This window comes from Vipera berus (assembly GCF_964194415.1).
Source record: "Vipera berus genome assembly, chromosome: 1".
In the NCBI taxonomy this organism is placed as follows: Eukaryota; Metazoa; Chordata; class Lepidosauria; order Squamata; family Viperidae; genus Vipera; species Vipera berus.
Genome location: NC_138202.1, coordinates 196,879,940 through 196,940,887, shown reverse-complemented (window position 1 = coordinate 196,940,887; position 60,948 = coordinate 196,879,940). Strand labels below are relative to the sequence as shown.

Genomic DNA, 60,948 nt, shown 5'->3' with positions numbered 1-60,948 from the left:
AAACAGATTACAGGCTCATATGCTATTTACCTACATACAGCTGGCTTGGCTAAGGCAGCTGTATTCCTTACAAGTCACCCTCTATAGAAAAGATAAATCTGACCGCAGCATCCCCAGTCATATGATCAAAATTAGGAAGTTTGGAAACCAGGATGTATTTATGATGGTTGCAGGGTTCTGGGATTATGTGATCACCTTTTGTGACCTTCTAACAAGCAGAGTTAATAAAGAAGCCAGATTCACTTAGCAACCTTGTTACTAACTTAACAACTGCAGTGATTCACTTAATAACTGTGGCAAAAAAGATCATAAAATGGTGCAAAACTCACTTAAAAACCGTGGAGACTACCAATGAAAATTTTGAGTTCAATTGTGATTCTAAATCAAGGACTACCTGTAATGTTACACAATGAAACGCATATTCTTTTTCCAATAATGACAAATGTTCATTCAGTCTAAAGGGTTTTTATTTCAGATTCAGAAAACTGAATAATAAACACAAGATTCATTGAATGCACTGCTTTCCACCAAAACAGCTAGGAACAATTGGTGTCTTTTAGAAGTGGAAAAACAGTATCAACTCTATAGTCACGTATCTATTTTCACTTTTTTATACATATACACATTTGATCCTTGATGGTGATGAGGACCTTACAGAGATGCATGAACAAAGTTAAGAGCATGCAAAATATTTCAAATTTGAACACTACTTCCAGTCGAAATTCCCATCTCAAGAATGAAATGAGCTGTTTTTATTATCTTCAATACAAATTTTGCAATATTTGGAAATTGGAAATGCAATATTTCTGAAATAACTGAACAATCTCATTTTGCATTTGAAACATTCTGAACCTTTCGCATTCAAAATGGGAGGGCTCCAAAGTCCAAAATGATTTGAATTTGAGATATTCTGCATGCTCACAAACAAAATACATATTGAGAACATTACATTCATAGCGGCAGAAAACAATATTTAGAAAATGGAGTGGTTATCTGTTGCTGACATACATTATTCTAGAATTCTGACAAAGCGCTGTTCTACAATGCTTTATACCTGATTTCAGGTTTGAAATCTAACATTTATATTCCTGTGAAATATATCAGAACAATGTTTTTTTCTCAGGAATTCAGACCCAGAGTTAAACTAAGCAGGATCTTGAGAAGAAATACAAGAGTTTAACAGCACTGTGCATAAAACACAGGTAAAGCAGCACTTTAGGTACAACACAATAAGGCAGGTGGTGTCATCGCTCATGTCTAAAATCATAGAGTGTAGATTTCCTTATCCTACACAGATTCCAGATTGTTCACAGTCTCCACCTTTGCATTATGCAGCCATTCATTTTCATTACAGCAAAGCACGTCCACGTTCTACTTGACTTTGATTAGAAACTTCAGTACAGAAAGACACAAGTGGCACTGTAGGGCAGTATAATATATTGCTACCTTTTGAACTGAAAGAGGATCATAAAAGACAGTTTAAAGATACATATTAATGGAAGCTAATCAGAAAACCTCATTGTAACTGTAAATACAGAACCATATTTCTCCTCATAAACAGACCGCTTAGTTGCTCTAAATTTCATTAATCGGGGAGGGACTGATGTTGAATATTAAGGTAAGCTAGAAGTATATTAGCCTATTTAACATGATAACCGTTCGATCTGGTCATAAGAATTTTATTCAGATCTCAGTAAAAGCTGATATTCAGCTGTCTCAGTGAGAAAAATAAGAAAGTAGCTTCTCAACATTGTAAAAAAAAAATTCCGTTTGATGATTCCTCGGGTGAGGTAATCCGCCCTAGTGTTATATTGAGTAATCAGAGCACTTCTGCACCTAGTTTTGGCACCATTGCCACAGTAATACTCTCCTCTTTGTTTTCACCGTGACATTTTTCTTCGACAATTCAGACAGTATTCTTTTAGCTAAGCTCTCCAGAATCTCAAATCACCAACTTATTTTCCATGGAACCCAGGGGGTAGGGAGCTTAGGCCCACCAAAGTTCTCCTCTCTCCTTGTTCTCAAGCAACTACAGGACAAGGCAAAGATGGCAGTGGGAATCTGATATTGGAGTAGCAGCTGGATTTTTTAAACAGGGTTTTTTTTGGGGGGGGGGGGAGACATACTCAGTAGTCAGCAAGGGAACGTGCACTGATGGTTCAGTGTAAGTTCTGGGAATGGCTGCATGAGAATAAACACAATGAAGATTGAATACAAAGTCCAATTAGAGCAATATCTTTTTTTCAGCCAACCAAAACAAAAAAAGGAATAGCATAAGGAAAAAAACATAAGCTGATAGCCTGTTTTTAATGATAGCGTTAAAGATGGAATTTGGGAGGAGGATGCAAACTTTCAAATTAGGGCCTCAACACTACCACAACAGCATCTATTGTGTAGAATCTATGCCTAGAATGTCACAGCATCTATTGTGTAGAATCTATGCCTAGAATGTCAGGATTTTAAAAAAGCTGATCACCCAGTTCAAAAATATGTAATTATTTTCCAGCTTTGTTTCACCTGTTCATAGTGACTTGAAACACATATTAGCACACAGAATATAAATCCATAAACCATCTCAGTCCTGCTCATAGTCAGCACGATTCTCCTGTAATTTTCAGCAGCCTAATTTCAAAGTTCCTAAAATGCTGCACAACAGATTTTTTAAAATTTTAATCAGTCCTTTGCTTTATTTTTAAATTTTAATTTCCTTTCACATTCCCCATATTTTTTAATATCAGAGGTGTTCAGATAAAAAAAAAATTAGAATATAAACCTGTACCAAATATTTAGTTATTTAGAGTTTGTCCCAATTTAGGTGTTTCATGATATAAAAACTTTTTGTTATGATTACTAACAATAGTTTCGTATATCAAAATAGAAAAGTGTGGGTGATGAAATAATCCATTTTGCAATCTATGGAAACATATCCAAGGATTTAATTTTTTTCTAAAATTTCTAAAATTCTTCTAAACCACCACTGGGAAACACTTTTATGTCTTTTATTTACTTTTCTGTTAATCAGTATGGATTTTCTAAGTTGAACAGATCAAAAGATTAGCAAAATAGCAAAATGCTTCTACTGCAGTTCATACTTACAACCTCATACCAAAATCAAAGTAGCAGTGGTTTTTCAGCTGACACACCATGTATAGATTGCTTTTACAGAATGTTCAATGATATGCAAATTATAGTCAAAATCCAAATAAAAGACTAACTAGTTCTAATGCACTCCAAGGAGGTTTAATATTTCTAAAACAACTTTCCATTGTTACTTTCATGGCTCAATGGTTTTGAAGGAAAAAGTATTTTCAAGAAATTCTATGACTGTATGTGTTATGGCGTTGCAACTCCTGTTTAGAATACCAAGAGGAATAAGAAAGAAAAATTTAAAAAGTGGTTTGAATTCTGATCTACATGAATTAAGGGATATTTTCTTTTGTAATTGAACTTCAGGAATTTAAATTATAACATCCCAATTCACTAAGCAATGCTGTGTATCTTTTATAATTTTATGGTTTATGTGATTTTGAATTCTAATAGGGGGAAATTATTTTACCAATCTATTGTTTAATGTAAGTTTCTTTCTGCCACATTTATCAGATCCATGAACCCAGTAGGATGTCTTTCTTATCAGGATTTGTTATTTTCCAGATGATAGTCTACCACTTTTTTAAAAACAAAAAATTGATCAGCACAGCATCTACTGAATAAAGAAAAAAATTACATCCTTTCACTGTGGTATGGCCATCCATAAATTAACCCACAAGTCCCTTGATAGATACATCATTATTTAATGGTTAATCTAGACATGAAATTAATGAAATTAGATATGAAATTGAATTCATTTCATTCTAATGGCTTAAACTCATCTAACTGGAATGAGAAAAAATGCATCACACACTGTAATGGACACCTGAAAAACTGGAATTTGTATACTGAAAGTGTATGGTGCTGATATGATACATTAGGAAGGAGCAGCTTAAATAGTCAAGATTGCTGGCATCTTTTGCCACTGAAATCAATAAGGGGGCATTAAAACTCAATAGTATAGCATGTTTTACACACACAAAGCCCTAGGGGTAAATTCCTGATGTCTCTAATTTAAAGTAATAATAATGTATAGTACAAAACTATTCCACTGTGGAACAAGGGAACAGGGAGAAATTTCACTTGTCTCACACAAACCAAAAACCGGGGATCATCCAATAAAAGTAAAAGCTGGGAGGTTCAAGATCCACAGTTGACTTTACTGATTTTGAAATCCTGCAAAAACACTGTTGCTTCTGCTCAAAGTGTTCTAGGAAGCAAATCACTATTCTACGTGCTGATTGTTTCCTGCACACCTATGCAAGTGGGCAAGATGGAATATAATTCACAAATTTCAAAACAAGACACAAAACGATGCCAGAATAAAGAGGGATATTTTCTTTCTCTATGAGCAAATCCTCTAAAGCAGTGTTTTTCACATTTGGGAACTTTAAGGTGTGTGGACCTCAAGTTCCTGAATGTCCTAGCCAGCTGGCTGAGGAATTCTGGGAGTTGGAGTCCACACATCTTAGGTAAAGGTAAAGGTTCCCCCGCACATGCGTGCTAGTTGTTTCCGACTCTAGGGGCCGGTGCTCATCTCCGTTTCAAAGCTGAAGAGCCAGCGCTTGTCCAAGGACATCTCCGTCCGTGGTCATGTGGCCGGCATGACTAGACGCCAAAGGCGCACAGAACGCTGTTACCTTCCCACCGTAGTGGTCCCTATTTTTCTACTTGCATTTTTACGTGCTTTTGAACTGCTAGGTTGGCAGAAGCTGGGACGAGTAACAGGCGCTCACTCTGTTACACGGCACTCGGGATTCGACCCACCAAACTGCCGACCATCTGATCGACAAGCTCAGCGTCCTAACCCACTGAGCCACCGCGTCCCTCTATCATAAAAGTTCCCAAATGGGAAAAACACTGCTGTAAAGAAACCTAAGTGCTTTTCTATCACTAAAAGTCAATCTAGTCAGCCAGCTCCAAGCTTCTCTTTTGTGAGAACGCTTCTTTTCTGAAAATGTTCACTCAGCAACTGGAACAAAGATAGGTGCAAACTTATGACTTAATGATTATCTAACTGAAAAGTAATAGGATTATCTAGATTATGAGTCTGTTGCAAGAGGGTCTGACATTCTGACTGGCAGCAACACAAACAGGTCAAAAGGATAGTGATTCCTGTGACAGCGTGTGATCCCTTTGCTACATCAATTGGTAAGAATATTTCACAATGTGTTCGTCTTGTTAACACAGGAAAAGATGCCACACAATAATGTTTATTATGTGCCCACACTGAAGTAAGAATGGGCAGAGTGGGCTAAACATGTAGCCCAATCTAAAGGCTTCCTTTACAGTTACATAAGGTTCTTTTATAATTTATAAGGATAAAAGTTGTTTCTGGTAAGGTAAATATTTATCAAAACAATACCTTGCCTTTCAACCAAATGTGCTCATGATTAAAATCTGACTCCTTCGTTTCTTTTGGATTCAGATTAATCCCACTTACTTTATCGTATATTCTCAATTTGGGGTTCACTAGGTTGGAAATGGCTAACTAGGGCAAATGGCATAACATGCTAAGAATTCTGGAAACTAAATTTGTGGCCCACCTGGGAGGCAACAGGTAAGTTGTCATTTCCTGCCCCAGGATTTTAAGGTTAATTTTGCAGGGGTGGTGGTGGAATTATAACTTATTATATCCTTTTGAAAAAGATCTCCATATTGTGGCAAGGACAGGTAAGATTCCAAGCAAATTTAAATAATGGAATTGAATTTCTGAAAGCCAAAAAAAATATGTCTGAATAGTATTTCTTATGCAAGGAGAGTTAAAGGCCAGAATTGTGTGATTGCTTGTCAACACATATCCTCTTGAAAACAATAGTGGAGTGAGGGAAAAAGCAACAAATGAAGCTTTGTGATTATTAACCAGGACACATTTAAGCACCAATTTAAATGTACTTTTATGTAGATTTTTTTTGAAGCTTAAAACTGAATGTTCTACATTTGTTTTCTACCCATATTTGCAGTATGATTTTATTTGTTATGAATTGAGAATAAATTATGTCATCAGTTACTAAATAAACATGGAATTAATCCGTTCAGAAATTGATAGAGGCACACTTCACGTACTTATTGGTCTTGGGGAAATAGGCAGCATACTACCATATCAGATGCAGCCTGTCCTTTTTATATACAACTTGCTTTTAGGTCTGGTAATGGATGCTCTAAAGCATCATTCTAGATATAATGTTCACTAGGTGTGTTGGGCCTACTAATCTGAAAATTCTAGTCAGCCTTCCATTGCCAATGGAGGGTCCTAAGCAAAAAACATTAAAAGCCATAAGCCATACAATATGTTGACCCAGAAGATACTTTCTCGCAGCACCAGCAGCAGACATGACATCAAACTAGGATTACTGAAATCAATGCCTGCTTTGTAGCAGTAGTAGTACATATTCATCCTAGCCATGCATTCATATTTCTTCCCAGGAACAATTAAGCGTTAATATAAATTGCTGAGAGTGTCTCAAAAACAATTTCAGCTTCCTATATAAGAAACAATTATGGAGGTTACAACCCAACCTTTGCAGAGAAAGGCAATGGTTCAACTTCTTGCTGTTTCTTTTTTTGGTCCAGCAAGGTTCAACATACAGGTGGTTTGCTTAATTCAGGAAGAAAGCAATAAAAATGGTCCTTTTTAGGCTAATCTGGACAGGTGGCCATTAGCTCTCTCTATATAACATATTAGATAACATATTAGTTCAATTCCATTCTCCTTCAAAAGGGTTTGCTTCTCTGATTTATCAGACTAGAACAAAGAGCAATAATTTGGTTAGGGCTGACAAACTATGGCTACAAATCAAAATAAACTGATCTCTTAATACCTTTCAAACACAATCATGCAGGCTTGATGTAGTAAAATTACAAGAAACTCGTGTTTCTTTTCCTGTATAACTTCAGTTAACAAGACACTCCCCAAATCTCTCAAATTTAACAGTGTATCTTTTAAAGTGGGCTATTAATTTCATAGCAAGAAGAGATTTTCTAGGATGGCTATCGTTCAGTCACTACATTTGTGTCGCTTATGTTCCTCACATACACATAAGGATGAAGTAGCACTTTTTATACCAACAAAAGTTTTCGTTTTTGTCTCTCCCTCTCAAATACACACACACACACACACACACACACACACACACACACACACACACACAGAAGCTTGCACATATTTTGTACTGTGGTTAGCTACCACTGTGTTCTGTGCCATTGGAATGGAAGAGGACGTACCTGCTTAAACTCAGGGGACCATACAGACTCTATTCAACAAGTACTTTCTAATTTACAGTGCCCATAAGGTGCCCTCTTTTATATTCATAGGGCTGATTCATTAGATGTTGTATCTTGAGAACTAGATGGTGGAGGGGTGACAGCGTGAACTTTGTGTGTTACCAGAGGTGATGTTTCCCCATCAGCCTTGGTGTTGGGAATGGCATCCACACGGACATCACTAAGTTCTGTGTCTTTCTCCTTCGTTTCTTTTGGATTCAGAAAATCAAGAATCCCTGCTCCAAAGGCATCACCTTCTACGTTCACAACTGTTGTGGTCCGGTCCCTGATCAATAGGGAAAACATGGCAAAGTTTTCATTGGTGTTGATGAAATGCATCTTTAAACATTTTCAGAGACTCAGCCTATCTTTAAAAGCAACAAGTTTGAGAAGCGTCATTTGCTACCCTCTGTATTAAGTGATCTGTGTTCAAGCCTAAAAACATCAAAAAGCACAGCAAGCAAAGATGCTTTTCAAAAAGCAGACACCTCTGCCCTATCCTCCATAAGCAAAATTACGATCAGAAGCTCAACCTGAACAGTTTGCTAAAGGAGAATGTAGTACCATCCTGTATCCATCAGTCAGTCATTTTTGCTGGCCAGCAAGATGGGTGTTTCCTGCTGCAGAACTTGATTGTAAAATTGGGGACTAGACCAAAGGCAACTCTTTTTTAGCCCCTAACTCCAATTTTAAACACACCCCACCAAGATTTTTTACCATTCTTCTGAGGAAAAAGAACCTAAACAAATACCACATCCTCCTTGAAAAGTTTTGATGTTTCAAAAGTCTGCTTGGAGCAAAGCTCTGCTTCTTGTTCACCATAATTATGTTTGTCCTTTTCGTGACATGCAGCCTCTCTTTCACCTCATGCTACTTTAAAAAAAAACACCAAACCACTGCAAAACCTTTTCTCTCCCAGAAGAAAGAAGTAATTCTTTTTTCATGGGATTCGTGGTTTTTAATAGCTGATTTCCTCTGGTTAGCCCCTTCTCAACGTCAGAGAGCTTTTGTGATAATCAGAATGGGAAAAAAATACAAATTAACAATGTAGAGCAGTGACTTTCTTACTCCCTTCAGCATCAATAAACAAATTACGCTGTGCATGTTGCAACTGCTCTCTTATTGGTGAAAGCATTTTTTAAAGGTTGCTGCCACAAAAGGTTATTAAGATCCTTGATACTTTGAGAACCACCATATCCAAGAGCCAATGTGCACACATTTGTATACTTACACAATCCAGTCCACAGCCAATATGAGAGAGATGTCATTTGTGGGAAGTCCAATAGCCTCCAAGATAATAGCTATGGTTAGAACTCCTCCAGCTGGGATTCCAGCAGCTCCCACGCTGGAAGCAGTGGCAGTAACCCTGTCAATAAAATTATTTTTGGCTATGCTGAAATGTCATATTTGCTTTAAAATAACACAGAATCACATGCAGAGTTTATTCTTCTGTACTCGGGGAACTTTCATTCATTCTATATTACTGATGCCACACATTGGAGATAGGCTGTTTTCCAAAGCAACTCCAACTTGCCATTGTACATCGTGCAAATCAGTTCAATTGTGGTTGCATCAGGTTTCCCATTTGGGCATGCAACTAATCTAAATTATTAAAATGCGTCACGTTCAGAAGTGACTTAATGACATATCTAGTCTCCTTTTGCATTGCAATCCACAGCACTGTCAAGCCAAATATCCCTTTAGCCTCTTATTCTCTACATCACAATAAACTATAATCTCCTTCAAAGGAGAAAAGTACAACTCCTTTCAGTATTTCCCTGAAAGACATAATTTGTAAACAATGCTTCAACCAAAATGCAATGTGGCGGGCTAGAGTCAAATTGTTTCTCTGATTTTTCTGATGCACCAGAGCAGCTGATACTATCACTTACAGAATAGTAAAGATCTGTCCGATATTGAGGTCAACGTTGTTCAGTTGAGCAATAAAGACAGCAGCTACACACTGGAAAATAGCAGCTCCATCCATATTCACAGTAGCCCCAATAGGCAGAATAAATCTACTAATTCTTTTGTCTACTTTGTTGTTGTCTTCGATGCATTTGATCATTGATGGGAGAGTTGCAGAGCTAGATGTGATCAAGGAAGAAGCACAAGAACATCAAGTCCAGCAATGTTCCTGCAGCCCAAAATGTAAGTATTTGTCTGTCAGACTAAATAGATAATGTAACATTCCAGATACGTGCTGTTCCTGAAAATTAGGACAAAAGATTCTACTTTATTCATTTCCAAAACAAATGCCTGAATCTTATGAGAAAAAATAAAAAGGGAGTTTTATTCTACATTTTTTATTATTTCTATTATGTCTGGTTTAAAGAAACATTTTTACAGTCAAGCACCTTAGTATTCTCAAATTCTCTCTCTCCCCACCCTGTAAGACACAATAATATAGCCATTAAAATCTTTGCCATCGAGCCATATTTTACCATATAGAGACATAGACTATCTACACCCCATTCTGAAAGTCTGCTTTGCGTTTTAGTAAATGTAGAGTCCCTTGGTTTACAAGAAAAGCCATTGAGTTACAATATTACTCTAAATTCAATGTCGTCCTCATTTCAGAAATAGAAGCAAAAATCTACCAACCTGGAACAAGTAGCAAACGCTGTGGTGAAAGGAGTTATAAGACCTAACAGAAAAGTGAAAGGGTTTTTGCGTGTAACTGCAAAATAAATAAGGGGTAAAATAATCCCTCCATGAATAATGTGGCCAAGAATTGATGCAAAGATGTATTTTCCAAGGCTTGTCACCAGCAGGATAATATTATCCATTTCCACAATCTTGCTTCCAACTAGAAACGTAATGCCGAGTGGTACATACCTGAAAAGGAAGCACTGAATGTTACACTGAATGCTAAATAACATTCTAATTTTTGACAAAAATGAAAAAGTCAGCGATTTCTGAAACCCGCACTATGGGCCTCAATAAAGAATAAGCATCACATTGCCGTATAAAATTTCCTTCAGTAAATTGAATCCTTATCTCTTTTTCTTTTGTGGGACATTCACGTGCACATTTGCTACTATCCTTAAGAGAACCAATTAGATTGATTAAATTAAAGAATCTGCGGTGAACACAACATGTATTTCATATTCAAGGGATGATGGTGTAAATGAGGGCTATTTTCATAAATAATGGTTGAAGTAATATGTGAATGGGTTCAAAATGATCAAATCAGAAGATTCGGTTTTTACCGCTTTGGGGCTGAACATATGTAAGCTGAAGAAACAGTAGATTAATTTGGTCCAAAGTAGATTTTGTTGAGTGGACAGAAGTTGCTTTTGAGTATGGAAGGACAGAAGCATGTGAGAGATGGAAATTTAACACCTATAACAGTGGTGGCGAACCTATGGCACGTGTGCCAGAGGCAGCACTCAGAGCCCTCTCTGTTGGCATGCACGCTGCCGCCAGCAGCAGGTCCATCAGGCCACCACCGCTGCCCGGAGCAGGAGCCCTGCCCAGCAAAAAGGAGGCGAAGCAGCCGACTAGCAAGGTCAAGTAGAGGTGGTAGAGCAGAGGTCACCAACCACTGTCGATTGGCGGACTGGAAGAAAAGGGAGGGGGAAGCATTTTACATGCATGCGTGCGCGCACGGGGCCGCGAGCATGCATGCACTGCAAATGGGGCAAGGCTAGTGCCTGCGTGATACTAGCCCTGCCACGTTCTTGTGTGGTGCAGCGCCTTGTATCTGCACCCCACAGCGCAACGGCGGCCATTTTTACGCCTTGCAGCACAGTGGGCCATTTTTGCACCCCTGGCTTTTGCGTGCCAGAGGCAGCACTCAGAGGTGCCTCCCTGCCCGCCCCCCCGAGGGCACCACAATGCTGATGTGCCCCTGGCACTTTGCGATAAATAAGTGGGTTTTTGGATTGCTGTTTGGGCACTCGGTCTCTAAAAGGTTCACCATCACTGACCTATATTGTGTAGGTTTCCTGGGGCAAAAAAGCACCACAATTGCCTGACTTCTGGTTCTTGGTCTGAGGAATTTGTGCAGTGAAGTGATGGTAGCTTGAATGACAAACCAATTGAGTGGCAATGAAAAGCATGGTTGCTGTTCTAAAAGAAGCCATGAATGTAGGACACCCAAATAATGAATCTGGCCATTCAGACAAAACAGTGGTACTTGACAGATAGCCCTAATGTCCAAACAGCAACTCATTTGAGTTCAGCTGTTTAGCTGCTTAGTCTGTTCTCTCCCATCCAGATTCTTACAGTCTCAAGACATTTGGATGTCAACATACGATGTCAACAGCATCTTCCTATGCCCAGAAGTGACAATGCAAAGTTGGTATATCATCACCATATTGATTATATCACACACCAAATGCCAAAAAATCACTTCTGTGGCACTCCACATATGAGATGCCAATCTGGCACACCCCACAATTGACTGAAGGAGAAGAATCGCTGCAAAAAAGAGCCTACAGTCTCAAATTCTTGTAGGCCAACCAGTAAGATACTATGGCTGATTGCATTAAAAGCCATTGCTTGCACAGTTTTCCAAAGTCTTCCATTAATCAGCTTTCAGCAATTTCAAGACCTGACCAAAGGCTGTCAATGTCAAGCCAATGCCACCAATCTTAAGTGGTTAGAATAAAAAATAAAAGTGGCTAATTAAAAATCTTCCAAAGTGCCCAACCAATTTTAAAGAAAAAAATGGGTATCTATATGGGCAATAGCCATAGAAGATCTGACTAAAAACATTTCAGTTAAGTCTGGCTACCACTTTCGTTTCCTGCTCAGGAAAACAGAAAACTTCTTTTTACAAAGCAACACCCGAAGGTCTCTGAAAATGGTATGATATGAAGTGGAATGAATTTGCCGGAGTCCTTCTTGTACAATTTCAGCTTCCATGACCCTTTCATTCTGTAGAGATTTTGCATGACGAACTGCAAGTCCTACCTATGAGCTGGCCTTTTCAGAGCTGAATCAGAGAAGAAAAAGCAGCAGTCTGCTAAATATTCAGGTCAGTTGCACAAGGGACATGAGAGAAATCCAGGCCTTGACCGGTCAATAGCCTATCTACAACCCTCTTGAGTCAATATATATATATATATCAAGGGAGGGGGCAGTTGATTTGATTTACGCAACTCATTTTTTTATATCAACTTTCCATGTCACACTGGCAGAAGGAAGTTACAATTAGCTGATTCAGCAGAACAGGGTATATGTCCTTCCTAGAAACAACAGTTTGATGCACAACTGGTAATTCTGAAAAATTCCATGACAATAATGTTGTACATATTACATAAGCCATAAATGGGTAATTCTAAATGCCTTTGTTAAGAAGCAAATGCTACTGAATACAGTAAGTGTGTTGAATAAGCATGTTTAGGCTTGTACAATTAAAACCCAAAAGATATGGAAGCAGGTTATTTATTAATAGAGCCACATAACCAATAGGGTAGCAAAAGAAATCCAAATATTGAATATATGAACTGGGCTTTTAATAACTGAATATTTATGCTCCCTGTAATGCAACCAGCAGGGATTTTTATTGCGTTTCTGAGCATCTTTTTCAATAAAGAAATTTAGTTTCAGATGAGCTAGAAAAGCTATAGACTTTACCCACAAAAAAGGCCTACCTGATATTTGATTACATAGTTTTTACTACACTGCTCCTCCCAAGTACCAAATTAGTGGTTCACACTCCATGCCTGATAAAGGGAGGTACATAATAAACACGCTGAACATTTCTCCTTAACTTATTGTATATGCCACCTTTTATTCGACCTTAAGATTCTGCTAGGCAGGCAGGCAGCTGGCAATTGTCCCTCTCAAATTAGATACTATAGATCATGAAGACCCTTTAATACAGACTTTAGAGTTGAAGAGAAGGTAGTGTATATAGTAAATTGTATTTTAAATGGGCCCAATGCTGGGAAGTTTTTCAGATTGCAGTATTATTATGAATACTCACCACATAATCCAAGATACTAAGACCATGGTTGCCTCATTGAAAGAATTAAAGAAACGAATGAGTTCTTCTCCTTCAGGTCCAAGTTTTTTCAAAGCTACTCCCAAAACCAGAGCAAAGAGTACAAGCCCCAGAATATTCATTCCTTCGATTTCAGTGCCAACAGGGAACTGCGAATGAGATACACGTAGTCATACTGTTAAGTGTTTTAATGTGGTGTACCAATTATATGAAGCCAGATCTCCCTTTTGATATTAATTGCAGTTAACAAATGAATGGAAGCATCACCCAGAATATGATAAAAGAAAAACCCACTAGACATAAACTCTTCTCTGAATGCAGATGTAATCTTTTGACAGAAGAGATAATTTTCGTAAGAGTCTTCAGAATGAAGATGTTGGATCCTCATTATTTACCACGTTGACATAGAGCTAAAAGCATTGTGTATTTAATTTGTACTTATAGTGTAAGATTTTTAAGATACAAGGAGCATTTCAATTTGATCGTCCAGTTTGAAAGGAGGAAGTATCATTTACCTAAATTACTTGTTTATTCAAAGTGGTCCTTGATACCATCTAGTTATCTTCAAATATTTTGCACAGACTACAAAGGCAAATAATTATTTTCACATTATTTATGGGCAGGAGCAAGGTATTGCAGTATGTTTGTTGACTGAGGATAGGTTTGGGAAATTTGAACTAAAAGAACTGGCACACATACACCTCTTGCACACATTCAAAATCATGGCTAAACAGAACCTAAATCCATACAGTTTGGGACGAGTAGGGAGAATTATCTTTGTTCCACATTCCTCTCCACATTTATACTGTCTACCAAGTCAAAAGAGATAATTAACTGCAAGAATAAAATATATAGTTTTATTATTTTGTTAATGGGAATTGAAGGGATAACATTCAATATACCTATCCAAATAGTTAAAAGACTATTTTAAAAAAGAGAAGAAAGCAAGTAGCTAAGGCAAAGTATTACTGTATATATATAACATGGGTGTCAAACTCGCCGCATCATGTGATGTGTTGCGACATATCGTGACTTGGTTTGCATTGCTGGAGCTGGGGTGGGCGAGGTCTCTGTATGATGCAACCGGCTCATGGGCCGGCAGTTTAACATCCCTGGTATATAATATTTATGTTATTGTCACATCACTGAATGAAATATATCTTTGAGCTTCCCTTCCAATGTTTGTACAAGTGACTATTGTCCATGTGCTATAAGACAAATCAAACGCGTGAGATAGTCAGGGTAGACTTCAGTTCTTCCAAGCTGATTGTAGTATTGCTCAACCATGATACAGTATTTCTCCTACTGAGGTCCTGTTCAGACTTATGAACTTAATTTAGAAATATAGTAAACTGTCTTTCAGCTATAATTAACAAATGACGTTAGTAATAAGGTCAAAAGGCCTTTAGAATAATAAACTTGTGAAGAAGATACAGCGTTAATTTAAGAGCTTTAATTGAAATATTTTGACATTATAATAAAATATGAAGAAACATTACTTTGGGACACCTGCAAGCATGACCTCAGCTCCACTCCCCAAATCCTATACATCATGCAGAGGATTGATGTTCTGTTCACACAAGAAGGTATTCCTTTTGATCATTTTCTCCCAAAGCTCAGAAAAATTTAGGAATTGTTGTTTGGATTAGCAGCACTCTGACTTTGAATGCAAATGTTTACTGTTCACTGTGGCCGGCTGTCTTTAGCAATGACTAATGTGAAAAGGAGTAAAGCTCTTCAGTTAAGAGCTCCTCATCTCCGAGGACTTGAGGGAATGACCCATTTCTCCCATCTTTCAGAAAATAGTTGACAAACAAACCTGCAGTAATTTAGAAGACTGTCTACAAAGTCAGAAAGTCACCATTTGCTCATATCTAATTTATAATGCTATCCTGTATAGTTTATTAAGAATATAAATCAAGGGATCCTATAAATCCTGAAGTTAGTTCAAAAGTTAATGGGCATTAATTCCTGTTACGATTGTAGGATTGCTTAGAACTGTGCCAGAACAAACAAAGTGCTATTCTGGCAACAACCAGGAATTTTCCCACCATGTTAGTAAAATAAAAATTAGCTTTGGTAGGGTACAATGTTATACAAACATAAGATAATATTCCCAACAAAGGTATAAAAATATCTGGTTCCTAACATTATTAACCACAAGAATTTGCAAAAACAGAGATTCCCCGAGTAGAAATGGGAGCGGTCCTGTTACTTCAACAATGACACCAGGAGACAAGGCTCGGATTATGCCACTCAGTCAGGTGGAGAGAATTAGAATTAATCCCCCTCTTCATACTTCAATATCACTGAAAGTGATATTGTTCTGAAGTTCAGAGTATCCACAACTTCAAATGAGATGATTTTACAAACCAAACACATACTGTGTACACTATAAAAAAAACTGTTCACAAGAAGGCAAAAGCAATTCAGGACTCAAGGGCAGCCTAGCAATATCATGCTATGTTTGTAAGCTACCCAGATAATTTCATATAACCAGCATAATGCTAGGTGCCAAAATTCCACGTTGTTAAAACATCATTGTTAAACATTGTTAAATTCCACATTGTTAAAACATCCAAAGGGTACAATGCACTCTTATGAGAGAAAATAAAAAGAGAACAATTGTTTCATAGTAGTGTTACAGGTTGGGGGTCTAGTTAATATATTCCCTCACAGCTCCGTAGTTAATAACGCCAAGATTTTGTAAGAAAAGCTGTTGGTGGGGGTTCTTGGAGGCATGATTTGAAAAAATAATGTGAATAAGTGGGAACCATGCTGCTTACGTTAGAGCTACAAAGGCCACTGAAAGCATAGGTAACAAAATCATGACCTGGAGGGTAGATCTAATTTCACAGATGTCCTCGTAGGTCAGGTATTGGGGCAATGGATGAGTGAGAAAGACTGAACACTCCAAACGTGCTTCCTGGTGCTCTGTGCAAGATGAAACAAGAAGTTGTTGCTTCCTGCCTCAGCTGTTGCATACTTCCCATTCTGGGGGAAGTAGAGAATACACGTAACTCTTTCAAAGCTTCCATGAGTTGGGAAAGTGTAGGATAACACTGATGGAATTGGCAGGAGGATCACTTCCTACTGCCTCTCCCAAGGAAAGCAAGAGGCAGCTGGCGATTGTAAGTTAATGAGGGACTCTGGGGTGAAAGAGAGACCTCATTTCTGCCTTCAAACCTATCTGATTCTGCCCCAAACATTCAGTGATCTGGACTGTTTGATTTCTGTGTCTTCCCTCCATTACAATTCTTGTTTCCTAGAGTAACACAAGCAAAGGTGACCACGATTATTTGGCCAGTAAGCAGCACTGTGTGTTCTAGGCTGGTAAGGTTTTTTTCTGTGTGTTTTCAGACACAGAAAGGGCAAATGCTTTACTATGGGTGCCTCCTGTCAGTGGAGACAACAGGGAGATTTTGTGCAACTACAAGCCTCTGAAGACTTGTACGATTTTACCGGCTATACCATGTATAGTGGGCTATATAGTGTTTTCCTGAAATTAAGACCCAGTCTTATTTTTTATTTTTTGCCTCCAAAAGAGTCACTGAGTCATATTTTCAGGGTGTGTGTGTCTTTTCCACTTACCTCACGGCGACAGTGCCGACAGTCCCACCCAGCCGGCCCAACTTCTTCTGTAGCCAAAGGAGCAGCTTCATTCTGCAGCTGAGAATGGAGCTCCTTTCCGGAAGGCCTGTGAAGCCGAGAACCAAGCTACAGATTGAATCCATAGTTCGGTTCTCGGCTGCACAGGCCTTCCAGAAAGGCCTCTGGCTGTGAAATACAGGCCCAAGCTCCATTCTCAGCAGCAGAATGAAGCTGCTCCTTCAGCCACAGAAGAAGTGGGCCAGTGAGACAAGTGTCGATCCATGGGAGGCCTGGCTGCTGTGGTAAGCTCCACCCCTGCCCTAGCTTGATTTTTAGGTGTGCGCCTTGCTCCAAAACTAGGGCTTATTTTTGGGGTAGGGCTTATATTAAGCTCACCCCCCAAAAATCAAGCTATGTCTTATTTTTTGGGTAGGTCTTACTTTCGGGAAAACTCGGGTAATAGTAATATAATGAACAAGAAGGCATCCAAGTACTCAAGATTGCGTGAATGAGCACAATTCAGAAGTTGCCTCATTAATTATTTCCTACTGTTTTTAGCCTTCGTTACTTAATATTCCATGAGGGAACTAAAATAATGTGAATTACATAATCCTAAAGCAATACTATAGAAATACTGCTTCTGTTGTGGATTTTGGTTTTTACTCTGGGGCAATATAGCTATTTTACTTCATTCATAGTTAGAAGATGGAACAAAAGTCTAATCCTAAAGCAAGCATATATCAACAAAAACATTTCACAAAATAATCCTTTCCTTACCTTTTCAATAGTGGCATTCCCAAAGGAGGCATTTATTATTTCTTTATAATCAACAACGTACTGTTGATGAAAAATAACATTTTGATTACATACATATCACTAGAAAGCTGCTCTTGCTATACTCAAAAATAAACATTGTTTTAAAAGTCTAGGTCTAGGACATGCTTGGCAAACTGCTGTCTTCTCAATGTAGGGCTACAACTCCCATAATCTCTTAACTACCGACTTTATTAGTCGGTGCTGATAGGAACTGAAGTACACTAATATTTGGAAGGTCATGTGTTGCCCATTCCTATTGCCTGGACAATTTTCTTCTGTGTTTTTCTCCCCCCCCCCCCCCAGGGATGCTTTTCAATATTCCCTGAGGTACAATCTTGGGCATAGTCATTGAAAGGAGTGAGATTTAATTTTTTTTTATTGAAAAGTTTTTCAATACATTTTATCTTTAACAAAACAACCCCTCCCCACCCCCCCTTCCCAACCCAACCCAACCCTCCCCCCCTCCCCTTCCCGACTTCCCAGAGCTAAATACAAGGTATAAAAGTAGAAACAATCATAAACTACCATATGCTAACAACAATAAACTATTAGGTCTATCGCACTTTAGCTCTTATAAAATGACTACAAGCAATATAAATATCACATCAATACTTATTCAAATGCTAAATGAAATTTTTTAGTCCCATATTTATTCTGGATGTAATCAATCCATTTTTTCCACTCCACAATATATCGTTGTTGCGAATGGTCTTTCAAATACGCCGAGATCTTTGCCATTTCCGCCAGGTTAGAAACTTTTAAAGTCCATTCTTTTATAGTCGGAAGTTCTTCCTTCTTCCAGTATTGCCGTACTAAAAGTCTTGCTGCCGTAATTAAGTTCAACATCAACTTAGTGTCCGCAACAGTAGTATCAGTAATAATGCCCAGTAAAAACAATTGCAGACAAAACTTTATCCTTTTCTTAAATATCTTCTGCATATTCCACCAGATTTTAATCCAAAATGCTTTAACCTTTTTACAGGTCCACCATATATGAAAATACGTTGCATCTTCACCACCACACCTCCAACATTTAGGCTGGTAGTTCAGATACATACTTGCTAACTTTTTGGGATCTAAATGCCACCTATAAAACATTTTATAAAAATTCTCTCTTAAATTTTGGGCTTGTGAGTGAGATTTAATTTTGAACAAAAAAGAAGTGAATCCGGTTAAACAATAATTGTAATGATTCAAAGGATTAACTCAAAAGCGTGCATACTGAACAATAACATAAACTTTTCAAAAATCATTACTTACCTTTTCAACGGTAACATTGGCAATGGTTGAATTTCTAACTATAGCTTTATAATCGGTAGCATACTGTAAATGGAAAACATTGGTTTTATTAATAGGTGTGGTACACTGTTAAACAAATATATAGATTAAAACTATGTGGCTTGTGAAATCTATTTCTGGATTTCTTTTGTGTGAAACATTGAGAACTACAACATCATTGATAAAGTTATAGATGCAATTTGGTCATTTTTTTAAAATATAGAATGATGTTGCTTATGCATGAAAAACCTGAGCCTACGAACTGTTAAAGGCTTCCTGCATATCTGAAGCATTTGGTAGGAGGAAGGAATAAAAGCATTGTCATCAGGAGCTGTCACTTTGCATCGCCAGACTAAGCTAGGAACAAAAGAACGGGCAGTACAAGAATATTGCATCCAAATGGGGCAACATTAGCAAAAGTTTCTCCACACCGTATATCTGATTTCGTTTTAAAAAACACTTCTTGGCATTTTGGATTGCCGCTCATAGAGCTAATCACAGAACAGAAGGATTTCCTATTACCAAAAATGGAATTGGATCAGCTGAGAGTCAAGTGCTAGTTAACCTGCAGATTAAATGTGAAATTCCGTAAGAGTGCAGCACTTCTCACAGAGTTTGTAGCTGCCAGTGAACATAGTAATATATATTTAGGCCTGTTAGATTCTAACTTGGTAAAAATATATTTTATACAAAGGACTGTAGCTTATTTTAGGATTAGATTTTATTTTCTAAAATAAATTTCAGCAAATTTTATAAAGCAGATACTTCGAAGAGCTAATATTTAGCTTGTGAGACTAGGATCCAGAAATCTTTCTGGTCAGAGAAGCGAGTGCCTAAGAACTCCTTGTCATTTGGGAACTCCACCACCTGCATGGCCCAACGAAATGTGAACAATTTACAGAGGGAGAAAGAGAAACTCAAATCTTAAACAGTGGAGGAATAGGGTAAATAGATGGCACTTTTATTAGTGGGATTAAGGTCTAATCGTTAAGATTCTGTTTCAAAAATGTCATGGAATTTAAATCACACAAAAGGATGTGAATTGGCAGCAAGAGGTCCACAGAGGTCAATTCTTTCTGAGCTTGTTTAAAATTTACAATTCCAGATTAAGGGTTCTTATTTTGGCATACACCTTCTAAGCTTTATTGCCTCCCAGTTTTAGAGAATGCAGAGGGAAGACTTTGAAAGGCATGAAATTGCTTCACTATTATCAAGGATTCAAGCAACAAACTGCGAACAGTGAGAAATTCTTCCATTACCCTTGTTCAGTATTTTGAATTTCCTAATTATCCAAACTGGTAAGATCTCCATAATAGCAAGTATTGGTTTAGATACTCATATAATTCTGTATAGATTGACTCTCGTAAAATACATTTTTGTACTACCTATATTTTGCTATATCCTGCACAGGATCACATTATAGAAAATCTGATTGAAATCTCAAGAATCCAGAATAGATTTTTGAATAGATGCACAGATAATTACCGATCGAAAGGCTGCAACAATGAGATTTGATGGAAACAAATTTCTGGAAAAAAAAATACAAAAATTAGGAGTTGACAATAGTTTATAATCTTAATTGTTTGCACATTGGTGTAAAATAATCCATTTTAGGATTTAGCATTAGTTCATCATTAACAGGGCAAAGAGCTTTATTGCATCAGCATTTTTTAGGCCTTAATAGACATACTTGCCTTAACAGCACATTTCAAAGATCTTATGAATAATTAACAATTTTATTAATAACTGTTTTCTTCAGTGATCACATGACACTTCCTACAAAATTTACTAAACTACAGAAACTACAATCCATGGGCAGTAATGGCAAAAAAAAGAGTAAATCAGGGAATTATTCCAATTAAAAATGCAAAATAATCTTAATATCAAAATTTAGTCAGAGATATTTGTTTTCCCTATTTTATTTTTAACATGCCAAATACATTTATGCATAAATGGAAAAACATATATTCGTTGGTACCACCTTTACGGCCCTAAAGATATTTCTACACAGCTGCCAGTCCCACCCTTCTTACTCTTTATAGTAGCTTTACGCCTGTGCTAAGATATTCCTTCTACATTGCCAACTAGGGCTCCATCCAGCTGACCAATGAGAATGTGCAAAAAAGCAAGGGCTCTACAACCTTTTAATAAGAATTCCTGCTTCTCTGTTTAAGAAGGGAATTGATTTTTTAAAAATGTAGTGAGTACTTAAATATTGTTAAGTACATTAAATACATTTCTAATAGATATTCTATAAAGGTAAAGGTAAAGGTTCCCCTGCACATGCATGCTACTTGTTTCCAACTCTAGGGGCCGGTGCTCATCTCCGTTTCAAAGCCGAAGAGCCAGCGCTTGTCCGAGGATGTCTCCGTGGTCATGTGGCCGGCATGACTAGACGCCAAAGGCGCACAGAACACTGTTACTTTCCCACCGCAGTGGTCCCTATTTTTCTACTTGCATTTTTACGTGCTTTCAAACTGCTAGGTTGGCAGAAGCTGGGACGAGTAACAAGCGCTCACTCTGTTATGTGGCACTCGGGATTCGACCCGCCAAACTGCCGACCTTCTGATCAACAAGCTAAGCGTCCTAACCCACTGAGCCACCGCGTCCCTTCGATATTCTATAGTTCTATACAATTCTAAGGTATAATGTGTACAGTAAGTACATTATAGTACCAGTATAGAAATCAAATATCAAATGTATAAAGTATTCATAGTATGATATCCAATAGGCAAAGTTCAATTCATAAAGAAAGCCATGTATCATTGCAAATAGATAATTTTATTTCAGTCAACAACCAGCTTGAAACAAGGCAGAAAAGGATACAACCATAAAGAAATGGCATAGTATAAATAAAATAATGCAGAATGGCGCTCTATTAAGGCTAAGATACAATTAAAACTATTTAAGAACCAGATGAGAGCCAATTTGATATAGTGGTTAAGGTGCCAGACTAGAAACCGGGGTCTGTGAGTTTTAGTCCTGCCTTAGAACAAAAGCCAGATGGGTGACTTTGAGCCAGTCACTTTCAATCAACCATAGGAAGGAGGCAGTGGCAAGTCACTTCTGAAAACCTTGGCAAGAAGACTGTAGGAGCTTGTCCAGTCTCCGAGAACTGAACACCACTGAACAGAAAAAGAAGAAAAAACAGATAGGGAATCACAAAATTAATTGTAGATGAAGTGCAAAGGTACTGAATCTATGGGATAGCAAATTAACAATATAAAAATAAGGTATACTGTAAAAAGTCTAATAATCTAAAATATGGATAATTAGTTACATCTAGTAATTTATTCATACAAAACTGAAGATTAATGGAATAGATATTGCTCATATGTCTAGTTGCCTCTAGACATTCACAACTGCTGCACAGAACTTTGCTGTATTATGCATAAAAAGGCTTCTCTAAATTAACCTAAAATTTCTTCGATGAGTCTGGAACCTCTAACAATAAAGGGAAAATAAGCCTTCTTTGGATATCTTTGTAAAATTATCAATATAGCAGCAGAAGGAGTATGGATCCAACTGAACCATCACTACAAGGGTATGTTTGACTAGCTGTAGGAATTTCATGACTCTCCTACCATGTTTTCCTGAAATTAAGACCCGGTCTTAAAAAAAATTTGCCTCCAAAAGAGGCACTAGGTCTTAATTTTGGAGAATATCTTGCCTTAAGACCACCACAGCCTGGCCTCCCACACCCCAACACCTGTCGTGCCGCTGCTTGACTTCTTCTGCGGCTGCTTGCTGCCACTTGTGGCTGGACGCCTTGTGGAACATTGCGCCATTGCCGCTTCTCCCAGCAGGACGCCGCATAGCTCTTTGCGCCATTTCTGCTGCTCACGACAGGATGCTGCGTGGCTCTTTGGCAGCGGAAACAACCTGAAGTGCCACGTGGCGTCCTGCCACGAGCAGCAGAAACGGCACAAAGCACCATGTGGTGTCCTGCCGGGAGGAGCGGCACCGGCGTCCTGCCAGGAGTGGCACCAGCATAATGCGCTACATGGCGGCCAGCCACAAGTGGTGGCAAGAGGCCGCAGAAATCAAGGAGCGGTGTGACAGGTGTTGGGGTGTGGGAGGCCGGGCTGTGGTGGTCCTACCAGTAAGGTAAGTGGGTGTGGGGCGCGTGGGGCAGCTTCACCGCCCCTACCCCCACCCTAGCTTGATTTTTAGGGGCTTAGTTTTGGAATAGGGATTAGGCCCACCCCAAAAAATCAAGCTAGGGCTTACTATCGGGCTAGGTCTAACTTTGGGGGAAACAAGAGTATATAAAATTGCTGAAGGCAAACTATTGTATTTGGCTCTGAGGAAAAACTTTTGTTGAAACTGAGAGATCAATGAGTTGATGTAATTAGCTGCTTTTGAGATAGGTGGTTAAACCATGGATGGATTGGGGATCCTATATAATTACATTACTTTATTAACTATGAGTAGTACTAATGTTTCATTTGAATATTTCTGCAGCATATGGCATGTTTTTTTCTAGCATTATACCTTATGTGCACATGTGCATTATAGATGAGACAAGAAGTTGCTATGATACATTCCAACCAAAGGCTGCGTAAATCTACAGCATGAAGTTCTGCCTTGTTTCATATTGTCCACGTCCAAATCTTCTAGGATCAACAGATTAACTCAGATCTTCAATAAATGAAGTAATAATGCAACAAAACGTCAAACAGAGATTCACACGTTGGCTGCGTTCATACAGTTTACCTAACTTGGTCAGGTAAAGATCCAGTTGAGGCATTTGCATAAGTATGGTTAGTGTTACACTTGGTTGATTTTTTTATGCTTTATATCAGGGGTGTCAAACTCAATTTCATTGAGGGCCGCATCAGCATTGCGGTTGCCCTCAAGGGGCCGGGTGGGTATGGCCAGGGTGGGTGTGGCCTACTGGGTGGGCGTGGCTAGAGTGCGTATGGCCTACTGGGTGGGCATGGCCAGCTCTACATCGTTTGCATCAAGGGTGCCTATGGGGGCCTGGGCAGGAGTGGGACAGATCTGAGGGTCTCTGGCAGAAGGAGGGTCTCTGGGTCAGGGCCAAGGCAGTGGGGGCCGTTCCCTCACTGTTTCCAGGATGGCTTCACGGGCCACATGAAACCACTTCGCGGGCCGGATCTGGCCCCCGGGCCTTGTGTTTGACATGTCTGCTTTATATAAATCCAGCTTGTTTGGTTAGTTGTCCAATCAGTGCATTCAGTGAAGCTAGATAATAGGTCGATTTAGTAACTAAATTGAAAATACTGTTTGAATACAGCTAATCTATCCAAGTTCTGTCAAGCAGTATTGGGAAATGCCCTTGGATATGTCCCTAATTGCAAAGTGTACTATTACAAAATTACTTCATAGAAGACCACAGTAGAACATAGTAGAAAATACTGGAAAGAGGGAGAATAAAACTCATCAGAGGCATTTAACTCAGTCCTGTTACCAATCAACTTCCAAATATAATTTCTGAATTAAAAACCTGATTTACTCTAAGAGTACAGTAAATACAGAAAACTTTCTCCTGAGGATAAAAAAACTGCCATTTGCGCACTCCAAGAGCAAGCTAAATCCTGCTAAATCCTGTCCTAATGTTTAACTTCAAATCAGACCCATGCATCCCAAACATCACAGAAAATGCACCTGCAGAATTAACAGCTCTAATCTGTTGTCAAGTCCGTATCAAAAGTTAGAAGCTAATTCTATAAAAACAGATGGGAATAGAAGCTTTCAGGTCTATTGCACTCAGGATAAAGGGAAACAGAAAGATTGGTAGAACAAAAAGAGGATCCATTGTCTGAAGCACAGTTAAGCTGTCTGATCTCCAGTTCTATATTCAATTCATGCTATATGAACTTACCCATAATAATTAGGAAATGCTAAAGTCCACAACTGTCTGGACAACTGCCTTTAGCAGCAATTTTGAACTTTCCTGATGCTTTTACCTCTATTAATAATGAAAAGAAATAATTTAGATTTTCTAAAAGATAATGTTTTCTTGTAGATTCACTTTTATCCCATGGAATTTAAATTAGGCCATTCCTATTATTCTTAGAAAGCCTAACATCTGTGATTACAATTTCCCCCAATATCCTAAGCAAACCCGTTATACAGTATCTGAGCAATGTCCTATCTTCATATTGATATCTTTTTATTTTAGAAATCTATTATTTCAATTTTTTTTGCCTTCATTTATTGTACATAAAACTATATAAGGGAACATTAACCTTGAAGCCATATTTGCTGGAAGTATAAGTATGGTTGACCAAAGAAAAGGACCTCTATACAATTCTGTACTAAGATCCAGAGATCTAGATATAAGCAAGTACTACTTTAATCTCTTTCAGCCTTGTTCAGATTCAGAACAGCAAAATTCCCCCCCCCATGTCTCACGTTTATTTGCCAACACTTGTACCATTAACAAAATAATTTATCAAAAATAACGTTAGCTTTTACACAAGGCTCATTCTTTGCTAGAGACTCAGTTTATGGGAATGGAAACAATTAAATAATCCAAAGGTTTTTGTCCTTTGTTTTCTTGGTTAGATTTCTCTTAAAGTTGTTTGTTAACAGGTAACATATCACACGTCCTCTTTAGCACCAAGACAACCCTAGCTATTTTTCCTCATACACTAGTGCAAACTTTTTTCTCCCTTTATATTGTTTTATTCTATTATTATAACACACCAGTCGTACATAGCATTTTTTAAGTGAAAACAACTGATTGACCTGAACTGGTTATTGGAAACCTTCAAAGTAAATTGCAAATTAATTGGCTAGCAGTCACTTTGCAGAAGGAGATGGGCAGTATATAAATTTAATAAGTTAATACAAATTGTACAATTTTAAAGATCTCTCAAATACTGATACATGTATACTCACAGAACCTTTTACCTGAAGAACGTTCTTCTGACCAAATTGACTGGTGGTAAATTAAGAGCTTATTTTGAGGGACAGAAACTTGAAACAATTTATTAAATTGTTTGCTGCCCATCTCACTGTAATTTCCTTTAGTAAAAAAAACTAAATTAAATGTATCACCATGGGATGTGACCTGGTGGCAGATTCATTCCCTCCTCACCATGCACTTAAAGAACTGTAACATGGGGATTTCTCTGAAAGTGATCTGAAATTGAAGTTGTACAAAATTCAGCAGCCAGAACGTGAACAGGAAAGAGCTGCAGCTGCAATGTTACATTGATTCTTGATTGTCTTGATTACCAACAATGATTTCTGAATCCATATAAAGCTATCTATGGCTTCAGGGGTGTCAAACTCAATTTCATTGAGGGCTGCATCAGCATTGCGGTTGCCCTCAAGGGGCCCGGGTGGGCGTGGCCCACTGGCTGGGCGTGGCTAGAGTGCGTATGGCCTACTGGATGGGCATGGCCAGCTCTACATCGTTCGCATCAAGGGTGCCTATGAGGGCCTGGGCAGGAGTGGGACAGATCTGAGGGTCTCTGGCAGAAGGAGGGTCTCTGGGCCAGGGCCAAGGCAGCGGGGGCCGTTCCCTCACTGTTTCCAGGATGGCTTCGCGGGCCACATGAAACTACTTTACGGGCCGGATCCGGCCCCTGGGCCTTGTGTTTGACATGTCTGGCTTAGCTTCAGAACATCTTAACAACTATCTACCAAGAAATATTTCTCTGGCCTACAAAATTGTAGGGAGAGGATGTTTAGAATCCTTATCCTATTTTTTAACAACCCTATAGTCCCTTAATTTGAAGTACAGCAGGGCAACTGGATGGAGCTGTGCATTTACTGGCCAGATACCCTTCCTAAGACCTACATGGAGTTTGCAGCAGACTTTTTTTTTCTTTGTGCCCTAGGAGAGAAACATCTGCCACTACCAAGGATTAAACTCTCAACCTACTGAGTGGGAGGCAAGTATCTTCACAACTCGGCAATCATATAAGAAGTCAAAAAGGCATGGGCCCAAAGGGAATTCTACTCTGTAATGGCCTTGGTGATGTGGAACACCTGGCTTCTGGTGCTATGCCTGGTATGCTACCAACCAACCTTCCACAGGTGTGAATATTGTTTTGTTTAAACAGGTGTTTGGACCACCATTTTTAACGTTGATATGAAATTGTGACCTTGATCCAATTCATATCTAAGGGATGCTCTCACAAACAGGAGTTCTTAATATGCTTGCAACTTGATGTTATAGGACATGACATGCCTGTCTCCAACAGGAATAAGTCCCATCTTACTCTTTCTTCTCTCCCACAGGAAAATATAAGCTGTAATGTGAGGAATGTAAGTAACTATCCTCCCTTTTTGGCAGCAGCTAATGAAACAAAGCAAATAAATTCTGAGTAAAAAGATAAGACATCAGGTGTTTTCTTTTTCTTTGGGGATTGATTTGTCCTGAGAGAAAGACCATCAGGACAGCTGTTAGCGAAGTTATCTCATTGCTACCGATATAGTTCCCAGAGTCAGTCAGTCCTCCTGAATTATCAGGGGCTTTCAATTCTTGCACCAATTTTATATCACAAAAAGTCAGGTAGGCAACATGTTGGTCAACCTTATTCATATTGGGATGGAGCATCTGTTAAAAATAAAATACCCCCAAAATTAAATCCTGCCTTGTGATTATGATTAATAAATGCTTCACTATTCTTTTTAACTTTTACTCTGTGATCTCTCTTCTAAGTTTTAAAGAGCAACGGAGATAAATGCATTTAGTTCACGTTTCGATATCAATTTACTAAACATATATGCACCTCCCAATATGAAACCCCACAGTTATCTTTCGATTTTTATTATTCTGGATTATACAGAGCAATTCTCTCACAAAGAATGTATTGAACAATATGCACACCTGAGAAATTGCAAGTAAAAAGTCCTATGTTTCCAAATTTGATGTTTACACAGTAATGTTTACACGGACAAGGAAATGGGATAACAATTTGTCCCAAAATTTAAAATTTGTAAAAAAATAAAATAGATATGGTCTTTAAACTTTATTCTACAATGTACCTTAGTTTTAACCATTTTGATACACAGAGAATTTCTCCATCCATGTACAAATAAGTATTGTCTGTTGGCATGCTTACTCTCTAAATGCCATACAACAAAAAAGGTTTATTCCTGACCAATACCAAGTTTGGTAATTATTTAACTAATCATCATGATATCAAGCAGGATTTGATATCATTTTCCATTAAAATCTCAGGGTATACTTAACCAGCCTCAATGCAAAAGCTACACATTCTGAAATAACAGTTTCTGTTTTATGTAGAAGTGAACTGTCCTCATATTGCTGCTACACTTTCTGTTGTAGAGTCCTAGTTATAGTTGATTGGGAGTAAGAAATTCTAACAAGTCAAATTAGCAAAGGATTCTTCACTAGATGTTTCTTCTTCCCAACCCAACCCAACCCTACATCCTCAAATCAACATAAGATAAGCAACCCATAACATCTGCAAAGTAACTCAGTGATGAGTAACCTGAATGGGAGACCATACAAGAGCAGGACATAAGCACAATTTTGCTGAAATAAGACTTTTCTCAACCCAAAAAAATTAAAGATTAACATTTGCAGAGCTTTTAGCAGATTGAGTTTTCTCAGATACAGTCTAAGATTCTACAAAAGCCTAAAAATTCACATGTGAATACTTATCTTACATGTAGTTAGACTTTTGCATAGAAATGTTATTGATTATATCATATATATCCCTTGGCTTTGAAGGGCCTCTGTTTATCTCTCTTTTCTCCCAATTCCTGTATAGACATCTGTAAACTGAAATTATGCCTATGCCTTATGAAATGCCTCCAGGTCTTTAAACTTAATACAGTACCATAATGTACCTGTTAAGTAAATTTTGAAGAGCCAAAACCTGCATGTTATTAGGCATTTTAATTTCCTGATCCTATATTGGCTACCTTTCATATTCACAAATCCTTATTCAGGACCTTTTCCATTACTGTAATCAACATTCATCTTCTGCTAGCATTTCATCAGCTTCAAGATCTTTGCAAAGATGGAATACATACTAATTTCTAAGTTCATACTAATAGCTTATAGACAAGGGCAACACACTAACTAAATAAAAATAAGAGATTATTTTAGCAAAACACTCCTATAAGCAAAGGAGGAAGGCAAAGTACAATGTAAGTAAGTCCCTTCTTATCTTCCCCCAAAGCCAGAGTCAGTAGAATCTAAAAGCATCAGACAGACCTGGAGGTAAGAAATAACTTGGCATTTTCAAAAGCCAAATATCCTAGTATCCTCCAGGCATCTTGGACCATTAACTCCCACCAATACTACATATTAGAGCCTTGGTGGAGCAGTGGGCTAATGCCTCCTTAAGTAACACCAGCTGCCTGCAATTAGTGCAGGTTCGCATCCCACCAGGCTCAAGGTTGACTCAGCCTTCCGCCCGAGTGCCGCGTAACAGAGTGAGCGCCTGTTACTCGTCCCAGCTTCTGCCAACCTAGCAGTTCGAAAGCACGTAAAAATGCAAGTAGAAAAATAGGGACCACTCCGGTGGGAAGGTAACAGCGTTCCGTGCGCCTTTGGCGTCTAGTCATGCTGGCCACATGACCACGGAGATGTCCTGGACAAGCGCTGGCTCTTCGGCTTTGAAACGGAGATGAGCACCGGCCCCTAGAGTCGGAAACGACTAGCACGCATGTGCGGGGGAACCTTTACCTTTACCTATATATATATATATATATATATATGTATATATATATATATATATATATATATATATATATATATATATATATATATATATATATATATATATATATATATATATATATATATATATATATATATATATATATGTATATATATAATCAATATTAAAATTAGGAGAGTTGCATTTCCAAAAATAAAAATAAAAATTAAAGAGAGAAGGAGAACAGCCTCCCTCGCCTCCCACCAGGGAGCTAATGCTCAGCCACGATTCCTCCAAGTCCACCTCTCGACTAGAGAGCTCAGGAAGGAAGTCTCCCCCCCCCCCGCCCCGGATTCCTTACCTTGCTAGGTCGAGGAAAGAGTCCACGGTCTCCTTATTGGTGGGCATGGCGCCATCCAAGCCCAAGTCTTTGCTATTGAGCTCCCCGGCGCCGACCCCGGGCTTGATGATGAAGGCCAAGGCGACGGCGAGCGCCGAGGCGATCAAGGTGGTAACCAAGAAGTAGGCGACGGCGATGCCGCCCAGCTTGCCCAGGGACCGAGTGTCCAAGCTGGCTGCTCCGGAGACCAGACTGCAGACGACCAAGGGCAGGATGATCATCTTCAGCATACGGAGCAGCATCTCTCCCGGAAAGGCCAAGTAGGTGATCTGAGCCCGGGTGAGCGGCATTTGCCTCATCAGGGCGCCCACGGCCACTCCAAGCAGCACGCCGGTGACGGTCAAGATAACGATGCAGTTTTTCTTCAGGAACCGCCCGAAGCTCCGCAGCTGGAAGAGCTTCAGCCGAGGCTGCTTGACACCTTCCTCTCCAGCCTGGAAACCGCTTAGCACCGTCGGCTCCAGAAAGCCATTCCGGCTCTCGGCTGGTTTCTCCATTGCCGGGGTCGCTTCCCAGCTGGCGGAAACCGCTACCCAATCCGAATCAGAAAAGGAGCGCAGACCGGGAAAGAGGCGCCGGCTGTGCCGGAGAAGTTTGACTTAAACGCCTCCGGCGAGACCCTCTCGGGGGCCCTTAGACAAGATCAAGCTCTTTCTAAGCCGCCGCGTGCTCTCGCCCCACCGAGCGCCTTTTATGCACGAGGCGCCCGCCTCACTCACGCCCCGCAGCGCGAGGCAGGCGGCCAGAACCGGCGGCGGAGGCGCCCTCCCTCCCTCCCTCCCGCTCGACAAGGCTGATGCAAGGCGAAGGCGCTCTGGGCTCAGCTCCGACCACCCCCCCCTCCCCAACGCTTCCCACCCGGACCGCTCCTCCAATCAGTCACTCGGGCGCGCTAGCCCCCTCCTCTTCGAGGGGGATTCTGGCGAAAAGGGGGGGCGCTGAGCGAAGGAGGAGCGCGAGGGAGGAGCGAGCGGGCTAGGGCGCGAGCGGCGGGGGGCCATTCCTTCGCCAGAACCCGCCGGAGGGAAAGCAAGCGCGCGCCCTCACGCGCGCACCCGCGGCGAACGGGGGACGGGGTGGGGACGTCCTTGGGAGTTTTATTCCGGCAGCGTCCCCTCGCCTCGCCCGTTTTCCATAAATGGCGACCACAAGGGCTCCGAGGGTCGCTAGGAAAGCGTCGGGCTGGGCAGCGCGCGCGCGCCGGTTGTCAGAATAAGGCGGAAACCCGGGAAAAACGCTGCGTTCCTCTGGACCGCACCACTTCGGCTTCTAAGGAGGAAAGCGGTTCTGAACCTTTCGCTCCGCCTCAAACGGTAATTTCTTTTCGATTTAGGGAAGAAGAAGAAGAAGGGAAGGGAAAAAAAGCAGCAAATGAAAGAAATGCTTCACTCGCTGGATTGCTTCGCCCGAGGCGTAGCTTCGTTAAGCCGGGATAAAAAGGACCCGCCGTGCGTTTCTTGCCGCCCGTGATCTGAAATGGCGCAATCCTTGGTAGAGTAACCTTCCGTCACCCGACCTTGTTTTATCCCTCCACGCGTTGGTCTGAGCCTGAGGGAATGCCAAGCTCGGTGAAACCGGACTCCTAAGCAGCAGCAGCAACAACAGCAATAGCGGCAACAGCCGGGATATACTCTAGCTCGGAGGACCGACGCCGCGCTCGTGATTGACGGCGAACGGCGCGGCTCAAAATGAGCTCCGATTGACGCTCCAGAGGGGCAGCCTCGGAAAGGCTGGGCCTTCCGTCTGCGATAGGCAGCAGGACCAACCGCCAAAGCAGGCAGGCAGGCGGGCAGATGTGCACCTGCTAAATGCCTCATCCGAGCTCTGGGCTGCAACTGGACCCACAAGACTCCGGGCAGCTGCCTACAGGCTGAGAAATGGGAAAGCTGCTTTTCTTGGGTGGGCAGATGATGTGGTAGCAGAGGGTGGTTCACCTGACCCTGCCGGATTTTGTTGGGGGCAGCAGGAATTTTTTATTTTATTTTTTTATTTTAATTCCATTTATATCCCGCCCTTCTCCGAAGACTCAGGGCGGCTTACAAACTTAGCAGTAGCCTTCATTCTATGTATATGCCTGCTTATTGTAGAAACGGAAAGCCCAGGGCCTTTTTTTCTCATAGAACGCTCAGAACGGAGTTCCGGCACCTTTTTTTGGATGGAACCTTGTAGGGTAGGCGAGGCGGGTTGTATGACAAGTGTGAGTTCCGGCACCTTTTTCTTTTACAAAAAAAAAGCACTGGGAAAGCCATTCCTTGCAGCTAGACACCCCCCTGGGAAGTAGCCAGGCCTGCCAAGAACAGGTGCTTCCTTTCCCATCAGTGTCTGGGCCTCCTGCAGGAGAGAACAGGGCCTGCAATCTTCCAGGCCATACATTCTCTAGCCAAGGGAGAAAGGGGAGATTGCAGCAGCTGCTGCTGCTCCTTGCTTCAGCTTGCCTGCTCCGCCAAGGAGCAGAGGCACCTGCCAGTTCAGCCCTTGACACCCCTCCTCCCCTATTTCCTCATGGGGCGTTCTAACACTCCTCATTCCGCCAAGGATAAGTAGGGAGAGCAAGCTATTCGGATGGCCCCAGATCTCCAGTCCTTTCGCCGCGGCCTCAAAACACTCCTTTTCCACCTGGCTGACCTGGACTGACAGGGATTTTAATTATGTTTTTAATTTTTAACTGTAATTTTTAACTTATTTTAATTTTAATTTATTCTACAGGGGCCATTAATTTAATTTTCTTTTAACTTCTGTATTGTATGTTATTGTTAGCCGCCCTGAGTCCTTCGGGAGATAGGGCAGCATATAAGTCCCAATAATAAATAAATAAATATTCTTTGCCATCTCTCTTGACTGCTGGGTAAAATTACCGTATATACTTGAGTATAAGCCGACTCGAGTATAAGCCGAGACCCCCAATTTCACCCCCAAAAACTGGAAAAAGTTATTGACTCGAGTATAAGCCGATCCGCCGTTCTGCAAGCCTCTGCCGCCAGCAGAGGCTCGATCCGCCATTTTGCAAGCCTGAATACACAGGAATACCCTGTGTGGCCGCGGCTCTCGGGGAAGCCCTGGCTGTCAGCTTCCTCGCTCCACGCTGCCATTCGGGGCCCGCGCGTTCCCCGGGCAAATCGCGGCGCCCAGCAGGCGAGGAAACACGCCTGCTCCAGTCGCCCCCCCTTCCCTCAGGAGACGCGAAGCAAGTGACCGCCCGGAGGATCGCGCGCACCTCCCCAAACCTCCCCAAACGTCGGCAGGTCTCCGTTCCTCCTGCCGACCTTTGGGGAGGTTTGGGCGCCTCCCCAAACCTCCCCAAACCTCGGCAGGTCTCCGTTCCTCCTGCCGACCTTTGGGGAGGTTTGGGCGCCTCCCCAAACCTCGGCAGGTCTCCGTTCCTCCTGCCGACCTTTGGGGAGGTTTGGGCGCCTCCCCAAACCTCCCCAAACCTCGGCAGGTCTCCGTTCCTCCTGCCGACCTTTGGGGAGGTTTGGGCGCCTCCCCAAACCTCCCCAAACCTCGGCAGGTCTCCGTTCCTCCTGCCGACCTTTGGGGAGGTTTGGGCGCCTCCCCAAACCTCGGCAGGTCTCCGTTCCTCCTGCCGACCTTTGGGGAGGTTTGGGCGCCTCCCCAAACCTCGGCAGGTCTCCGTTCCTCCGCGCAGACCTGCCGACCTTTGGGGAGGTTTGGGCGCCTCCCCAAACCTCCCCAAACCTCGGCAGGTCTCCGTTCCTGTTTGGGGAGGTTTGGGCGCCTCCCCAAACCTTGGCAGGTCTCCGTTCCTCCTGCCGACCTTTGGGGAGGTTTGGGCGCCTCCCCAAACCTCGGCAGGTCTCCGTTCCTCCGCGCAGACCTGCCGACGTTTGGGGAGGTTTAGGCGCCTCCCCAAACCTCTCCAAACCTCGGCAGGTCTCCGTTCCTGTTTGGGGAGGTTTGGGCGCCTCCCCAAACCTCCCCAAACCTCGGCAGGTCTCCGTTCCTCCTGCCGACCTTTGGGGAGGTTTGGGCGCCTCCCCAAACCTCGGCAGGTCTCCGTTCCTCCGCGCAGACCTGCCGACGTTTGGGGAGGTTTAGGCGCCTCCCCAAACCTCCCCAAACCTCGGCAGGTCTCCGTTCCTGTTTGGGGAGGTTTGGGCGCCTCCCCAAACCTCCCCAAACCTCGGCAGGTCTCCGTTCCTCCGCGCAGACCTGCCGACGTTTGGGGAGGCGCCCAAACCTCCCCAAAGGTCGGCAGGAGGAACGGAGACCTGCCGAGGTTTGGGGAGGTTTGGGGAGGCGCCCAAACCTCCCCAAAGGTCGGCAGGAAGAACGGAGACCTGCCGAGGTTTGGGGAGGCGCCCAAACCTCCCCAAAGGTCGGCAGGTCTGCGCGGAGGAACGGAGACCTGCCGAGGTTTGGGGAGGTTTGGGGAGGCGCCCAAACCTCCCCAAACAGGAACGGAGACCTGCCGAGGTTTGGGGAGGTTTGGGGAGGCGCCCAAACCTCCCCAAACGTCGGCAGGTCTGCGCGGAGGAACGGAGACCTGCCGAGGTTTGGGGAGGCGCCCAAACCTCCCCAAAGGTCGGCAGGAAGAACGGAGACCTGCCGAGGTTTGGGGAGGTTTGGGGAGGCGCCCAAACCTCCCCAAAGGTCGGCAGGTCTGCGCGGAGGAACGGAGACCTGCCGAGGTTTGGGGAGGCGCCCAAACCTCCCCAAACAGGAACGGAGACCTGCCGAGGTTTGGGGAGGCGCCCAAACCTCCCCAAACGTCGGCAGGTCTGCGCGGAGGAACGGAGACCTGCCGAGGTTTGGGGAGGTTTGGGGAGGCGCCCAAACCTCCCCAAACAGGAACGGAGACCTGCCGAGGTTTGGGGAGGCGCCCAAACCTCCCCAAACGTCGGCAGGTCTGCGCGGAGGAACGGAGACCTGCCGAGGTTTGGGGAGGCGCCCAAACCTCCCCAAAGGTCGGCAGGAAGAACGGAGACCTGCCGAGGTTTGGGGAGGTTTGGGGAGGCGCCCAAACCTCCCCAAAGGTCGGCAGGTCTGCGCGGAGGAACGGAGACCTGCCGAGGTTTGGGGAGGTTTGGGGAGGCGCCCAAACCTCCCCAAACAGGAACGGAGACCTGCCGAGGTTTGGGGAGGCGCCCAAACCTCCCCAAACGTCGGCAGGTCTGCGCGGAGGAACGGAGACCTGCCGAGGTTTGGGGAGGTTTGGGGAGGCACCCAAACCTCCCCAAACAGGAACGGAGACCTGCCGAGGTTTGGGGAGGTTTGGGGAGGCGCCCAAACCTCCCCAAACGTCGGCAGGTCTGCGCGGAGGAACGGAGACCTGCCGAGGTTTGGGGAGGCGCCCAAACCTCCCCAAAGGTCGGCAGGAAGAACGGAGACCTGCCGAGGTTTGGGGAGGTTTGGGGAGGCGCCCAAACCTCCCCAAAGGTCGGCAGGTCTGCGCGGAGGAACGGAGACCTGCCGAGGTTTGGGGAGGCGCCCAAACCTCCCCAAACAGGAACGGAGACCTGCCGAGGTTTGGGGAGGCGCCCAAACCTCCCCAAACGTCGGCAGGTCTGCGCGGAGGAACGGAGACCTGCCGAGGTTTGGGGAGGCGCCCAAACCTCCCCAAAGGTCGGCAGGAAGAACGGAGACCTGCCGAGGTTTGGGGAGGTTTGGGGAGGCGCCCAAACCTCCCCAAAGGTCGGCAGGTCTGCGCGGAGGAACGGAGACCTGCCGAGGTTTGGGGAGGCGCCCAAACCTCCCCAAACAGGAACGGAGACCTGCCGAGGTTTGGGGAGGCGCCCAAACCTCCCCAAAGGTCGGCAGGTCTGCGCGGAGGAACGGAGACCTGCCGAGGTTTGGGGAGGCGCCCAAACCTCCCCAAAGGTCGGCAGGAGGAACGGAGACCTGCCGAGGTTTGGGGAGGTTTGGGGAGGCGCCCAAACCTCCCCAAACGTCGGCAGGTCTGCGCGGAGGAACGGAGACCTGCCGAGGTTTGGGGAGGCGCCCAAACCTCCCCAAAGGTCGGCAGGAGGAACGGAGACCTGCCGAGGTTTGGGGAGGTTTGGGGAGGCGCCCAAACCTCCCCAAAGGTCGGCAGGAGGAACGGAGACCTGCCGAGGTTTGGGGAGGTTTGGGGAGGCGCCCAAACCTCCCCAAAGGTCGGCAGGAAGAACGGAGACCTGCCGACGTTTGGGGAGGTTTGGGGAGGCGCCCAAACCTCCCCAAACGTCGGCAGGTCTCCGTTCCTCCGCGCCCTGCCTGCCTGCTTCTTTCCGCTGCGGAAAGAAGCAGGCAGGCAAGGCGCGGAGGTCCGGAGACCTGCCGACGTTTGGGGAGGTGCGCGCGCACCTCCCCAAACCTCCCCAAACTTCGGCAGGTCTCGGACGGCGGTGGCTTGGGAGAGGTGCGCGCGATCCCGGAAGCACCAAAGCCTCGGCCGCGCACAAGTCCTCGGTAAGTTTTTTTGTTGACTGGAGTATAAGCCGAAGTGGAATTTTTCAGCCCAAAAAGTGGGCTGAAAAATTCGGCTTATACTCAAGTATATACGGTACTTGTGAGAAGCTGTCATTGGTCCTCCGTGGGAATGAGAATGTGGTAACTGGAGAGAGTGCCCTTCTTCCCTGTGCACTGCTTGGATAAGAGAAAAAGCAGCCTCGTAAAGGCCTACATTGCTGAGTTGCTGGCTTGGGTGGCAGCTTCGAGGAACAGCTCCGGTTCATTCCCTCTCCTTCTGGGCAACATGGCAAGTAGATCTGACCCAATTATTGCTCTGACTTGCAGTGAGCTCTCCATGGGGGTTGCCCTTCAAGAATATCCAAAAAGGTCAGCTGGTGCAAAATACAGCCGCACAACCAATTATTTTTATCTCTGGTCAAACCCATTACACTTCCGCTGCACAGCTGCATTTGTCACAAGATTGTTTCTAGGTCCAACTTAGGTGCTAACCTTTAAATACTACAAGGCAGGAGGCCATGTTATTTGAGGAACTGTATTTCCTTGATTTCATCCACCTGCTCCAGCAGATTTAACAGAACGGACATGCTGGGGGTTCTGTTTTGTAGAGAGCTACGTTTGGCAGACCCTAGATAGCAGGCTTTTCCTGCTGTGACCCTCCATGCTGTGGAATCTCACACACGCCTAAAGTGAGAATAGCCTCTTCACTTCTAAGCTTTCCAAGGTTCCTCAACACCTGACTATTTTTGTTTTTAGCTGTTTTTATAGTTTTTAATATTTTTAGTATTAATGATCAGGATTTTAGATAATTTATTTTTTTATTATTATTTTTGTTGTACAGTGCCCAGAGTCGCTCATTTGCTTGTGAGAAGAGCAGCTATATGAAGTCCTCTACTTACAACCATTCATTTAGTGTACATTCAAAATTATAATGGCACTGAAAATAGTGACTTATGATCATTTTTCACTTATGACCATTGCAGTATGCCCATGATCACGGGATCAAAAGTTGGCCACTTGGCAAATGGCATGTATTTATGATGATTGCAGTGTCCCAGGGTCATGTGATCCATCTGTTGTGACCTTCTGACAAGCAAAGTTAACTGGAGAGATTCACCTAACAACTGTGGCAAGAAAGGTCATAAAATGGGGCAAAACCCACTTAACAACCATCTTGCTTAGCAACAGAAATTTTGGATTTAGTTGTCATAAGTCAAAGACTACCCATAGATAAATAAATATTAGGAAAATTAGTAACTATTTCTTCCAACCAGCAACTCTGCTCATTCATCTCTGGCAAGCAAGCTGTAGCTGCTGCTATCTTCCCTTGCTCTCTCCAGCCAAGTGTGGGTAAGATTGAGTTGGGAGATAAACAAGAAGAGGACTTGGGGACAACCAAGATCTTTCAGAAACTTGGAATAGGCTATGATGAGTTTCTAGGAACAAACTAGAGTGCTGGATGGTGTCATAATCTTTACACCCCATGTTATTTTGACCAGTCATAGGATAATGCATACAAATGAGCGTAAACAAGCAAACCCAACCTGCAGGAGAGTAATTCTAAGAATCCCAGTCCTCACACATGGCTGGTTAGAAAAGACAAGAGTTTACTTTTGAACAACTGGTCTTAGTTTTACAAAACTATAAATAAGCTAAACTATTGAGGTGGCTGGTACCTTGTCAGTCACTCTTCTGCTATGCTCTGCACTAGTTTCGCCATTTGGCAAGTTGAATTTTTCAGTAACAGAAATGAAAATTAGGATGTTCATTCCATTGAAGCCAATAGAAATGATCAGACCTTTCCTTATATTAGATATTCAGAATGGTCTAAATCTGTGCAGTTTTTCACACTTTTATGACATAGATTATGTGCCATCAAATTGTTTTCAACTCCTAGCAACCACATAGATTTACGCAATGAACTTTATGAGATGCAAGGCTGACATTTCTCAAAATGAGCTGGGTGAATATAATTTTAAGCATGTATATAAACATTCCTACTAGATCCATGAATTCTTTCCGGATCAGACTGTCTTATAATGATAATACAATGTTAGAAGACATTCCAAGGAAGTATTTTATTCCTATTCCCAATTCCAAAACTGGTGTCAGAAAATAATTTAATTAGAAGCATTTAATTTTAAAATAAAACTATACATACAAAGGCCCAGCCCAAAGGTGACAGCCTTACTAAAGTTGATTAGATCAAAGAATAAACAAACAGAGGAAATTCTTTACAATATTGACTTTCTGAGGTACACAGGGAGAGCCCCCAGCACCATATACATCAAAGAGAAAATATATATAGCAACTACATTTAATTAAAAACTCTTTTCCAGGAGAACTTTGCATCCACCAGAATAAACAGTTTTTTTTGTGTTTTTTTATAATTCCATTTATATCCCGCCCTTCTCCGAAGACTCAGGGCGGCTTACAAGCTTAGCAGTAGCCTTCATTCTATGTATATGCCTGCTTATTAGGGCTTTCACACACACCCCAAGCGGCATTATTACAAAGTCAGCTTAATTGCCCCCAACAATCTGGGTCCTCATTTTACCTACCTCGGAAGGATGGAAGGCTGAGTCAACCTTGAGCCTGGTTGAATAAACCCTTTCACATACATCTTTTCCCTATAAAAACTTTCAACCTTGACACCCCAAATTTGTAGGCTACCTTTCGAAAGCTGTGTTTCCTGTGCTGTGCTCTCAAAAATAAACTGCCTCCTCTCCAAGCAGCAGTCCATGTGTCATCATTATCTCCCAGCTGGAATCGGACCGCTTTTGCTTCTGACAATTTGGCGACCATGAAGGGACCCCAAGACTAACCTGGCCAGCAGACCCAGCCTGGATAAGACCTCACCCAGTTGGCTCCAGACCATTTTGTCTGGGGCTGCTGCTGCCGGACTCTGTTCACTTAGCACTGGTAGTAACAGCGAGTTAGGGGCTCTTTTGACCCAAAAGGTTGCTTAAAAAGGAATGTGATAAGTACTTCAACATTTTGTATGCCCAAGAAGTGAATGCAAATTTATGTATCTCTTCCCCTCCCGCCCCCCGCCCCCCCCCCGCATGTTTATTATCTCCCACTGCAGCAGGATTTTGCTTTTCATGTCATTCTCAGCCTCACCCAAACTCCTACCACATAAGCCACATTTGGCTGTGACTGGGAGAGCTTGGAAAGCAAGTGGGATTGACCGAATCTCACGTGTCCCTGCAGGTTGCAAGAGTTTGAATGGGTGGATTCCTACCTGAGTAGTTACCAGCCTGGTCCATGAATGAAGTCATTGAAGTAGAAGAGGAGATGCTTTTAGTCTCTTAATAAGAGGCCTCTCAGGCTGAGTGCCTAGAATTGCTGGTAGTTAAAAAGAAATCAAGGTGGGGAGCTGCTTACTTCACTGGGAGGTCTCCGGTGTAACAGAATGGATCTTCAACGGTTCAGGAACATGTGTGTCAGGGCAATGAGAAACTCTGCTTCAGAAATTTCACTAGTATCCTCTTTGGGGAAGTCATTAGATGCCTGGGGTAGGAGAAACCTACCTGTCCAGGTAGGGATGAAAAAAGGCTGTGCACAGCAGCTGTGTAGGAAATGGACTAAGTTTATGGATGAGGCTGCTAGCAAAGATTTATTTATTTATTTATTTATTTATTTATTTATTTATTTATTTATTTATCGGCGTATAACACGCACTTTTTCTTCCTGAAAATAGGGGGCAAATGATGTGTGCATGTTATACGCCGATATAATGTTAATGACCCATAGTTATTTATTTGAAATTTAAGTTTTTTTCCTGAAATTTCCTTTTTAAAATGAGGTGCGTGTTATACGCCGGTGCGTGTTATACGCCGATAAATACGGTAATTTTGATTACAATCCTCCCAGTTAAATTTACAAATGAAATGAGGGTGGAAGTGGGTCTCTTATCACTTGATCATTTTTTTACTGTTTGTTCAAAATCCCCCATCCTTAATGGGTAGAGATCTCCTTTGCAAACTTGGGGCAACAATAAAACATACTCCAAACAGACCCATCCTTGATATTCCCCTGAGACACATTCATTGCTTAACTACTCTCTTTTCTAATGAAACAGACTTCCTTCACCCAGCCTGTCTATGGGGCTGGGATTCCACTGAAATGGGTTTTCTTACAACTTATAAATCTTACCTCTTGTAAAGCTGCAAGTAAATCCCGGGCTGCCTCCATGCTTACCGCAATACAAAATTCAAGCTGAGATTACAGCAACAATCTGGAAATTGATAAATGCCTTCTTAGCACAAGGAATTTTGCAAAAATGTACTTCCCCTTGCAACATCCAATTTTCACAGTACATAAAGCAAAGACTGATCCTGAAGGAAGTTCCATTCATTGTTTCATTCAATCTTGGATTTATCAATGCTTACATCATTCCCCAAGCCCTGGTTCTGCCCAGTCAAGCCACCATTATTACAGAGATTCTTTCACTGTCATGGACTTGTGTGTTTCCTTTTTCAGTATCCTCGTGGATTCTTCATCACAATACCTATACATGTATACATGAAAAGGCCAACAATATACAGGTGAAACTCAAAAAATTAGAATATCGTGCAAAAGTTCATTTATTTCAGTAATGCAACTTAAAAGGGGAAACTAATATATGAGATAGACTCATTACATGCAAAGCAAGATAGTTCAAGCCGTGATTTGTCATAATTGTGATGATTATGGCGTACAGCTCATGAAAACCCCAAATCCACAATCTCAGAAAATTAGAATATTACATGCAATCAATAAAACGAGTGTACATAGAACAATATCGGACCACTGAAAAGTATAAGCATGCATATGTACTCAGTACTTGGTTTGGGCCCCTTTTGCAGCAATTACCGCCTCAATGTGGCATGGCACGGAAGCTATCAGCCTGTAGCACTGCTGAGGTGTTATGGAAGACCAGGATGCTTCAATAGCGGCCTTCAGCTCTTCTGCATTGTTCGGTCTCATGTCTCTCATCTTTCTCTTGGCAATGCCCCATAGATTCTCTATGGGGTTCAGGTCAGGCGAATTTGCACAGTAATCCCACGGTCATTGAACCAGGTTTTGGTGCTTTTGGAAGTGTGGGCAGGTGCCATGTCCTGCTGGAAAATGAAGTCAGCATCCCCATAAAGCTCGTCTGCGGAAGGAAGCATGAAGTGCTCCAAAATCTCCTAGTAGATGGCTGCGTTGACCCTGGACTTAAGGAAACACAGTGGACCAACACCAGCAGATGACATGGCTCCCCAAATCAACACAGACTGTGGAAACTTCACACTGGACTTCAAGCATCTTGCAGTGTGTGCCTCTCCATTCTTCCTCCAGACTCTGGGTCCTTGGTTTCCAAATGAGATGCAAAAGTTGCTCTCATCAGAAAAGAGGACTTTGGACCACTGAGCAACAGACCAGGTCTGTTTTTCTTTAGCCCAGGTAAGACGCTTCTGACGTTGTTGTTGTTCAGGAGCAGCTTGAAAAGAGGAATACGACATTTAAAGCCCATGTCCAGGATCTGTCTGTGTGTGGTGGCTCTTGATGCACTGACTCCAGCCTCAGTCCACTCCTTGTGAAAGTCCCAAACACTTTTGAATGGCCTTTTCCTGACAATCCTCTCCAGGCTGCGGTCATCCCTGCTGCTTGTGCACCTTTTTCTTCCACACTTTTCCCTTCCACATAACTTTCTATTAATGTGCTTTGATACAGCACTTTGGGAACATCCAACTTCTTTTGCAATTACCTTTTGAGGCTTTCCCTCCTTATGGAGGGTGTCAATGATGGTTTTCTGCACAACTGTCAGGTCAGCAGTCTTCCCCACGATTGTGATTCCTACTGAACCAGACTGAGAGACCATTTAAAGGCTCAGGAACCCTTTGCAGGTGTTATGGCTTAATTAGCTGATTAGAGTGGGACACTTTGAGCCTAGAATATTGCACCTTTTCACAATATTCTAATTTTCTGAGATTGTGGATTTGGGGTTTTCATGAGCTGTAAGCCATAATCATCACAATTATGACAAATCACGGCTTGAACTATCTTGCTTTGCATGTAATGAGTCTATCTCATATATTAATTTCCCCTTTTAAGTTGCATTACTGAAATAAATGAACTTTTGCATGATATTCTAATTTTTCGAGTTTCACCTGTACCTGGACTCCAATTGTCTCCCACATTTTAAAAACTGACTCATCTTCATTACCTTGTGGCTCAACTTTCATCTCATTTATTGGTAGCTTCACTAACAAAAACTACCGATCAAATTGGCACCTATCATTGATTTTCCCTCCTGGGGAAAAAAAGGACCTAACTTTCACCTACCAAATTCCAGTATCTACAACAAGAAGTAATCTATTCAAGATACGTTATTGGACTGGGAACATGAAACTAGCACCAGAATGCATCAAAACCGTACCCCGTATGAAGCCTCCTACCACCAAATGTCAGGGAAGACCACTTTTAGAGGTTCATGGGTTCTGTCAGACATGGATTCTGTGGATTCAATGGATTGTGATTCTGTGTGGTTTCTCACACTTTATGACATAGATTATGTGCCATCAAGTTGTTTTCAACTCCTAGCAACCACATAAATAGATTTTCTCCATGAACTTTATGAAAAGCAAGGCTGGTATTTCTCAAAATGAGCTGTGTGAATATTATTTAAGGATGTATACAAGATTTCCTACTAGTTTCACGGACTCTTTCTAGAACAGACAATCATGACAGTACAATGTGGGAAGACACACTGGAAAGTATTTTACTCTTATTGCCAATTCCAAAACTGGTATAAACTGGTGTCAGAAAATATTTTAATTAGAAGCATTTAACTTGAAAATAAAACTTTTCACACGTTCCCTTTTATCACTAACTTGACCTGTTGGTAACCAGAGAAAACAGTGTTATGAAAACGAGACCATGTTACAAATACAGAGTTTGTGAGGCTAAGCCTAGCTCATAGATGACAGCCATGGGCTGTCATCTATGGGCGAGGCTACAGTTGATTAAATCAAGTAAAGAATAAACAAACAGGAAATTCTTGGGAATATTGACTTCCTTAAGTACACAGGCAGAGCACTCAAAATCATGTACATCAAAGAGAAAATCTACATGCCTAATAAATTAATTAAAAATGTCTCCCAGGAGAACCACATGTCCGCCAGAATAAACAGTTAAATAAGACACATGTTGACATACACATTTTCCCTATAAAACCCTTCAACCTCGATACCCCGATTTTGTAGACTACCTTTCAAAATTTGGTTTCTGTACTGTGCTCTTGAAAATAAACTACCTCCTCTCCAAGCAGCAGTCCACATGCCATCATCATCTCCCAGCTCAGTGTTAGACTACTTCTGTTTCTGACACTGGTATAAAATAAAACAGGTATTGATACAAATACCTGCTATAAGGTGGAATTGTTATAGTGTCCACATCTAAATCAGTCCAGTGTTTGTGAACTGCTGAAATTAAAACACTTTCCTCATATTATGAAAAAAATAAATTATCAAACCTATTGTTTTTCTGAAAAGAACATGATTTCTATAAGATTAACTTTTAAAAATTCTTTGACTCTTAACTTGCATATAAACAGTGATCTGACAGACAATGTTACTTGGAATTTCAAAAAGTGGTTTGACAAAATCCCCCAACAAAACCTAGCAGCAAAAAAAAACCCTGTGTGTTTTGATTCTTTTAAAAGCTTTTTTTTTCTTTTTTTCTTTTTCCTTGTTTCTTGCATTTGGCTTCTTTTTTAAAAAAAATCATTTGTGGATCAATAACCTGAAAATAAAGGAACAGACATGTTTTTTTACTGGAATATTGTAAATAGTGGAATCCCTTTTTATTTTTGAACTTATAATGAGTAGAAATGTATGCTGCTATAGAACAGGAAAAAGTGCTATAGCATTCATGTCCTCTCATAGCCATTGTGGGAAGCACTTTTTTCCTCCTTAATATTCCCTCTGTGAGTCTAGTATGTAGGACAGCAGAATTGCACCTTCTGGAGCTACTGTACTTCCAGTTATTCCATTGGTTCTACTGTCAATCAATGTGCATTCAACCACTTGAAAGTATAGCTTACATTCATAACAGTATATACACTATAGGTTCTCCACATGGTTAGGAACTGATTGCATAAATTTCCTGATTCCATGGGTAACCTAGGCATCTGTAACCTTTGCACACAGATACCCCCATTTCAAATGTCTTATTTATGTGTACTCTTATGCTTCCAGTGTGAATTAGAAGTACGTCTGAAGTGTTTCGGGATGAATGCTTTGATTCCATTATTAATTTAATTTAATTTAATTTATTAATATTTCTATACCGCCCTTCTCCCGAAGGACTCAGGGCGGTGTACAGGGCAAGAATAAAACAAGAGTTACAAAAATTAAAAGATAATTAAATACATGCCCATAAAAACAGTTGATACATTAATAAAAACCCCAATAAAATGATAATAAAAAACCCCACCAATCTCCCCTCAGGCCAGGCCGGCTTGTTCGAACAGGTATGTTTTCAGATCGCGGTGAAAGGAGCGAAGATCGGGCGCCGTCCGGAGCTCAACCGGTAACTGGTTCCATAGCTCCGGGGCGCCCACAGAGAAAGATCTCCCCCTGGGGGCCACCAATCTACATTCTCTGACCGGTGGCACCCTGAGGAGTCCCTCTCTGTGGGAACGCACAGGGCGGAGGGAAGTTGACGCCGGCAGCAGGTGTTCCCTAAGGTACTCCGGATCCCTTTCTAATATAAAAAAGAACATACTAATCTTCCACTGGATTCTAGAAGTAATATATTGCATTCAGAAGGAATAACTTTTTAAAATAGTCTATTTTAGGAAGAAAAAGCAAAAAACACAGCCTTCTCTTGGCCATGTGGCATGAACATAGTGCAATGTCAACAGTACAGTGATATTCAGGCACGGCAGCATGAAGGCGGGAGCAATGTCAAACTAATCTACATGACTTTTTCAAACAAACATGTTGTTAGTTAAAGCTGAATCAATTAAATAACATGTTATTTCAAGCTGAATCAATTATCCTGCCACAATGTCCGGTCATGGTAATTTAGCGGATTTGTGTTTTTTTTCCCCTAGTTGTTAATATTTTCTAAAAAGATTTTGTAATATTAATATTTTTGCTTTCCTAGCTGACTGATAATTTTCACAGATCTTCTCAAGTGAAGCTGGCACCTTTATTTAATGTATAAGAAGGGATAACATGAGTGGCAGGATAAATATACTATTTTCTTTCAGTTTTATGTTATTTGGTTGTTTTGCTGAGATTAACCGGTTAATTCTGAGAGCCAGAAATCTATTTTAACTATCCATGCCTTAACTTTTCTGCACTGCATATGGTCAGGTAAGTTTGAGTACGAGGGATAATCGGAAAACTTAGCCGAGATTGAAAGGGATGTAAAATCCGGTTGCAAAAGCTAAGTTAAATTCATCTTAGTTTTATTCTTTATCCATCACTATAGATATTTTTAAAAATGTTTTTGTTTCTGCATATGGCCAAAACCTTTTGCCCCTGAATCTTTCCAACTGATAAGAATTTGAAATAGCAACAATGAGGAACATAATCATGGTGCCTTCTTCTGCTGCTGCTCATGATGCCCAGATTTTTTACTCTAACTATGGGACCAACCCAAATCTCTCCCATATGATGTCTTTTCTTGGCAGACTATTTCTAGGCAAAATATTTAAATTACGCTTCTTCCCAATGGTCTGAGATACTTTTCTGCCTAAGGTGAAGGTTAAGATGATAGTCCCGCAGTTGAAGTTTACTTCAGCCCTGACAACAAATCAGTACGGCATTATTGATTATGTAACTTGTCTCTACGTGATTTAGAACAAGGTGGGATGGGAAGACGCAATAACGAGAAGTGATTCTGAGAATTAGAAAAAAGATTAAGCCATAGATAGAGTTTATGCTTCTACTTAGCCACTCCGCTACATCTCTTTTTTTCCAAGGTGGTCTTATTCAGGGAAATCTAGAGCTGAGATCAGAGCATAGTATAGTTCCTTTAATCTTTACAAGATTATTGGCTGGTTTCCTTGTGACCAACACCTGGAGCAATCCACAAGAGATCCTCTGATTACTCCTAGTGTGAGCTATTTAGAATTGCCTGCCTTGTGTTTCACTTCACCTTGTCTGATTCATCCCATGCCCTTAAGAAATAAAGGCTTCTGAATAAGTTACGTTACACTGACCTGTTTATAAGAGAGCCACACCGAGTTCATTAGGACTCCCTCCCAGGTAAACATGCATGGAAGATTAGGGAATAAACAAAACACTTCCTGAACCCCTCTGGATCACAGCAAGTTCTCTTTCATCACAGCAATTAAACTTGAACATGGTTCTCTCATAGCATGTATGTATGTTTCATTTCTAATTGCAGTAGGGGACATTTCTAGCTGGGGACATTAGAATTAACCTTCCAGTCCCTACACTATGATTCTTCCAAATTTCTTCCCCCCCCACACACACACTTCCTTTGCATATTTATTTAGGAAACGTTTTAAGCCTTATTTTGGCATTAAGGACGCTGTGCATTACAAATATATACTGTATGTGTAGAAATATAATTGTGTGAGAGACAGCATATGTGTATCTATGTTTAAGGGAGTAGCAGATAGAAACATTATAAAACATATACGTGAATCAGACCTGGCTTTTAGCCCTGACCATGACAACTGTATTACTGGGGGGGGGGGGGGGGAAGAGACCTTCAGTGCTGTTGAAGCAGCTTGTGCCTTAATCTCTTGAGCTGTGGGTGGATGTTTTTTATCTCTAGTACACACATGTGTAAGACATAGGGAAGGCTGAGAATGAAACTGAGATACCAAGACTGCAGGCTTTTGTGTCTCCTTTCATTCTATGGTTAATAGATTGTTTGCCCTTAGGTGCCTCTTTTATTTAAAAAATAATAGTATCAACACAAGCACAAATGTCATGTAACGTACAGCCTCTGGTTTACCAGCTACAGTAGGTAGGATTTATTTTGCACAGCTAATAGTACGCATGGTACTTGTGAATTTTCTAAGATTACTTCGTTTCTCACTTTACTGTATGCTTTCATGTAAGTCCATGAGAGGCTACTTAGAGTAAAGAAATGAAACAGAGAGAAGAAGCTTGAATAATGTGGGATAAGAGATGGAAATCCTTGGCCTTCCCAGTATCACATTAATGATAATTGACCTTGTTCCATCAGGGCTGCTGGGAATTGGATCCCAAATCTTGAGCCCTTAGCCTCCCACAGCCTGGAGTTTGATCCTGACCAGCTCAAGGTTGACTCAGCCTTCCATCCTTCCAAGGTCAGTAAAATGAGGGCCCAGATTGTTGTGGGCAATATGGAAATAATGCTGACAGAGAGTCCTGTAAGGCACTATGGTATGTAAGTCTAAATGCTACTGGTATTGCTATAAATGAGGTGGGGGCAGTAAATTAGGAAATAATAATAATAATAATAATAATAATAATAATAATAATAATAATAATAATAATAATAATAATAATAATAATAATAATAATAATAAGAAGAAGAAGAAGAAGAAGAAGAAGAAGAAGAAGAAGAAGAAGAAGAAGAAGAAGAAGAAGAAGAAGTTGGAAGGGACCTTGGAGGTCATCTAGTCCAACCCCCTGCTCAGGCAGGAAACCCTATACCAGATTGATCTATCATAAGTTGTCCTCCTGTTCTGAAAAGCAAAAGGATTAGAAATGGAGATGCAGAACATAGTGAGGGCTCCCTGTTGCATAAGAAAGAAAGGCACTAGTTGTTGGAAGATGCTGAAAGCTTCTGTGGGGCTGTAAGAAAAATACCCTATTATTTGCAAGACCCACACAAGTCTTTTACTGTGCTGAAAAGAGAATGCAGGGAGCAGGACTGAGCCAAGGCAACCAGAAGGCTGAAGCTTGTTCAGAAGGCCTTGGCAGCCTTTGGGGCTGCTCAGCAAATCCAAGCCTCACTCTGAATTTTTTAATGGGAACTTTTGAGGGATGACAGCTTGTCCCAGGTATATTGGGCATCCATATGTGAAAACAAATTTCAAAGATGTGAGTCAGCAATAGCATGGCAATTCCTTCATCAAGGGGGATAAAGTGAACTGTAGAAAAAAAACCAATTGTAAAGAAAGAAGTTGCTTTGTTATTTAGTAGTATGAAGGATGAGTAAAGAAAGTCTTATGTCTCTATGATCTGAGAGCCTACTAAGACAGTCCTTATCTGTGTCATCTTAAATGTTATGAAAACAAGCACAAAAGATAGGGAATCCTAGAGGGTAATCTGGTAATCTCTACATTCCGTTCATTTATTAATGAAAAAAATAGCTTTTTCACAAGTTATTTTCAAATCTTCAAACACTGCAGCTTTCCTCAGGCTGAGGAAATAAGGCCCTAAATGAGTAACTACAATTCCCAGCATTCCTCAGCATTATTCATTCCACTTAAGGCTATTAGCAATTGTAGTTCAGAATATCTGGAGACTTCTTTTGGTCTGTATGTACATTTTAAATTTGACTCTGACTCTGCAAGTTGCCTTTAAAACAGCCTATAAATCTTTAAAACAGATAAATGAGTAAATGCCAGTGAAACATTATCTGTGCCATGATGACAGAAGGTAACTCTCTAAGAAGGTACGTTTTAGTTGATAGGATCCCCCTCATAAACAAAGGATATCTATATTAGTTTGAAACCAGCATCAAACATCTGTGTTCTCACAACACAGTAGACCTGGGAAGCTGAGCTGGTTAATATCAGCTTAACCAGCTTATCTCAACTCCTGCTCTGAAGGAAGTGCTGTGAGGATTGTTCTCTCCTGCAGCTGAAGGCCCATATGAAACATTTTTTTCTGGGGGTTTCCTTACACCTTCTTTTAGCTATGGCTGTGGGCTGTATCTTGCTCCACAATCATTGTGAGGAACAGCTTGCCTGGTTACATTTCTTCCCCACTGAAAAAAGGAGAACAATATTTGGGATGGAGGGCTGGCTGACTGGCTATATTGTGTGTTGCCCTCTGCCCCTGGCCAGTTGGCAAGAATACAGAGTGGCTCAGTTGGGAGAATAAAGCATAATAGAAAGGACTTATTTGTGGCTGAATCCTGCTGTGAAAGGATTCAGAGGTGAGGTCTGTGGCCCTTGTTTTCCACATACACACACACCCAGCTCTAGATTCCCTTCCGATTTGACCATTTGCTTCAGATTCTCCCCCAAGCTGTGTGTGCACTTAGATCTTTGGTAGACTTTGGATCTAAGATAAAACTTGGCCCAAAAATTAACAATTGGAGAAGTCAGATCAAAATGAGAGGGTTTGCTTTTAAAAACCAAAAGACAAATTTTGGAAAGAAAATGTGAAAAAGTAAGCATTGTCAGTTATGTGAAATTTTATTATATGAGCTGAAAAGAGATAAAACACCATACAAGATAAAATTGGAAAGGGACAGAAAAGATGAGGAAAGTTTTAGGGCTTAGAAAAACAACAGAGGCATTACGTTTTGAGCTAATGAGGATCTTATGAAAGAACATTAAACAACCATACTGAACTAAAGTAAACCCAAAGTTCACAAACAGTTCTTTGGAATCAAAGAGGATAGGGCCAGGGAAAAAATGAATCAATTTAATTAACAAAATTAACCAAAGAAGAAACTTGGCAGAAAGCAAGAATAGTGTGGGTTGACACTGGTTGTGAATAAAACAAAAACAAAAAACAAAGCCACTCGTGTGAATTCTCCCTACTTAATTTTTTTAAAACCTTCAAAAATAATTTGAGTCACAAAATTGATTGCTATCTAGAGTTAATTCATGGCTAACTGTATCTATATGAAATCCATTTGCACTTGCCTACATTCCATATTGCAATGGAAATTTCTGAAGGAAAGCATGGGAATTATAATAATTTTAAAACAATGAAGCTTTTATGAACCAATAAGATGCTCAGTAAATGAGTCCTAAGGATAAAGGGATGCATGGGAAAAAATCCAATTTTATGCCAACCAAGGACAAACAACTGATAGATTGCTGCAGTTTATTATCTGAAACAATCATTCGACCATGAAATCTGAATAGTTGACCATTAAATGCTCCAACATTACCCAGAAAATTACATTAGGACTTTGTCCAAGGTGGGTGAAATAAACAACCCACAAACTTATTGACCCAAGTCACGTATAGCTGTGAAGCTTATGAACTAATATTTTATACATATAAACTTGTTTGTACTACTTATTCCTGAAATGCTTCTTTTGATAGATTCATTGCGGAATGAAAGCTTTATAAGATATTGGTGAATTATCCCCAAATAAATCTTTGAGGATTATTCTTGCTCTGTTGAGAAAGTTGTCCGTTTATTTGTATTTGTTCTTCTCTACAGTATTTGTAAGGTCAAGACATAGATAAGGACAAGATCTCTTTTCCATGAGTATATTCAAAAATCTTTAGCAAGAAACCTTGTCAAATGTCATTCAATATATCATTTGAATGCAATATCAACAGAGTAACTCCATACATATGCCTCATTAATAGGAGGTGACACAGAATTTGCCTTTGTAGGGTCTATCCTATGTTGCGAAATGGCTGTCAGGGTCTCTGTGTCAGGGTCCTCCAAACTTCGATTTTACTGATTTTTGAAATCCTGCAAAAGCACTGCTACTACTGCTCACAGTGTGCTAAAACAGTTGCAGGAAGCAAATCAGTATTCCATATGCTGATTAATTATTTCCTGTACACCTATGCAAGTGGACAAGATGGAATATAACTCACAAATTCTAAAACAAGATTAGAAATGATGTCAGGATCACGGGAAACCTGTATGCATGTTGTGTGGGAATTCAGGCGGGGGAATGACAGCTGAAGAAGAGCAGAGCAACGTGGGACCGGTTCATGCCAGGCGTCTTCAAGGCCATTTGCCCCAAATGTGGAAATTCACCAGCCCAAACATCTCAGCATTCCCAAAACATCTCGGCAGCATCACATTGGCTGGATTTAGACTGGTTATGGGGGAAGGGACAGGAATGAATGAAATAGTTTTGCATTGATGCTTGGGAAACTCTGATTCCGCCTGACTTTACTGCAGCCAACATCTCTTAGTAAAAGTACCTTTCACTTCAACCAAGTGGAGTCGAGGGTTTTTCTTCTGTAAAGGATCAGACTGGGTGACGACTGACATTGCCTTGGTAGCAGCCTCTGTCCTCAAGAGCACTTTATTCTCTATATCACGGGTGTCAAACTCACCACATCACGTGATGTGTCACGACGCATTGCGACTCTTTTTGCATTGCCGGCAATGGGGTGGGTGCGGCTACGGTATGATGAAACCGGCCTGCAAGCCGGCAACTTTGACACCCCTTCTCTATATAATGCCAACTCCTAATAATCAGATCTGGGCACTGTGGAATAATTGCTTGATGTGAACATCCATTAAGCATGTGCAGGTTATATAATGCTTAAGTAAAAAAATATATTTGGACCCTTTAATGACTTTTAAGATTGGTGGAGAATCCAGGTATTGTGTGATTGTTTTTACTGTATACTGCTTGGAGTCATTATAAATTGAGTGACTTTATAGACTTCTAAAATAAAAACAACTAAAACTAATGTAATCCAAATTCAATTTGACTTGAAAAAATATACCATGCACGTTTTCAGGGAGGCTTTTGTTATAGAATTGCTCTGCCCCATCATTAAATGTTATAGGTAGCAGGACAAATATTATGTTGCATTTGTAACCCCTTTTTGCAATTATTCTTCTTGCTCTTTTTCTTAGTCAGAAGTATTAATCAAGGATGGAAAGGCCCACATTGATATAGATGTCGCCACAAATCTACCATCAGGAAGCATTCTTAAAACTGTTGAATGGAGAAAGAAATTTTACAGACTTAGCTATTTCATGAGAAACACAGAAAACACAATTCAGCCATTCGTTATACTATGTAGGAAAAGACTTGGATGCTGATGTTACACATCCACTATCCACAAAACCAAGGGAAAAATAGTTGAAAAATAAAAGAATGTTGATGAGAAAACACAAAAGTGTATAATTCTTTTTTAAAAAAATCTTTCCCTTTAGCTGAACTCTGGAAAATATCTTCTGCTGACGTTAGTGGATTTGTTAATCAAGGAAAGAGACACTCCAAAGGGCAACCAAATGAAGTAGAATATTATGTCCATGTTAACCTATCTGGCCTTTTTCTGCTGACAAATATTGCCTCTTTGTTGGTCTTCAAAGTAAAATTTGTAAGGCAGGCTCATAACTATGCAATTTTTAGATGCTACTCTAAAAGCAGTACTGGAGGAACAATGGTAAAGGACTATAGGTAGTCCTCACTCAAAGATGGCAATTAGCACCAGAATTTCTATCGCTAAATGATGCTGTCATAAGCAGTGACATCAAATGTCTGCACTGCTTAGCAATGGTGATTCCAGCACTTCCAGGTGGTGGTGGTGTTAAGCGAAGCCTGTGCTATTTGTAAGGAAGGACATCACATGGCCACCATTTGCGACTTCCTGCCAACTTCCCAAATGGACTCTGCTTTTCAGAAGCTAGCTGTGAGGAACGCAAATGGTGTTCAGCTGACTATGGGATGCTGTGATGTTAGAATTTGGCCAGTCACTGACCACCTGGATTACAATCACATTACTATGGGGACACTGCAACCATTGTAAGTATGTAGACCAGTGGTAAGTTCCACTAATTCAGTGTTATTGTAAATTCAGTCACTGAATGAGTGGCCATTAGCTAAGTAACCCCAATATTATATCATTTACCATCACTACCACCTCTATTTTCAATGTACATGTCTATCTTAACTTTCTTCCCAGTGGGGACAAATGGAAGGCTAGTGCTTAGAATGAAGAAAGGGAAAGACTTGTGCAATTCAAGAATGGATTAGGGCTAAGAATAATATTTAGGATAGTGATGTAAAGGCGTTACTTCAGGAATGCTTTGGAGTGCAGATGGGAAGGGGAATTCCCCCAAAGAATCCATGCTAGATGAACACTTGCCCTGTATGCGGTGTGGTTATTATTTACCTTTCTCTCTTTCACCAAAACAAAAAAATCACTTAAGGAGTTGGAAGTTTGGCGTACAGTATTCTTTTTCAGCAATTAGGGGGCTAGTTTTGTTTAACTTTGAAAAGCTGGAATCCTTAAACTGTCATACAATTAGTCCTGAAGGACCTGGAGAGGGCAAAATATCCTCTGTAAAGTATATAAATCTTTATAAAACTATAAAACTAGAAGGAAAGTTGACCATGTATATGCAGAAGAGTTGGTGTAATCCCCTGGCAATTTTTTTCTGCAGATGAAAATGCAGAAAAATATGCTGAACTACAAAGCTGCACTAGTAAAATATCATGTCAGTTTTTAAAATTCTTCAGATCTCTGGTCTGGGAACAATGGAGATGCTGAACATTTGGGAATCATCATGCAGTGATCTGGATTGAAAACCATTGGGAGTTTCAGCCAAGTCAGACCAACATATTCTTTTTATTTTTTTAATTAACACAGAAATAAAAGATATGTTTAGAAATACAGGATGTGGCAAGAATTAGTTTCATCCCAAGGACTTCCGGTTTTGGTGTTGAAGAAGATGGAATTGACCGATTCTATGAAACCCTACAGCACCTTATAGAATTAACACCAAAAGATTATGTCCTTATCATCATGGGGGATTGGAATGCTAAAGTAGGAAGCCGAAAGATAACTGGAATAACAGGCAAGTTTGGCCTTGGAGTTCAAAATGAAGCAGGGCACAGGCTGATAGAATTTTGTCAAGAGAATACAATGGTCATAGCAAACACTCTGTTCCAACAACCCAACACATGGACATCACCAGATGGTCAACATAGAAATCAGATTGACTATGTGCTCTGCAGCCAAAGATGGAGAAGCTCCATACAGTCAGTAAAAACAAGACCAGGAGCTGACTGTGGCTCAGATTATGAGCTTCTCATTGCAAAATTTAGGCTTAAATTGAAGAAAGTAGGGGAAAGCACTAGGCCACTCAGGTGTGAACTAAATCATGAATACACAGTAGAAGTGACAAATAGATTTAAGGAATTAGATCTGATAGACAGAGCGCCTGAAGAACTATGTACAAGAGGTAGCAACCAAAACCATCCCAAAGAAAAAGAAATGCAAGAAAGCAAAATGGCTGTCTGAGGAAGCTTTGCAAATAGCTGAGGAAAGAAGGGAAGTGAAAGGCAAGGGAGAAAGAGAAAGATATGCCCAATTGAATGCAGAATTCCAGAGAATAGCTAGAAGAGATAAGAATGCCTTCTTAAATGAACAGTGCAAAGAAATAGAAGAAAACAATAGAATAGGGAGGACCAGAGATATCTTCAAGAAACTTGGAGAGATGAAGGGAACATTTCATGCAAAGCTGGACATGATAAAGGACCAAAATGGCAGGGACGTAACAGAGGCAGAAGTGATTAAGAAGAGGTGTCAAAACTACACAGAAGAACTATACAAGAATGAGCTTAACGTCCCTGATAACCACGATCGGGTGGTCACTGACCTCGAGCCAGACATCCTAGAATGTGAAGTGAAATGGGCCTTAGGAAAGCTAAGCAACAACAAAGCTAGTGGAGTTGACAGTATTCCAGCTGAGCTATTCAAAATCTTAAAAGAAATGCAGTAAAAGTGCTACACTCAGTTTGCCAGCAAATTTGGAAAATTCAACAATGGCCACAGGATTGGAAAAGTTCAGTTTACATTCCAATTCCAAAGAAAGGCAATGCCAAAGAATGTTCAAACTATCGCACCATTGCACTCATTTCACATGCTAGTAAAGTTATGCTTAAAATCCTACAAGCTAGACTCCAGAAGTATGTGAATCAAGAACTACCAGAAGTACATGCAGGATTTTGAAGAGGCAGAGGAACTAGAGATCAAATTGCCAACATATGCTGGATCATGGAGAAAGCTAGGGAGTTCCTGAAAAACATCTGCTTCATTGACCATGCTAAAGCCTTTGATTGTGTGGATCACAACAAATTGTGGCAAATTCTTAAAGACTTCGGAGTACCAGACCATCTTATTTGTCTCTTGAGAAACCTATATGCGGGTCAAGAAGCATCAATGAGAACTGGACACGGAACCACTGATTGGTTCAAAATTGGGAAAGGAGTCTGGTAAGGCTGTATACTGTCACCCTGCCTATTTAAATTATATGCAGAGCACATCATGAGAAAGGCAGGACTAGATGAATCAAAATTTGGAATTAAGATTGCCGGGAGAAATATCAACAACCTAAGATATGCAGATGATACCACTCTAATGGCAGAAAATGAAGAGGAACTAAAGAGCCTCTTGTTGAGGGTGAAGAAGGAGACTGCAAAAGTTGGCTTGAAACTCAACATTAAGAAAACTAAGATCATGGCATCTGGCCCTCTCAATTCCTGGCAAATAGATGGGAAAGAAATGGAGGTAGTGACAGATGTTATTTTCCTGGGCTCCAAGATCACTGCAGATGGGGACTGCAGCCAAGAAATTAAAAGACATTTGCTTCTGGGGAGGAAAGCTATAGCAAATCTAGACAGCATACTAAAAAGCAGAGACATCACCCTGCCAACAAAAGTGTGTATAGTCAAGGCCATGGTTTTCCCAGTTGCAATGTATGGCTGTGAAAGTTGGACCATAAGAAAGGCTGAGTGCCAAAGAATTGAGGCCTTTGAACTATGGTGCAGGAGAAGACTCCTGCGAGTCCCTTGGACTGCAGGGTGATCAAACCGGTCAGTCCTAGAGGAGATCAACCTTGACTGCTCTTTAGAAGGCCAGATCCTGAAGCTGAAACTCAAATGCTTTGGCCACCTAATGAGAAGGAAGGACTCACTGGAGAAGAGCCTAATGCTGGGAAAGATTGAGGGCAATAGAAGAAGGGGACGACAGAGAATGAGGTGGCTGGATGGAGTCACTGAAGCAGTAGGCGTGAGCTTAAATGGACTCCAGAAGATGGTAGAGGACAGGAAGGCCTGGAGGAACATTGTCCATGGGGTCACGATGGGTCGGACACGACTTAGCAACTAACAACAACAAGAAGAAATGTAAATGTGTTAGATGGTTCATATGGAAAAATAGAGTTAAATTCTTAAATGTGATTAATTTTTGAGAAAATCTTAACCAGTAAGAATATCTAGAATTTGGTGGGAGAAACAAATTAAAATCAGGACTGTAACAGGATCTATGATAAGGCAACCAGAATGATTGGACAGAAAAGAAATATTATATTGATGCGATTATTATTTTTAGAACTATTGGGAAAATTATATATTTAATTGTTATCTATCAAAAAAATAAGAATTGCATTAACTCAATGTTTGCAAAAGAGGATATTTTGGAAAAAGAGGAAATCAACTAAAACTATTGTGTGGATTATGGATTATAGAAATCAATTGTTAGCTATTGTTTTACAAATGTAACCCAGACAACACACTGTGAACCAATTATTAAGTGATTTATGTTTTTAAAAAATCAATAAAATATATTACAAAAAAAAAGAAATACTGTTTTATCCCATATTTTGATGAATTACCGGTAAGATAAGAAAGCCGAAATGACAAACGGAGGGCCCATCTAACAACAAAGTCACCACCATTACATTGTGAGACCATGGGACCAAATGTTTATAGAGTCCTTTTATTAACTTCAGAAAGCTTTAGAAGAGACCTTTGTAAAACCAAAGTAGCCTGTTTCTGGGCTTTCATTTCTGGCTACCTTTCTGAGCAGAGTTTCAAAATCCATCTGTCAGAGACTAAGTTTAGTGTTGTGTGCTTTTGGAATGGTACTCAGGATACAATGATTGTCACATACCAGCCTCCTTTGACGCTTGTGCTATATCAGGTTCTCCATGGGTCTTGTGGAGTATCTTGCAGTCATAGGAAATGTATGTGATCCAGCATGTGGTCCCAATGAATGGAAAGTATGTCCAGGCTTTGGTCTTATATCTAGATTGAACAGTTCTCAGTAATTTTAAGTCTTTTTTCCAGTCCTAATCTCTAAGCAAGAGTTTAAATCTCAATAAACCCTGAAAGCAGCAGAGTAGCAAGGATAGCTGGTTCCCCCAGGATATTTCCATGGCTTTTTAACCCATTCATCATTTTGTAATCCCTGTTCCTTCTCCCTACAGAATGGTTTTGGTTTTTTCCCTGCCTAAGCATCACTGTGAGAGAAAATGATCAGGAAATTCCAATAAAGACACAACCTATCAGAACACATTAGAAATTATCCAATAGTAGAAAATAATTTAAAAATGAACCACAGCCATAAGACCCTTTGCAATAGACTGGGAAAGAGCTATTCTTGAACAAAGCAACTTCAAAAGGAAATAACAGCGTGGAACTGCAAAATGAGAGATAACAAGAGGCTGCACAGTTGTGCGTGATAGGGCACATGTGGACTCCCAAATTAAATTATGCCTCCTTAAACCTCTTAATTTGTCCCTTGGTCCTAGTTTGTTTCCCTCGCTGCTGCTAATTTCTACTGCAGTGATTGTGATCTGCAACTTCCTTCTTTCTAATCTCTGAGTCCGAATAGATTCCACTAGATGTTTGGCATCTGCAAACCTCAATGAAGAGTTCTCACTTGAGGCACACAAGACCAGGTTCAAATTATCCAACCTCAGACACGTTTTGAGGAGACCAGTTCTCTGGAAAAGACACTAGTCCTGCAAAAGGTGGAAAGAAAGAAAGAAAGAAAGAAAGAAAGAAAGAAAGAAAGAAAGAAAGAAAGAAAGAAAGAAAGAAAGAAAGAAAGAAAGAAAGAAAGAAAGAAAGAAAGAAAGAAAGAAGGAAGGAAGGAAGGAAGGAAGGAAGGAAGGAAGGAAGAAAGAAAGAAAGAAAGAAAGAAAGAAAGAAAGAAAGAAAGAAAGAAAGAAAGAAAGAAAGAAAGAAAGAAAGTTAGTTCAGTGCTTTCTCCTCTCCTCTCTAACATCTACATGAGGCCACTGAGTCAGCTCATCAATGACCATGGAGTAGAGCAGGGGTCCCCAACCTATGGTGCATGGCCTGGTACTGGGCCGTGGCCTCTTGGCCACTAGGCTGTGGGAATAGCTGGTGAGGGCCCCAACTCGTGTCCCATTTGTACATGTGTGGTGGCACTAGCACTCCACCAGCATCATGCAGCTGCTAGCGGCCCGTTTGCACGTGCATGTGGCCGTCAGTGGCCCATTTGTGGAAGTATGTGGACACCAGAGGCCCATTTGTATGGGCACCAGCAGCCCGTTTGCGCATGTGCATGCATGCTAGTGCCACCACCGTGCGGATGCCCATTTGCGTATGTGTGCACATTTCCCTGCTTCTCCCTTCCCTTCTGGGCTGCCAAGCCGGAAAGGTTGGGGAGCTCTGGAGTAGGGTATCATAAATGCGCTGATGATGCCCAATTATATATCTCTACCCCTGGAGAATTAAGCAATGCCATGGATATCTTATCACATTCGGTCTTGCAAAATTCTGTTAATGTAAGCTGGCAATAAAGATGCAGCAAGTACTCCTGGTTGTGCTCGTCTGAATTGCTTTGCAGGGCTAACATCAGTTCTAAGTATTTCTTCCTTCCTTCCTTTCCTTTTACTCTTCAGAAAAAATGGGGAGGGTCCTTTCTAAAAAGTTTCCCACACCATCTCCTCTTCTGTGGGCATGCTGATTGTCCACACTGTGGTTCTACCTCCTGTCTCCCAAACACATTCCCACTTACCCTTACAGACACTGATTCTCCTAGCTAAATCTCTATTCTTATATTCCAGCTTTTTAAGTGGTATTTGTATCCCACCTTTGTTGTTTTTACAAACACGCACAATACTCCTTCCCACCTCTATTTTCTGCACAACAACCACCCTGTGAGGTAGATTGGGCTGGGAGAGAGAGAGAGACTGGTCCAAAGTCACTCGGTTCTTTAACAGTAATCGAGTGGGTGCAGAAGTCTGGATGGCCAAGAGATGGCAGCTAAAACAAATCTCTAACCTTTTGCTGTCACCTAGCGGTCAATAGATCGACCTAATCAACTTATCACCTCAAAGATTTTGTTGTTGTTATGAAAAATTCAGTCTGTGGTATGATGGGAAGAGAAAAGCGCGGGGGGGGGGAAATGGCAACACAGAGCAATGTGTAGCATTGTGCATGCTAGTAGGAGGAGACTCTTCATGTTTGGGATGATATTGGTCAGGGTTGGAATATCAACCCAAGAGCCACAAATCTTGGTCCTTAGAATGTAGCGTATTGAAATTATATGGACAGCAAACACAGCACAGATGTATGCTGGATGTTCAATAAGATTGCATAGCTGGGATGGAATGAATTCCTGTTGCCTCTGAGATGGGAGTAGAGCATAGCAAAACAACTCTGTGAATGTAGCCACAGGACACAATAGATTTATGAATTTCCTTAGGCGCCAGAACTCTTTCTGCTACACTCATGAATATGGTTACTATCCTTCTGGATGTTGCATTCTCTTAACGGCTTTCCTGAGACCCCGCAAGGTTGTTTTCCAGCTCATCCTTGGGAAGAAGAAGAAGAAGAAGTCTCTTGCTGCTTGGTTTCTTAATTCTTGTCACGTTAGGGTGAACTTTCTAAGAGCTACAGCCGCAGCAGCCTCAGCAGGCAAGCAGGCAGTGTTCATTGTCCTTGGTGGCTTTGGAGAATAGGGAGAAAGTTCTCCAGAGAGAGAGGAGCCCTTTTGTGTGACCAGTGGCCTCGTTATTTTTATTTTTTTTCCCCAGGGCCATTTGGCAGTTTCAGATGGTGTTAACAATCAGATTGGATTTTAAGATGCAGCAGAAGCAAAATATTCCCTCAGGTTTATTGTGTACTGTATTGTGTACTCCATTGTACCCATGCTTCCCTTCTTTTGCCTATATTGAGGGTTTAATGAAACAACTACAGCCTCTGTTCCTTTCTCATTTTGTTTGCATTGTAAGCATTTTTTTTGTCTTCTATATGCACAGATGACCTGCTAATAAGGGAAGAACTCTTCAGCTGTGTGATAAGACTTGCTCTGCTTCAGGAAAGATTATGCCACAGTAAATGCATTTTCCTTTAGGACCTCAGAAGGCTCTCTAATTTCCTCAGGGGTGTTTAAATTGACAGAAAATAGGCCTCAGGATACCAATTCCTTCTATGTGGCTATAGCAGGGGTAGGCAACCTCGGCTCTTTTATGACTCATGGACTTCAACTCCCAGAATTCCTGAGCCAGCTCAGGAATTCTGGGAGTTGAAGTCCATGAGTCATAAAAGAGCCGAGGTTGCCTACCTCTGGGATATAGGAAACCAGGCTGAATTTCAGAAACACCCTAGGAAGGCATTAAATTCAAGGGCGTGGCTCTTTAGGGAGCCCCTCCCCCCTATACTTAAAACAGACTGCAAAAGACTAATTTGACTAGTCCTCTGAAATATGTTGGCTTCATCTTCACATACCAATTTTGTTCCTTTGTCCAATCTTCTATTCAACTCCAGATTTATTTATTTTTTCACAAGTTGGAGGGGGATGACATCATTTTCTAGTTCTCGTTACTTTAGCAGTTTAATCCCACCAGGCTCAAGGTTGACTCAGCCTTCCA

General features: G+C 41.3%; 1 protein-coding gene and 1 long non-coding RNA gene across 4 annotated transcripts; both read right to left on the bottom strand.

Annotated features, from left to right (window-relative positions):
* Window positions 1-449: 449 nt before the first annotated feature.
* Window positions 450-4,330, bottom strand: LOC308678350. The gene is made up of 2 exons (XR_014028642.1): window positions 2,444-4,330; window positions 450-2,406 (listed from the first exon to the last, which is right to left on the bottom strand). It is a non-coding gene; the product is annotated as an uncharacterized lncRNA (long non-coding RNA).
* Window positions 4,331-7,083: 2,753 nt separating this feature from the next.
* On the bottom strand, window positions 7,084-30,685 carry SLC1A4 (solute carrier family 1 member 4; the record flags this gene model as incomplete). 3 transcript variants are annotated; one of them, XM_081345421.1, is made up of 9 exons in its annotated part: window positions 7,084-7,636; window positions 8,582-8,716; window positions 9,243-9,437; window positions 9,955-10,188; window positions 13,289-13,455; window positions 17,675-17,734; window positions 18,974-19,036; window positions 20,477-20,519; window positions 29,972-30,685. In XM_081345421.1, the coding sequence occupies 9 exons, from the start codon at window positions 30,505-30,507 to the stop codon at window positions 7,396-7,398; spliced, it is 1,674 nt and encodes a 557-aa protein (XP_081201547.1). In that variant the 3' UTR covers window positions 7,084-7,395. The 3 variants fall into 3 exon arrangements, with proteins under 3 accessions (XP_081201547.1, XP_081201548.1, XP_081201549.1); XM_081345422.1 differs by lacking the exon at window positions 17,675-17,734; XM_081345423.1 differs by lacking the exons at window positions 9,955-10,188; window positions 17,675-17,734; window positions 18,974-19,036; window positions 20,477-20,519; window positions 29,972-30,685 and having other exon boundaries at window positions 13,289-13,428.
* Window positions 30,686-60,948: the final 30,263 nt, after the last annotated feature.